The 72089-nt window shown below is 41.4% G+C and overlaps 3 protein-coding genes across 4 annotated transcripts; 1 reads left to right on the forward strand and 2 right to left on the reverse strand.

Moving 5' to 3' along the window:
• The first annotated feature begins 970 nt into the window (after positions 1-970).
• On the forward strand, positions 971-21251 carry ptk2bb (protein tyrosine kinase 2 beta, b). 2 transcript variants are annotated; one of them, XM_070987349.1, is made up of 31 exons: positions 971-1048; positions 7158-7393; positions 7720-7898; positions 8017-8104; positions 8382-8461; positions 8567-8629; positions 8787-8841; positions 8972-9112; positions 10809-10883; positions 11289-11390; positions 11540-11657; positions 11782-11821; positions 12022-12053; positions 12134-12178; positions 12268-12365; positions 13217-13298; positions 13384-13484; positions 13743-13858; positions 14926-15026; positions 15146-15235; positions 16350-16554; positions 16790-16898; positions 17733-17792; positions 17967-18089; positions 18231-18383; positions 18624-18659; positions 19399-19423; positions 19527-19561; positions 19809-19943; positions 20036-20116; positions 20379-21246. In XM_070987349.1, the coding sequence occupies exons 2-31, from the start codon at positions 7196-7198 to the stop codon at positions 20592-20594; spliced, it is 2982 nt and encodes a 993-aa protein (XP_070843450.1). In that variant the 5' UTR covers positions 971-1048; positions 7158-7195; the 3' UTR covers positions 20595-21246. The 2 variants fall into 2 exon arrangements, with proteins under 2 accessions (XP_070843450.1, XP_070843449.1); XM_070987348.1 differs by lacking the exon at positions 971-1048 and adding an exon at positions 5071-5329 and having other exon boundaries at positions 18231-18659; positions 20379-21251.
• Positions 21252-21755: 504 nt separating this feature from the next.
• Positions 21756-31656, reverse strand: chrna2b (cholinergic receptor, nicotinic, alpha 2b (neuronal)). The gene is made up of 6 exons (XM_070987884.1): positions 30912-31656; positions 26998-27149; positions 26454-26498; positions 26187-26296; positions 23865-25032; positions 21756-22955 (listed from the first exon to the last, which is right to left on the reverse strand). The coding sequence occupies exons 1-6, from the start codon at positions 30976-30978 to the stop codon at positions 22830-22832; spliced, it is 1668 nt and encodes a 555-aa protein (XP_070843985.1). The 5' UTR covers positions 30979-31656; the 3' UTR covers positions 21756-22829.
• Positions 31657-32053: 397 nt separating this feature from the next.
• Positions 32054-39485, reverse strand: LOC139347989 (uncharacterized). Its single transcript, XM_070987905.1, has 3 exons — positions 39338-39485; positions 34174-34715; positions 32054-33172 (listed from the first exon to the last, which is right to left on the reverse strand). Exons 2-3 carry the CDS (start codon positions 34707-34709, stop codon positions 33034-33036), a joined length of 675 nt encoding a protein of 224 aa, XP_070844006.1. The 5' UTR covers positions 34710-34715; positions 39338-39485; the 3' UTR covers positions 32054-33033.
• Between the last annotated feature and the right edge of the window lie 32604 nt (positions 39486-72089).

Below are 72089 nucleotides of genomic sequence, written 5' to 3' on the forward strand. Positions count from 1 at the left end.
GCTTTACTTCGCTGTTTTCATGTTTTGCTATATTCCACTTTTTCTCCACTACATTTCAGAGATAAATATTGTACTATTTACTCCACCGCAGTTATCTTTTGGTAAAAACTGGACTTGAGTACATACGATGAAACTTTGAATTGTCTGTTTTAGGCCTACAATTACAGTCAAGTATTTTTAATTTGCAATACATATTCGTGCTGTTTGGTGGAGGGAAGGATGATTTCAGACTGTTATATCTTACAGATTGTCAGCCTGTAATCATACCAGCAAACTCAAACCAAAAACCAAACTTCACTGTGTTCACTGCCACTCTTATCTATCTGTGTGGACACCCTGGAACCTGCTTGGCCATAAAAAACGGTATCTGTGTGTGAAAGCTGTTCTTATATTTACTTTCTCTCCTGTCTTTCTTTAACATTTATTTGCTTTAATGTCTGCACTAGAGCTTTATCTAATTATCTCTGAATATATTGCTTTAGATTATGCTCTCTGAATTGTGTTTTATGAAGATGTTTGTACCTGGGACACTCATAAATCATTTGCACTAATTTTCCATCCATGCCTTCAATTATACATGAAAAATAACTGTGAAGTATATCCTTAAAATAATGGTTTTTAAAGTCAGTGTCCAGTCCTAATTCTTTATTTTAAACAGCAGCGCCACCTGCTGTTCAAACCATATAATTACACCATTATAACGTTATATAGTTTAGGATGTTTTTTGTGAAGAAGATTGAAAATACAGATGAATTGAAAGATGTTTCCTTCATCTGAAAGAGTCCAGAAATCTGCAGACTCTGCAGACAAAGACAAGAATCACAGACATAATGCTTTTATATTGTGAAACTTTGTGGGGAAAACAAAAGGGAATGCGGCGTACTTCCTGAAACTCAGGAAATAAGGAAGTTGGCCCACCTTGCTGCAGGATTGCACAGGTGAGGGAGTGGCTACCCGCTGCCTCCTGCTCGACTGTCAGGCCTGGACCCTCCGAGAGGAATAACGCTTTCTGTCAAGCTTTTATTCAGAGGAATTCAATCAGAATCAGGTAAGACATAAGATTAACAGGTTTGTTTCAGGCATAGAGGTTCCAGTTTCTGCTGAGGTGGGCTGAACAAGTTATTACAACTAATCCAAGTGCTGCAACAGGCCCAAGATTCAGGAGGTTATAAACACACAAAGCTTAAATTTGCAGTTTTGGTGTTGAACTGGTGATAAAGAACATGTGATTCTCCTTGTTAACAGATTTTCTGATTTTGGTGGTGCTGTGCAAAATGTGACACTTGGCTTTGAAGCTTGAATAACTGTATTTTCAAGGTAATGCGTTTGTTACGATGTGAAGCGCAAACTGCCATTTTCTCCCAGAGAGAGACGTTTGTTCATTTTCAAAGCAAGTCTGTGCAGGAGGAGAAGCAGCCAGCCACATTCCAGTGCCTGGGGTCATGACGTTGCAATATGCAGACCCTCTGCACAGCACTGCACAGAGAGCAGGCCTGGCTCAATACCTGCCTGTGTTGACAAGCACCTACCTGGAGAAAAGGCTTCACTACAACACCTGTGCTTTTACATTTCATGGCTCTTTAAACTCTGTCTCCATGAGGAAGGAGCAGCACTGTTTAATTCAGTGATGTGTCAACAATGCCCAGATTTCCAGCTGATATATGAGTTATACAATCACCACTTTTTTTATCTGGAAAACATCTGACTCTCAAATTACCTTTGAAGAGAAAGTACAGTCTGATAGAAAGCACAAGGTGTTTTCTCAGTTTTCCTATAATGTTAATGTTGTTACACACAAACAGCATCTGATGACACTTGGAATGGGAAGCAGTGCATGTCATGACAGATTCTGGCAAAGACAGATTGTCCTCCGTTGCACCACAGTGCAGTAAGACAGAGACAGCCAAAGGTTGTACTTGTGTGGGAACTATAGCCTGATTCATTCTGGATTTCTGAGACCATTACTGTTATTTGGGAGTGTAAAAAGTCCAATATGTATCTGCTAACAGTCATTTTTTTCCATGAACCCATAACATAAACAAACAGTTCTGTGGTGGACAAACTATGCAGCGGTGGCACTGTTTCTAACACGTCCCTGTGAATGGGAACCACGATATTCGGGGACATCTGTACGACCAATTTCCCACCTCAAGACTGAGAAACACTTCAGGGAAAATGCTGGTACGGCTGTTGTGTGAATGAAAGCAGTAACATTGCAGGGATGCAAAGGGTTACGTCCATCTGACAAAAGATGCTTTCATGTGGAGCAAGCGGGCCAATCACAAGACTCACTGATGGCGTATTTGAATCCGCGACTTTTTTCAGTTTGTAGATGAAGAAAAACATTACTGCAGATTTGTTGAATATTAAGTACATTGCAAGAGCACCCGACAAAGCCAGCACCTCGCTTGCCATATTCCTGAAAATAATAAGAGACGTCTTCCTCTTTGTGGCTCCGTCTTCTTCCTCTTCTGTTGAGTCTTATGGCAGTTGGCAGCCATAAATCCCCGTCTGTTCCAGCACTGCCATGGCACGTGTGAAAAGGCACAAGATGGAATTGTTCCTGAACGTAGCTGCAAGTGTAAATAGTGAAAATCACTGGTGATGTCTGAAAGATAATCCAAGTCATTGACTGGGAACTATGTGTGTGCTGCAATTTGTTGTTACCTATCAGCAGACATACATAGGCTGCGACTAATGGTTGCTTTCTCAATCATTTGGTCTTTGAAATGTCAGAAAATAGTGAAAACATGTACATTACACGATTCCCAAAGTGACACTTCTAAAATATAGTTATTACTGTTTTGGATGACCAGTGGTCCAAAATCTAAAGATATTCAGTTTACACTGATGTAAAATAGGGGAAAGCAGCAAACCCTCACCAATGAAGCGCAGAATGTTTGGCATGTTTACTTGAAAAATGAATTAAAAAAGAATTAATTAATGAATTAACTGTGCAAGAAGCCAAATAATGAAAAAGTTAGTTTGCCCACAGGACGAGTGAACAGAGAGCAGTGGTTCCTCCAGCCTTTCTGCTCAGCCTCTCAGGTGCAGCCTTGTTCAAGTCTGTTGCTTCTCCACCAGCTGCTGTGGAATTTCATTCTCATTTGTCACAATCTGTCACCCTGAATCAGCCTCTGTCATTCACCTCCTGACATCTCTCCGGTACATACTGTACATTTCTAACAGAGCACAGCGGCTGTGAAGCGGCAGCACGGCAGCTGTGATGCGCAGGAATAACTCCTAATCTAGACAAATGTTTGGGTACTGAATATTCCTATTTATTGCCCGCTGCAGCGTTTGTTGTGGCTGAGTGTTGAAAGACTTCCTTTGCTCCACCTCGGTGTCAGTTTGGGATAAAAATCTCCCTCGGGAACAGTTACCATAACAACTCAAGTGCCAGCTTGACAGTGTGTGTGTGTGTGTGTGTGTGTGTGTGTGTGTGTGTGAGAGAGAGAGAGAGAGAGGCAACAGCACTGTGTCGCTTTTGTTCACTTAAAAAGTGCAGAACTGTTAAAAACAGCTAGAAGAAAGGACTTCATGGCTGTCAGTGATTTGAATCTGGGTTGTTTTTTTTGCATTGCATTGTTTGGTGCTTCAGATTTGTTTACTTTGTGTGAGGTCTCTATCTGCTCTGACTGCTCTGCTTTCAAAGTAATAGGTAGACTGGGTACCTTAATGAGTTCAGTGCCAGTGGCAATATGATATTTATATAAAGCAAAATAAACCAAAACTCCAACCAAAACATGCATAATAAATACAGTCAAATTTAAATTTAAATGTAATCTATAAATAACTGATTGGAAAACAAGCATCAAGACTTTGACTGGTATTCAGTATAATAGTAATGAAAATAATAACTTTATTTGTGTGGCACCTTTCATGCAGGAATTGTAGCTCAAAGTGCTTTTCAAGAAAGAAATTGCATACACCAAGTGAGTGCTTTACATACAGAAACAGAATGGAGGCTCCGACTATGATTATCTTCATAAATCATTTAATTGTTTAGTTTACAATATGTTAGAAAACAGTGAAGAAATGTCCATCACATCGTCATGAAGTCCAAGGTCGCAAAAACATTTTATTACATTTTATTACATTATTGCTTACATTTTATTACATTATTATTACATTATTGCTTTAAAAAAATGACAACAATTAAATTAATAACCTGAATTTTTGGCAATAAATTTGATGTTGTTTGACTAATTGGCGAATCATTTAAACTCTAATTTGATGCCAGTTTTAGGTGTTGACAGGCTCATTAAGCTTTTCCCAGCACGTATTTTGACAAGTTAAAACAGGAATGGCACAGGTGTAATTAATAACATTAGCCGTGTTGCGTTTAGGTGACCCAGTTCCAGGGTTTGCTATTGTGCATGCTCGCCCACTGCGACACTGGGGCACTCAATGTCATCATCTGTGCTTTTGCTGCTATGACAAGTCGAAATGTGTGCAGTGAATAAAGATCTATTGGGGTTTGTTATGCAGCCTTATTTTCACTGGGCCCAGTCTGTGAGCCCCATTGTTTGAGTTGTAGTGTTTAAGCGTTAAAGACTAAAATCAAGTCTCACACACTTGTTAGCTGAAAGAGAGTGGAGGTCACATGGATTCAGAGAAAATGTGCTCAAAGCTTCAACCACTTCTGTTTATGGCATCATTAATCAGTCAGAACAGACTTTTTCTCTCTTTTTTTCCCAGTTGTCTTTGCTAGTTTTTGTTTTATATGACTGAAAAAGTTCAGCTAAAAATCCTTTATGAGCTTTTTATTGACAACTCCTCTGCCGTTCTTCTTTTCTCTTAGAGATGCAAGAGATTTTGGCACAGCAGATTACACAGCGTTGCCTGAGTAATATATACACGCCACTAGATTTGCTCATCGTTCCGTCCACTTAAGCCAAGGAAGCATATTTATGTATCTACAGCCCCACATGCTGTAATCCATGCATGTTTTTCTTGTCTTAGAAGTACTCCTAAACTTCTCCCTCTGCCTTCTCAATCCCCCCCTTATCAGGCCTCCCACACCCAGGTGATGGTGCAACATGCCGGCCATGCTGCACACTCATCTTCACTCTCTTTCCCTTTCTCTCCTTCTCACGACACACACACACGCATGCATACTTACACACAAACACACCCACACGGCCCTGCCGGGGAATTCATGGCCTCTGGCTAACAAAACACAACCCCGTCCAACAGCGTTGGAAATCCCTGAGAGGAACTCACACAGCTCAGCTCCCTCACAGCAGCCTAACGGCATGGAGATTCATTTATGAGAAAACACGGTGTGACAGCCAAAAGGCCCTTTTCTGACGGACCCTGTTGTGAGGTGGGTAACTGGCAGAATGTCTCTCTTATAGTTAGGTGTTTTTCAAGGTTGCTGTCAAGTATTAAGCTCACTCTTTCTCTGTTAGCTGAGTCAACATGCCCTCAGGTTTTTGATTGACAGGGCAGAATATTAATGTGAGGAGTGGAGGTCACACAGGATGTGTTCAGGCTCTTGAGGTGAGAGCAGCTCTGGATGAATTTCACTCCTTTTTGATTTGATGCATCAGTAGGTTTCTGCCCTTCTCAGTGTCGGATGTAACCTGAAAGTTCACTCACAGTGTGTGCACTGAAAAGACTTCAGTCGACTGTTTACACTTGTGTATTTGTAGCTGTGGTTGTGGCTGTGTGCGGAAGTTTGTAAGATCTCCAGTAACCATCACCGTGTTTGTTTAGAGCTGAGTGGTTGGAGCAGAATCTCCTGTCGCTGGCACGTGTTTCTTATGTGCTATACGTGTTAAAGGAAGAGTTTGACAATACATTGAAATTCACGTATTTGTTTTCTGAGAGTTAGATGAGAAGATTAACATCACTCTGATGTCTGTATGCTAAATATAAAGCTGAAGCAGGGAGACGGTTAGCTTAGCTTAGCATAAAAACTGGAAACGGCAAAACTAGCCTGGCGAGGTAACAAAATGCACCTCCTAGCACCTCTAAAGCTTGCTACCTAACAATTTGGGTCTTGATTGTTTAAACCGAACTAAAACTGAAGCATAAAAATAAGACTTTATTGATCCCACACCGGGGAAATTAAGTTGTTACAGCCAGGAAGTAGCAAAAGAAACAGATCAGTCACCTTTTTTCTTTCTGTTCTTAAATGTACTGCAGCAAGCAAAGGAGTCAATAGGGGTCTCCTCTGTGGCAATAGTTATGCACTACTAATAAATATGTCCCAGACAGACAGACAGACAGACAGACAGACAGAGACTCATTCCATTTTACTTAGATTAAACAAACAAGATCATTAATTGGTGAGTTTAAGAGGTCCTGGCAGGCAGATTTTGTTATCTTTTGTACATAGCCAGGCTAGCTGTTTCCCTTTGTTTCCAATCTTTACGCTAAACTAATCTACTATGGACAGATATGGGAGTGGTATCACTCTTGGCAATAAAGCAAATCAGAACAATTCCAAAACTGTCCGATCCTTGCTTTAAGAAGGACAGATGATCTGGACTTTTTTCACTTCAGATGTAGGATAAACCAACACAAGTTGCATAAGAGCTAAGAAGCTAGTACATGAGCCGGTTAGTCATGGCTCCGTTAGTCACTGTTGTTTGGTTTCAGATAGATTTAGGTGTTGTTTGGGTTTCCGACATTTTGCTGTCTCCGTCAAACTGTACTGTAGACATGTACTCACTGCATTTTCAACAGCTGTGTAATGGAATTTGAGTTTTGTATTCAGGGACAAGAAGGGATTTCAAGGAATTTTCCTCATTGATGTGGACGGTACAAGTCTCCACACCGTCACAGTTTTTCTCTATGAATCACACAGGCCCTCACTTGAACTCAACGTTAGGAAGGAATGTAATCAGCGGATCTGAGAGTCAAATGATGTGAGTCATAGCCACCACATGGCACAGGATCACAGCATCAATGTGGAGCGTAGCATGACTGTTGCACTACGATGAAGCAAGTCACAGAACAGTGTGTACTCGTGTTGAAGACACAGTGTTGTCATTACAGACTTTCATTCAATATATGCAGTTAGATCTTTGCTTTTCCTGTGCCACGATCTTGAAAACCCAAACTTTATTACACAAAACCTACCCCTGTGACATATATCTACTCATTTAAAATCTGAATCCCAGTCTTTTCCCTCTGTCTGTCAACAGCATGATGTGGATATGATGGTACCGACCCAGCCTTGAGAATGTATGAGGTGATGTCCGGTGACACCTTGTCCTGGAAGGTGCCCAGTCCAAGACAAAGTGGCTCAGAGTCCAGCCCCGAATCGCAGTTCACTGGTGACGGAGGGCCCGTCAAAATCCTCAAAGTGTGCTTTTGCACCAACAACAACTTGGGCAAGAACTTCAAGCTGGTGAAATGTGACAGCTCCTGGCAAGTTAAGGTGAGAGTAATATGAGGAAGGGCGGGGATGTGTCAAAAGACCGTGATAAAGAAGGAAATCTTAGTTTGTTTGAGTTTAGATTGCAGACCGCGAGAAGATTCGTCAAGCTGGGAGGAGGTGTTTTGTATTATAGCCAGAAATCTGTTTTATTTGGCCTCCTTAACGTAAAGGAGGGATAATAAATCCATCAGTGCACAAATTATCTCAGCAGCAACAGGCAAAAATAAAAGTTAACTCCAGTGCTAAAAAAGAAGCAAGTATATCCATGAAGCGCTGTAGATGGTAGGATGACTTAAAGCATATGATGCTCACTCTGTCTCCTTCAGGCCATCATTCGTTCGATTCTGGTCAGCGGCCGACTGGGGCCAAACATTGAACACTCTGGATGCTACGGCCTCCTGCTGAAGCACCTGAAGTCAGAAGAACTTCACTGGCTGCATCCAGATCTGACTGTCGGGGAGGTGGAGCAACGCTACGAGAGCCATCATGTGGAAGCTGAGTGGAGGTACAGATGGATTACTCTGATGTTTTCTGTCTGATATGAATGTTACCCGTCGAGAGACATCTACAGTGTTTGATATTTAAGTGATAAACTCGTGTGGTGTTTCTCGTTTTGAATGCAGGTATGACCTTCGCATCAGATACGTTCCTGTCAATTTCCTGGAAAAATTCAAAGATGACAGATCTACGTTAGTGTATTTTTACCAACAGGTAACAAGCTGCAGTGGTTTTTTTTTGTTTTTTTTTCATGTAATTTAATTTTTTTATTAATGAATACTTTTGCCATAAGGGAGCAGCAGTCAATGTGTCCAACATTGTGATGGCTTTTTGCTGTTTTTTGAAATCTGTTGTATTTACATTTTACACAGCATCCCAACGTTTATGCCATCAAGGTTGCTGACAGGCTATAATGAAGGGAAATGGGGAAAATGTGTGTTTTTGAAGTTTACGTTGGCACATCTGAGTCCTCTGTTTCACTTCATGACAGGTGCGCAGTGATTACATGCAGTATCATGCCAGCAAGGTCAGCGATGGGATGGCGCTGCAGCTCGGCTGTTTGGAGATCAGGTGAGTCACTGCATTCTTCTCATTCTTCTACTTGTTTTACTGAGTCTAATGGTAAGAGTTAATGTTTGGGATGAAGAGCATTTGGTTGTGTGGTTGCTTTTACAGGAGGTTCTACAAAGACATGAATGCAAAAGGTCTAGAGAAGAAGTCCAACTTTGAGCTGCTAGAGTAAGTTTTTATCTTGTAACTGTAATTCATTCAGAAGCTTCACTCAGACGATGAGTTAAAGTAAACAAACCCTATTAAACTGGTGACATGTAGAACATAGGATGTTTTAATCTGGCGTGGTTTTCAGATTTTTCTGAATTGTGCTTTACACATGCAGAAAAGAAGTGGGCCTGGACCTTTTCTTTCCTCCACAGCTGATCAACAGCATGAAGGTAAACTATCCTGACCATGATTTCAGTTCTTACTGACTTTTATTTCCCCGATTTACTACTCAGACCATCATCAGAGTGTACATTAAATAAATAAATAAAACACATTAAAATTGCCCTGTTTGTGATCCAGTCAAGGCAGCTACGGAAGATGATCCAGCAAACATTTCAACAGTACGCAACTCTCAAGGAGGACGACTGTATGGTCAAGTTTTTTGAGACCTTCAAAGATTTCAACAATTATGATGAAGAGGTTTTCCCATGTGAACTCGTGGTGAGTAGCAACGCTATGCTCAGATTCTCTTCACCTAAGTGATAATCACTTCACTTGTATGCCACCTTTCAAAAACAAAGTTACTTAGTGCTGCACAGTAAAAATACAGCAAATACAACAAAGATGTGACACTGTGCAAAGCATAAATAGAAACATAATGTGATGATTTGCAAAACATTGAAGTCTATATTTCATTGAAACTAGAGACGACATATCGAGTGTTGAAACTGAGAAACTGTTGTTGAAAATGATATCCTCATTTAGAATTTGATGCCAGCAAAGTGTTTCACAGAAGTTGGGACAGGGTCATGTTTAGTGCTCTGCTGCATCACCTCTTCACTCTGTAAGCCTCTGTGATTTAAGAAGAACATTGCTGCTAATTTGACAGTATAATGTTTTCCTTTTCTTGCTTGAAAAGGCAATTTCAGCTGCCGTATTTTACGTTTCAAACATTTTCAGTCGGTGACAAGTTGGGACTGCAGGCAGGCCGGTTTAGCTGCTTTAGAGTGGTGAACCCCTCCCCATCTTAACTTCAGACAGACTCAGGCTACGTCTACACTTATGTAAATATGTACGCATATGTTTTCATGTGGTTTGGCCTCTCGTTTACACGCAAACAGAGTTTCGATCATTTTTAAAAACTCCGGCCGAAGTGGAGATTTCTGAAAATGCCGGATATTTGTCGGCGTGTAAACAGGGTTAAACGGTGTTTCCGGTTCTGAAACGTCACAACATGCGACTGAATACTTAACGTCATGTGAGGACCTATGTTTACACTCGCGCTCATAGGTTTGGCATAGTCATGATGGCGCTCAACGGCGTACTTATCTGGGTTCATGTAAACGACAACGTTTTTGAAAACGATGTTGTGTGCACGATGTTATTTTTGAAAACAGAGGGGCCAAAATATCCGTTTGCAAAATACCCTGCTATGTGTAAACGTAGCCTGAGTCTCTCTGGGAGGCTCTTTTTACACCCAATCATCTCACTAACCTGTTGCCAGTTAACCTAATTAGCTGTGAGATGTTCCACCAGCTGTTTTCCTTTAGCATTTCACAGCTTTCCCAGTCTTTTGTTGCCACTGTTGCCGACTTGTTTAAAACTTGGCTGGCATCTCTAAACTAAATGAGGATTTCATTTTCAAAAACATATTTAGATCATCACGTTCTGTCTCTATTACACTGAATTTGACTGCCCGACATCTCCGGGCACAGTTGAGGGGCCTGGACAGCAAACTCCCGTCAAGATTTAAAACCATTAGGAGGGCCCTGCTGGAGAGATCAGGCTCATTGGGAGTTAGCAGACAGTTACAGACAGCAGTCAGACAGACAGCTTTAAAAACAAGCATTAAATCTTAAAATCAATTCCAAAACTCTCAGGATTGGTGTAATGTGGTTGCTTCTCTCAGTACGTGTTTCAGCTCTTTGGATGCTACGCCTGCTCATGCTGTTACCAGAATAAAGTGCATTGGAATGGTCAAGTCTGGAGGAGATAAAAGCGTGTGTGACATTAAGTCTGCAGAGGAAAGGAATGACCTGATCTGTGTTAGCTGTTTCAGTTGAGCAAAGCAGGACTGCACCACTTCAGTCAGCTGAGCATCAAAGGACACTTCTGATAGTCCTGATAGCTCCAGACCTCAGTCTGCTCTTCTTCATGTTGATATTACAATCATTGAAACACTCTCACCTGTCAACAGCAAGGTTGGAGTCTGTCAGTGGAGCTGGTCATCGGTGGGAGGGGAATTCGCCAACGCACACAGAAGAATTCAGCGGTAAGCATGACGAGGGGAGGGGACGGATTTGACTTTTCATTGTATAGCACATTAGCTGAGTTATACATCTACTCTGTCTCGCCTAGTTCGAGGTTGTATGTTAAAGGATTTAGTGAGCATTAGAGGTTAGATTAGAGGTGTTTTCCCCGAGTCTTTATGCTAAGCTAAGCTAACTGGCAGCTTCATATTTATCATGAGAGATTTTCGCAGTAAGTCGATTAAGTGTATGTATTCCAGAGATGAGTTCCTGCTGGATTTTCAGCTCTAGACATATTTTGCCAAGAATCTGGCCCATATCTCTGCCATCAGTGGATGCTGCCACATCATTATATATCTGACACAGCTTGCCAAACATAATCAGTTCCTTCATAATTGAACTCACCACATTCTGTTTTTCTGTCTCAGCCTGTTTTTCTAGCTGACTTCAAACAGATCAAGAGAATACAATGCTTATCTCAGAGCGACGGCAAGGCTCTCATAAACCTCGACATAGAGGGGGCCAGACAAGTAAGTACCACAACACCGCTATCTGCCTATTACACAATATTACTTTGTAGAGAATCAGAATAGCTGAAATTAGTGAGTACATTTACTATAGAGAGTGTTTGCATGGGAAATTTGATCCAATACATGTCATGTCATGTCCTCTCTGGTAGCGCCTATCCATCAATGTGGCCACCGTCCCTATGGCAGAGAACATGATGGATCTTATTGATGGGTACTGCCGCTTGGAAAATGACACAGATGACAGTGTTATCCACCGACCAAATAAAGGTGCGTTCTCAACATCGCTGTGGTTACAGCTACTGTAGAGGGCATAGTTGGATGCCTTAAAGTCTGTATGAGAGATTCTTAAAATGTATTATTTAAACTCAATTATAACTAATTTATTTTCTAGATGCCAATGCACGAAGTGCTCTACCTGACATTCCTACAGGGTGAGTGGCTTATGGCTGTTTTATGACTTTGATTTATAGCTTTATGCCCCTTCTCAGCTCTCAGAGTCCAAGCTGCACGAAATGAAAAGTTAAGAGTTATTGATGAGAAAGGCTGTTTTATTGAGCCAGCGTTCAGAGGAGCCATGATTAGAAAACTTATGATCGGGGCTTCCTCTCATTCTGTCTTTTCTGTGGAGCAGCAGAGACACCAGCTCCATCAGACACAGCATGGGTGAGCTGACAGTTTTACACTTTTCTGTCATTGTTTTGTAGAAGCAAGCAGTGAGGTTATGATTTCTTTTGTATTTCCAGGGTCGGATATCTACTGTGAGATCCTCGATGAAAGGCCCAAATCAGGTTTGTTGAGAGTTTGCGTTCACGTCTTTTACAGGAGAGTAATTGTGGGAAGGCACTGTTGAACTTTCGTACATTTAAATCTTGTTCAGTAGTTAAATACGGCATCGAGCGAGAGGACATTGTTCTTGGCCGAATCCTTGGTGAGGGGTTTTTCGGGGAAGTCTACGAAGGAGTTTACAAAAAAGATGTAAGTGCGTCTTCGTTGTTGAAGCGTATCAACAGACTGTGTTTACTAACAACGGTTTTACAAAGTGTTCCTGAGCCCATGTAGTAATATCCTTTATACAATCATGTGTTCACAAAGTGGTGAACCTCGCTCCCTCCTTGCTTGTGAACAACTGAGCCTTTCCAGGATGCCCCTTTCACACCCAATCATGATTCTATCACCTGTTACCAATCAACCTGTTTACCTGTGGAATGTTCCAAACAGGTGTTTTTGGAGCATTCCACATCTTTCCCAGCCTTTAGTCGCTCCTGTCCCAACTTGTCTGACTTCAGCTTCATTGATTTTTGGAAATATCTGCTAATTCTGAATTTGAAGCAGCAGCATGTTTCAAACAAGTTGGGACAGGAGCAACAAGGACTGGGAAAGCTGTGAAACGCTACAAGAAAATGCTGGAGGAACATCTCAGAGTGAATTGGGGTAACTGGCAACAGGTTAGTAACATGTTTGGGTACAAAACGAGCCTCCCAGAGAGGCAGAGTCTTTGTTCACGGCTCTGTGACAGACTAGGCTGGCAACAATTTAAGAATAATGTTTCTTAATGTAAAATTGCAAAGAATTTTGGGATTTCATTGTCTACAGTACATAATGTCAATAAAAGATTCAGAGAATCTGAAGAAATCTCTATATAAGGAACAAGGCCAAAAACCTATATCAGGTGGCCTCTGATGGCACTGCAGGCTTGACAGGCTTGCATTGGGCTCAGGAAGACTTCCAAAGCTGAAACCAGAGAAAGTCTGGTGTTTTTGCTTAATCAGTAATTGTTGCAGATGTAAAGTGTTGCATGTTCACATGTTGGGTTGTTGATTGAACAGAGTGGCGAGAGGGTTAATGTAGCAGTGAAGACCTGCAAAGACTGTTCACCTGATGTCATGGAGAAGTTCATGAGTGAAGCAGGTAATCAGAACAGATGTGCTGAAAATAATAAAAGAACTGTGATGACAATGACAGCAGCACGGTGATCTCTGTGTGACTTTGCCAGTAATTATGAAGAACCTGGATCATCAGCACATCGTCAAACTGATTGGGATCATCGAGGAGGATCCTGTGTGGATTGTCATGGAGCTTTATCAGTACGGAGAGGTTAGTGTCAATCTTAATGTCATGGTTTGTTTTCCGGTTTGAATGCCGTCCTACTGTGTAATTGAACCTTTTAGTTACAGAGACTGACATTTCTCTGCTCAAGAGGATTCACACAGTAAGCTCACTGACATCTTGCACAGCTCTGGCATGAGTCATCTCTGACCGTCTTACAGCCAGATTCATTCATCTCAGCATGAAAGTGTGACAGAGACTCTGTAAGTGAATTCCCGTCTCGCTTAAATGTTGACATTCTTGCAGCTGGGGAACTACCTAACTCAGAACAAGAACAAGCTGACAAATACAACCCTGGTGCTGTTCAGCCTGCAGATCTGCAAAGCTCTCGTCTACCTCGAGGGTGTCAACATGGTCCACAGGTGAGAGACTCCATCTGTTCTTTGTGTTGTAATCCAGAAAGTGGAGAAGCTGCTGTTGTCTTCTGTCTGTGCACATTAAGATGTCTAAAAATGACTGTACTTACATTCTCCCATTACCTCGTCATTTCTGCCTGAGTCACGTCAGATGGATTTTCATTGGCCGTGGCAGTTGTTTAACAATGAAGAAAACAACTCCCATAATCCCATGCTTCTTCACCACATAATCAAAGTCCATCTTCTGTTCTCATTGTGTTGATTCAGAGACCCCTAGTGGCAGAAATGACATGCTATTTGTCTGGGATGATGACAAACCCGTCACTGTGGGAGCTCTACTGAGTCACCCTGACCTGCTAACCCATGCTAATTCCTTTTGAAATGATAATGTTTGTGCAGTATGTCTGCAGCACACTAATACTGTAGGTCTTCTGTATGATAAATTAGGACCTTTGTTACTGTAATAACAAAAGAGGCACAACCTGAAATGCTCTGGGCTGAACATCAGAGTCACGGCATGTTCCTGAAATGATGTCTTGTGATTTGCTGCACAGTGATGCTTCATAGGGATGGTGAGGAAAGAGGACAGTCTTATCAATAGCTTATCAGTAGCTGGGAAAAAAGGCCAAAGCAGCATCTCAAGTCATATGAGGTTGTAAACTTTTCTATTTTGAACTTATAAATATTTATACGGAGACACAACATTGCAGAAAGTTGATGTGAGACGACAAAAACGCGTTTCACTCAGCCGATTCTGCAGAATGTTATCAACAGGTTTCAGGCAGCAAAGCAGCCACTCGTGGATTCAATCTCCCGTGAAGAAAAAAACGCAGACAAAGGAAATTACTCTCTGCCTGTGTGGAAAATGCAAACATTCCTTTCGTATTCTGATCTGCTGCGGTCGTGGCAGCGCTGCAGTGATCGAGAGGCCCGTGCAGGTCCATCAGCGAGGGCTGGAGGTCTCTCTGCTCTGTCCTGAACAGACCACTCTACAGATTCTGCTTGTATTATCTGTGTTTTCATCATCTTTATCTCGACCCACATAAACCTCTGGCCTGTTTGTGTTCTGCCAGGGACATTGCGGTTCGGAACGTGTTAGTCGCCAGTCCAGACTGTGTGAAGCTTGGAGACTTCGGTCTGTCCAGATACATTGAGGATGAAGAGTACTACAAAGGTGAGAGATGCACTAGAAGGACTAATAGAGGGAGCATGAAATAACATACTTCTTTATATTCCTGTTCAAAAAAGAAGAACACTGACCTCAAAATACCGACATCTTCCCTTTCCTAACAGCGTCTGTGACTCGGTTGCCGATCAAGTGGATGGCCCCAGAATCCATCAACTTCAGACGCTTCACCTCCGCCAGCGACGTCTGGATGTTTGGTGAGCTTGCAAACAAACAGTGCGACGGCTCAGCGCAAACACATTTAGGGGGTTCATTTGGGGGAACGAGGCAGGAAAGCAGGAAAGCACACTCGCTCACACATGGCGGCAGGCAGGTGGCTGGTTAATCTTCAACCCAAACAAGCACTGCGTGATTTAATGAAATGGTAAAACTGATTTCCAGAGACTTTCCAAAGTGCTGCAAGCACACGGATTGATGTCTTCCTTCAGGGAAAATGGGGATGATGGGTTGGAAACCACTTTATATACATTTGTATAGAGAATTTACAGGGTCTCCTAATTACAAGATTTGATAATTAGGTACAGTGTCATCTTTTATCACCTGTCTTCACTCTTTAAAGGACCATTGCGTAGAATTTTGGGCCACCATATTGGCAGAAATAGCATATAATATTCATACGTATGTTTTCATTAGTGTATAATCACCTGAAAATAAGGATTGTTGTTTTTGTTGCCTTAGAATGAGCTCTTCACATCTCTCTTCTTCCTCTTCCATGGAGTCCGCCATGTTGCACTGCTTTGTTTCTACAGTAGCCTCTGTAGGTTCTTCTACACGCATGGGAAGGGGGGGGGGGGGGGGGGCGTATTCAGATTCAGCAATCTGCAACGTCACCACTAGATGCACCTAAATCCTGCACACTGGTCCTTTAACATGAATCAGCACCGTCTCGTAGTCCACTTCATAGGCAAGCTGTGATGGTCTTCATATTAATAAACTTATCACAATCAAATAGTTCACAGTGAACATCCAGCTCTACGTGTGTTTACTTTTCTCAGTTGTCAGCCTCAAAAAGGCTTTTTCAAACCTTTGATGATGGCGGATTTGTTTAGACGCCCTTGCGATGCAAAAGCAAACAAGACACGACAACGTTAATGCTCTTTATTATTCATGAGTGTTGCAGTTACACATGGAAAAAAAGTGTTTCCTGACTGTCTTCACTTGCCTTTATGACCACACTGCTTTGTCTGACCTCTGCTGAAAACCAGTCCACTTGTGTCCTTTCTAATGAACTGATTTGCAAACATGGACTCGTCCTCCGTGCTCAGATTTTTCCCTTTGTCTGTGTTTTTCTGTGTTTGCGTTGCCCGATAGCTGTATGCATGTGGGAGATAATGAGTTGTGGGCAGCAGCCTTTTTTCTGGCTTGAGAACAGAGACGTAATCAACCAACTGGAGCAGGGAATCAGGCTGCCCAAGCCAGACAACTGCCCTCCTGCCCTGTACTCGCTCATGACCCGCTGCTGGTCCTACGACCCCAGAGAGAGACCCAACTTCACGGAGCTGGTGGTCAAGATTAGGTATTTCTCTATGAAATATAACATGACTGAATGCAGACAACACAAACTGAGATGCTTTACTGAAGGACAGGATAGTGGAGATCTGTTTTCTGGTCAGCTTTTAAACTGCAGGAATTGAGACGGGGGAACAGATATTGAAGATCAGCAGTGAACTGAATTCAATCTGTCCAGCTGAAATGGTTTAGTGATTTTTGTACCTCTTGGCTCAGACAAGATAATTCCTTTAAATTCTCAGTGACGTCCACAAGATGGAGAAGGAGCAGGAAGTGGAGAGAGAGAGGGACAGAGCGCGCTCCACAAAGTTTTTCGACAGCAAGTTCAACTTTAACGAGCCTCCTCCGAAGGTGTGAATCTCTCCAGTCACTGTCACGTGTTACAATACAGCACTTTTATGGAGCTTTTTCCTGCCAAATCTTAACAAACGAAAAATGTTTTACAAATGTTTTATGATTCATGAAGAAACACGCTGCAGCATGCAAATACAAAACACCATTAACACACTAATGCATTTTGCATCATGTTTCTAATGTCAGGCAACAGAAACAAGTCTCCCAAGTAAAAACAATATATCCTGCAAAGACAAAACATATCACATGACGTTGGGCTGAGTCTCTCCGTCCTGATTGTGCTGAGGAATTTCACACAATGTCCTGATTGATTCACCGTCCACAACAGCAGGTGCTGCTGTGAGTCCATTTAAACATGTGAGGTGTCTCTTAGGTTTCTAAAAGTGGTGACCTCCAATTCCTCAAATGGCCACTTGAGGCTGGCTCCAAAAGTGACTCAATCCAAATAGATCTTGATATTAAAATGGCCAACTTCTCAGCAGAAATAAATGTTTACAGCCTGGTATAAAAATGGTTTTGTACTCTTAGAGCTAATTTCCCCTTTCATGACAATTATGCAGGGGTGAATTTTATAACTCACTTTTTTAAATTATATTAAGATGTAAAATTCTGTATAATTATGGGCATGGCCACTTTGAGTGACAGCTAGCCAATAGGTTTTTTTAAGTTTGGTAATGGTGAGTTTTATATGCAAAGAACATTGTGTTTGTGAGTGAGTCACAGGTTATTTGTCCCAAATTTTGGCAGGAAATTGGCTCCATACACATTTTTTCCAGATTTAATGCACATATTTCTGCATGTTCTAATACATCTTTTCAATATTTGCTTTAGCCTTCAAGAATGAAACCAGGGCGGTTCGGAAACACGCTCAGTATTGGTTTACACATTCAGGTACAGTAGTGAACCCAGGTGACCTCTAACGATGCCTGTTTCCTCCCCAGACGACAGGCTTTACTTTACAGGCTTTATTTGTGTGTGTGTGTGTGTGTGTGTGTGTGTGTGTGTGTGTGTGTGTGTGTGTGTGTGTGTGTGCGTGTGTGTGTGTGTGTGTGTGTGTCCGCACAGCTGAACGAGGCTTTGTGTGCCAGCTCACCTGACCTGGCCAGCCCATCTGAATATCAGTCCCCTGTCGACTCCATGAACACTCTCACGTTGCCAGCCAGGTCACCACGCCGTCGAAGCATGGGGGTAAGAAAGACTCAGCTGTGTGTGCGTCTGTCACATGTCAAATGTTGGCAAACCTGCAGTAGTAAAGCATTACACCTACGTCAAAAATGAACGCATTAAGAGAATTTCTGCCCCGTTAACCATCGTGCTTCCTGATTCCAGGAGAGCGAGTTTCTCAGAGTGGAAGCAAACAGCAGGGAGGACGCTCAGCGCCTGTGGCAGAGAGAGAGGCAGCACATGCAGGACACTCTCCGCCGGCAGAAAGAGCAGATGATTGAGGATAAAAAGTGGCTGGAGAAGGAGGAGAGACTCCTGGTGGGAAGCAGAGCATCATTAACTTTTGTCAAACCCCTCTCTGTGACTCTGTGTCCCAACACTTCCGAATTCAGTGTGGCCCTGGAGGCTACGCTGGACGAGGTGTCATTAAACAATATCAGCCCACTTGTTCACTCTCGCCGCCCCGCTAGTCTTAAACTGAATGCTCCCCTGATAACTGTCCCAAAGAGGGGGTCCATGTTCATATCCTATAAAATGAACCTGCCTGTTCTTTTGCAGGACCCCATGGGACCAGAGGACACTGCCAAGCCAGGGGTAGGTGTCCACATACGCAGGTGTGATTTAAAGGAAGAACCGCCTATAAAACAAGTTGAAATCCTAAAAATTCTGCACCAACAGTAACGTTAGCTTGATTATTTCAAATGGAAATCAGTAAAAGTGCAATGATGACACTTTGTGTTTGATTATGTGTATTTAGACAACATATACATTCTTACAGTAAGACATATAATACTGATGTATGTTAGTACAGATAATATTTAAATAATAGAACAGCATAAGAAGAAAAAGGTCACATCCGCATCCTTCAGTGATAATAAATACCTGAATTGATGCAGTTTTGGGTATTACTATTTGCACTCCAGTCTCACATCACCATCAGCTCAATGCAAAAGACTTCACATATTGTTCTTTGAGGTTATCAACAGGCATTCTGGGAAATATAGGACACCATGATTTGAAGTACAGGAGGCACATTCAGTGAAAGCTGATGCCACTAATTTGTAAGATTTAATCATAAGGAATTGAGTGATTGTCACAGATTGGGAATATACAACAATGTAAATGAAAAGCAGGGGAACTCTTCCTTTAAACTTTGTATTTCCGTTTACTTTGTTTGTGAGGAATCTGAATTGTATTCTGCTGCTTACTCGGATTACCGTAGTGCATTACAGTCTGTAGTGTTTGTGAGCTATTGGATATGTTGACAGTGACATTACAGAGAGAATGTTTGTATTTTCTACTCCTCATGAGATTTATCTCTTATTCTTTCTAGTCCTCTGAAGCTGACACTGAGAACGGTGAGTACTTAGAGGAAATCCACAAATCCACGCTATCATTCCTCCCTCTATCCTCCCGTCTGTCTTTTCTTCTCTGTCTCTCATATTGTCCTTGTGCCTGCAGCACCTCCAGAGAAGCCCCCACGACTCACAGCGCAGGTAATTGTACCCATTCAGTTTTGGATTGGAATATCCTTTAAGCGCACTGACAAGGCAATTTAATTATATTAGCTTGGAATTTGAGATAACATAAGAATTTATAATGAACTGGATCATCTAAAAATAAAGTAAAACCCTTCAGTTGACGGGACATTGATGCCAGCTTGCATTAAATGAATGTCAGTGATCCTTTGTGTAAAGTAGTAAGGATTTTCAGTATTAAAGAACATTATTCCCTCTTCCTCAGCCTGCGCCCACAGCTGAGCTAGACCGCTCTGACGACAAGGTGTATAAGTCCGTCATGGGTCTGGTTAAAGTTGTTGTGCAGCTCAAGAATGACATCACCGAGCTGCATCCGGAACAGTATATCACCATCGTCCAGGTCTGTTTTTCACTTCAAATTTAAGGAGTGTGAATTGTAACTGAAGTCCAACCCACACCTGATTAATTCCCTGCACTGATCTCTGCCCACAGTCTGTTGGGATGGCTTTACGAGACCTGATCCGCAGTGTGGATGACATACTGCCCACCCTACACGAGTCAGTCAGGACTGAGGTACTGAACAGTGTCTGCAGCTTGTTTGCTGTGTTCTCTCATCTCTTTACTCGCTTTCTTTATTGATTCCTCCACCAAGCTGTCCCTGCTGCTTGTCCCTGAAATAAAAAAGTGCTAGAACTCCTCTTCAAACACAAAGAAGCAAAGAGGAAATGCTTGCACACCACCAGGACCCTGACACTGAAGCAGCTAAATGGAATTCAACGATGTTATTCACACCTGTGCTTTTCCCACTGTGACATATCAACATGTCTTCTCTCAGATCGAGGGCACCCAGAAGCTGCTGAACAACGACATGGCGGAGCTGATCAGCAAAATGCGGCTGGCCCAGCAGAACGCCATCACCTCTTTGAAGGAGGAGTGTAAGAAACAGATGCTGGCTGCAGCACACACTTTGGCTATGGACAGCAAGAACATGCTGGATGCTGTGGACCAAGCCAGAGTCCGGGCCAATTTAGCCAAGCCAGCGGCCCCCTAGTGACTCTAATCTCTGTTATTCATTTCATACATCAAGCTTAAATCAGACTTTTTCACATCTGTTGGCCAGAATTCACATTTGCACATTTTTTTGTAATCAAACTGCTTAAATTAAGGTTGTGGCAGTTCTTTAGAGTCGTATTGTTGAGTTTAGGTATGATGCAGCAACTTGATGTGCACAACTCGGGAAATGTGTGCGCTCACCAAGAATGTACACTGAAACTGATGATGGTCTTTGTGCGTCATGTCTAGTGTCCCGTCATTTCAGACATTGACACATGTTCTCATTTGTGATTGGTGAGTTGTCGACTTATCTGCTCTGAAACGGAATCATCCTTGTAAATATAAAATGCATCTTATGACGTAAAACAGACCTCACTGTAGAGAAAAGTTAATGTAAAGCAAATTTAACACAAGTTTATGTTTCCTCTCCCAAGCCTGTCAGTCACAGCCCGTCAGCCATCGAGCTGTTCAAGTATTGTTGATACACACAGAACATATCTCAAGTAAAATTAGGAGAGGACGACTGCAGTGGTGGATAGTCAGATATGTCTCAGGTTCAACTCGGTTTTCATGTTACGTCCGCTATCATTATTATATGAAATTCTAACATGTAAATCAAGTATTATGAAAATAAATACCATGATGCATACGACTGTACACTGTCTGTTCATATATCTCTTTTGTGATGCAGCATTTAAATCTAGATGCTCTGCGCTTCCTCTCACAGTGAAATTTGTGATCACATTTGTGATTTGTGACAAAGTATTGATAATGTTCCTTCTGTACTCAGTTTTCATTAGACACAATAGTGACAACACCTGTACAATATAATGCAAACACAGTTGAATCAACACCTATCTGATGCTGTCTGTCAAAGTTAACTTTAGAAACTGTGTAAATGTTGCATGGCTGTTGAATGAGTTTGCATTATATTGTACAGTTGTCTTCATTGTGTCCCCTGCAGCACTCTAGCGTTTTGTTTAAACATGAATTACATAGACATAGTTAATTATGTGCCAACAAAGTTAAGAAGACTTGGTGCTTCTTCATTCTGTGACTCCCTGTACTGTGAAACTGTATTTAGGATGGACAGCTGCAGGGATGACAGCCTGTTGCTGCCCTCACACCACTCAATAAATGCTATGTAGATGGATTTTTTGGTTTTCAGAAGGGTATTTATTACATAGTATGATCATAAAATAAGTGATAATCATGGCTGCGTGGCCTGTTAAAAAAACAAAAAGGAAATGATTTCCGAAAGTTCAGTATCCTATAGATTCCTAGTACAGCATGCCACTGTTGGTCAACCAAAGAGGGTTGAAAAACTAAAAAAGGTAAAAACCATCCCATTTTCCTCCACTGTGTCAGTCCAACATTTGAATGAACATTTGACAGCTTAGATGGATTTCCATGAAGTTTGGTAAATTAAATGTTCCCAGAAAATGAATCCTAATTACTCTGGTGATCCCCTTACAATGCCCATCGAGCATCAGCAGCAGATCTAAATTTCCACTTTAGTTCATGACTGAATACCTTAACTCCAAGAACACCATTACACATGTGACCCAGTCTCTACACTGAAGGCACAGACATGAAAAACTGATGGTGATAATCCCATCCTCTCACTCCTTGAATTGAAATTCATCAAACTACAGAAAAAAGTAATGACATTACTGTAACATCATACCCAACACTGATGCTGGCACCACACTTCTTGACTAGCATGTTATGCTAACCAACATGCTAAAGAGACAATACTCTAAACACTGGCATGTTAACATAGTAATATGAGCATGCTAACATGCCAAATCTCATGTGCTAAATATTAGCATACTAACATCCAATAGTTAACGTAGAGTGAAAATGGCCAATTTTGAGCATGTTGACGCGCTAATGTTAGCATTCAGGTTACCCACAAACAGGTGAGGCTGAGGAAGTACACCTGAGGCTGAAAGTTGAGTGCGGACAGCTGAGCCTGACAAGCTGATTCTGTATATCTGAGACAGATCTCTGCAGAGTGAGTTTTGCCCAACTAGTTATAAGGATCTAAAAATAGCTACATTTTGGTTTTGTGATCTATAAAGAGCATTATAGCCTCATGAGGTCGCTAACATAGCATGTAACACAAACTTGAGTCACATTCCCAGTCTGGAAGTAGAGTTCAGCTACAATTTCAATGTCAAACTTCACTAATTAGCTATGATTATGGATGTTTCACAGTTTCTCACAAGAGCTAGATCATGCCAGCAAGCCAGGGGGGTAAGAAGAGGCCAATGGTCCCAAGCAGGCACACGATAATGAACATCCACAGGAAGATGCGGTCAATTACCATGGCGACATACTTCCAGTCCTCTTTCACCTGTGTAGAATTAAGAGTGACAGAAAGAAAACAAGACATTCAAAAGTTGCAGCTGCTTTGTGAAAACTGATCTTATAAGTTCACTCAGGAACCAACCGTCCATACACATGCTGTCTCCATACTCATGTAAATTTAAAGCACTCAACTGGCCAATTTGTTCCTGCCACTCACTATATACTATAAAATTTTCTTATGACCTCTTTTGGACCAGTCATCTTGGTCCAGCCACACTTACAGTAAAATGTTTCGTAGTACCCTCATATAATATGTTGAAATGTGGGTTTTTAGAGCTTTTTCACTGTAAAGAGTTCAATTTACTCTTTGAGAGTGAACCAAAACAGTAAAGTTACAATGTACTGAAACTTGTTATAAAGCATAAAGTGGGAGCTGCAGATTCAAATAATAATTTTCTGTAGTAATCTGTATGTAATGTATGTAATCTTCACACTGTCTTATTGTTTTGACAGAGTCATTAGATTTCCTTATTATAAAAATATCGATCAAAGTCACCAAATCATCTTCAGATGCAGTGTTCCTGTAACATCCCATTCAAATAATAATGTTATATTGAGGGTCTAATTGCAAAAGAATGGCTGAACTGATAACGTGATTAGTTTATCAACAGTAAATTGATAACATTTTTGGTGGTTGTTAAGTAATTTATGAAGGAAAAATGCCAAACATTCACTGGTTCCAGCTTCTTAAATGTAAAGTTGTACAGTTGTTCTCTGTTTGGATTTGGGACTGTTGAGCGCTATAACAAAGTCAGTTTTCGGCAGTACATCCACATGGGCTCATAATCCATATACTACGAAGAAGTTGGCCAAAGTAACTCATGAACCTTTGCAGGCTAACAGTGATTCAAATGATGAGTGATAATAATAGATGTGGTATTTCATTGATACTCACGCTGAAGTCAGCATCCTCAGCCCTCAGATGGTCTGCAATGTAGTGCACCCCTTCCAGAGCTCGTATAACACTTGGTGAAAGCAGGAATGTAGAGTCTGACACTGTATTATCAACTTTAGCCGGCCTCTGAGTGGGATTGACCCTGGCCCCCGTCAACTGTCTGTTGGTCCCTGCAACCCCCTCCTGTCGGTTCTGACTGTTCTGTATGTTTTTCTGTTGTGGTGGAGGAGTGGACCCTGGAGGCCGAGGCGAAGGAGGACGGAAGGAGAAATATGACGTCAGTGTCCCCAGCTCTAAATCCTCAGAACTGCTTCTCTCGAGGTCTTCTGATGTGGTCCCATCTCTTAACCAGTTAGCCGAGGTGCTGAGACAGTTGCTGGATTTGAACCCGGCTATCCGGCTGTGCCGCTGCTCCACCACTGCTTCCTGCTGGAGCAGCAGCAGCCGTCGACGCCGGCCGTCTGGAGCGGGCCGCCGCATAAACAGCCAGCGTGGGATCAGGTCCAGGAACACGGAGTGGACCCAGCGGGGCATCTTGTGAGTGCTGGGAGAGCGGTGGTGCACGTTGAGCACGAAGACGGTGATGACGATGGAGAGGGTGACGAAAATCATGGTGAAGAGGAGGTACTCGCCAATGAGCGGGATAACGAGGGATGTGGACGGAATGATCTCTGTGATGAGGAGAAGGAAAACGGTGAGGGACAGCAGCACAGAGATGCACAGGGTGATCTTCTCACCGCAGTCTGAAGGCAGATAGAAAACCAAAACAGTGAGGCAAGAGATCAGCAAACAGGGGATGATGAGGTTGATGGTGTAAAACAAGGGAAGCCTTCGAATGATGAAGAAGTAGGTGATGTCTGGGTAGATCTCATGGCAGCAGTCGTATTTCTTTGTATTGTATGTCCCCACGGCATTGATGATGGCCCATTCACCGCTCTCCCAGTAGTTGTTCAGGTCCACAGTGTTTTCAATTCGCTCCAGGTCAATCTTGGCCTTGTCATACGTCCAGGAGCCAAATTTCATTTTGCAGTTCTGCTGGTCAAAGGGGAAGAAGGTGACGTCGATGCTGCAGGAGCTCTTGTAAATGGCAGGCGGGACCCAGCGAACTTTACCAGTGTGGAATAGGTGAGCTTTGGTCATATGGGTCACAGCAAACTCACCGTCAGCACTGGAGAAGCACAAGTTTCATATGAGTGATGGTGATACAGTACGAGACCTCAGTTATCTGAGAGCAAAGGCTGAAATGTCAGATAAACAGGTATATCCTGCATTGTGAGAAGTTCTAATACCCCTTTTTTTCCTGAGAAAAATGTCCTTTTTCACTTTAGAAACTATGCAGTGAAAAAGTGTTATGATATCCCAATTATAATCTTCTCCAGCAATCTCCTCTCCATTCATCGCTTTAATGGCGATAATAGCTTCAGCTGAAAACCTAATGAGGAGTCCTTATCATTTCATCAGTTTCACACCTTTTTTAATTTCACTTATAGATTGTGATTACACTGGCTCGATGGAGCAGAACTCCATCATCAACCCCCTCAGTTTAATCTCCATGAGGTGGAATTAGGACATAGGAGAGGTTTCTTACTGTTTCACAGTAGGTTCACACTGAAGCAATGCGTGTGTGAAGGTTGTCTTCATTTCCAAATAAATAATACTACTAATAATAAAACGTGCCAACAGACACTAACAGAGAAGCTGAAACAAATCAACTCAATAGAACTGTTTTACAATTTGATACAGGAAGACATGTTCAAGTTTTATCATGTGTTCAACAGCTGAGAAAAAAATGTTTTATAAAGTCCACTAGATGGCGCCATCTTCATACCAGATACCATCCAGTAAAGCGGCATCAATTTGAAGCAATTTATCACCTTAAGTGTAGCTCTTACTCATAAGTTTGTCTGCAACACTGCCACAAACATCCACTGTAGCTTGTTATGGAAAGAAAAATATTATTACCTTTTCAGTGCAGCAGACAGACGGAACACCACTTAAATAAGAAGCTTATGTTAAGAGGGTTGGCTGAACGGCAGAAAACTAATCTGCAGTAATTCAAATAATTAATTTATCATTTATATGATCCTTTGAAGTTGAAATGGATAAATTAATTGTGGTTCAATCTTTCTCTTGTCCTTTATGACAGTAAACTGAATGCCTTTGGGTTCTGGACTGTTTTGCGTAAACAAGCAATTTGAAGTCAGTCTCAACTCCAGGAAACTGTGACGGCCATTGTTCACTATTTTCTGATATTTTATAAACAACAATGAAAAGACCTTCTTGTTCACTGTTACCGTTACGTTCAGCCCACATCGCTCTTACTTGTTATAGAGGACGATGTCTGGTACCCATATGAGCTCTGACGGCACCCTTATGGACGTCACATTGTCATAGTCAGACGGTCTCCAGCGTAGTTTGTAGTCATTCCACTCCTGGGAGACACAAACAGCAGAGATGTTTGGGTGCTATAATGCTTTACTTAACTGTCACATCAGTCATTCAGTTCTTCACTTCAACACCGCAGAGGTAGGTTTTCATATTCTTCATAAATCAATCAAATAAATCAACGCTGACACAAATGTTTCTGACCTGCTTAAGCCACACATTGGTTGTCATCATTTGGTTCTTCTCATCCTAGCAGACAGACAGACAGACATTGAGACAGACAGACATAGAGACTGAGTTAAGGCTGTCAGCTGTGGGTTCAGGGCAGAAGAATATGTGAGAGGTTCTTGGAGGTTTTTTCAGAGCAGATCCAAATATAGCCTGCAGCAACTTTACTTCAATAACTTGATGCATGTGAAGTGTTCTGGGTTTCTTTCTGTCACAGGGCAGAGGGTGCATCATCTAGTTTCATAAGAATGCCAAAACATACTGCTGAAAAAGCACATATAGTGTAAAACTTACAGGCTAAAAACGGTTAAAGTCGCAGTGCCTTGAAAGTATCGGGAGGAATACGGTGTATTAATAACGTGAAAGCTCTCGGAGTAAGTTCTTGCACTTAAAAATAAACCAAAAATGTCTTCTACTCAGGCTTGTTTTGAGTATTTTGTTCACACGTAACCAAAGTCCTATAGAAAAACTAATGTGTTCAGCAAAGGCCTCTGCAAACAGCCCACGTCTGACGACTCACCACGTCAATGAGCTGCGCTATGGACAGTCCAAACTTGACAATGACCACATCAGAGATGTTTGGCACGGGTCTCGACCACTTGTTGTATCCAGCAAACAGTGTCTTGAAGAGATCATCTTCGGCGTGCGAGTGGGTCTTCTCGTCACAAAGAACTGCAGACACATGGTTTCTTTTCATTTAAAACGTTTTCTTTTAGGTGTTCATAGAGGACAGATACAATATGAGAGTAATGGAATTTACAAGTTGGTCATATTTACACAAAGGAGGAATTGTTGTTTAGTGTTTGTGAACAGTTTTCAGTGCTGTGTTGCGATCTTCATAGCTTCCTCTTAGGTGCATGCTGCTCTGGCAGCTGGTTGCTTTTTATAAGCTTCTCTATAAGCTTTTTATAAAGTCCCACCCTTACCTGCATATACCCATCTACTGTCCAAAGGTTGCAGCCAAGAAACGTACCAAACACAGCAAAATGATTCGAAAATAAGAGAAAAGAAGAAAAATAAGGGCAGAGTCTCTGCTGATGTCCTTCTCACAATTCGACATCAAGCACATTTAGACAGTTATGGTGTTATATATAGAGAGAACAGTAAGTGAGTGTTGTGGAAGAGGACGGGAGTAAGCTGAACAAGGAATGCTAGGATCATATCCATGATTTGCCATCCACGTCTTCCTTAATCCTCTCTTATCAAAGAGTACTAAATCAGGCTGGCATGATGTTATGGCTTTTGGGAGTGAACATCAAGTGTTGTGAACATCTCATGTTTCAGCTCGGAAGCCCGCTCTACACATCTGAGACTTTTCTTGGTAAAGTCTTATTGACATTTCCACATCGTAGCAAATCTTTTGATCTCTTGATCCGAGCTCCCCATGTGGGTCGCCTGCTAGAATCTCTTGGGGTGAGCAGGGCGAGACTGAGGAAGCATCTCTCCTCCCTCGACAGCGTATTTATCTCCAAAGTGTTATTATTATGTATGGGTGGCTTGACAATGAGAGGTGGCTTAACCAAATTGATTTTGAATATGCAGTCTAGACAGATTTTTGTACACGCTCAGACTGAGTCACTGTTTTATTTTTCTGCAGAATGAATAGCATGGAAATAGACAGAAATCCTGTCCCTCAGGGATTACCGCTTCCACCCCCATCAATGAAGTCAGAGTCAATTACACACATCATTACTTGCTTGTGTTAAGTGGAGGTGAGCTAATTTCTCACTAGTGAAGGGTGTTTATTGTCGATCTGTCTGTCACTCTGTGTTACAACTGATGCATAAAACAATTAAGTGACAGTGGAAGCAGAAGGCGACATGACTGTGTATGTGTGCGTTCTATTTCCTGAAAGATATTCTTTTTTTAAATATTTGACATTTCACACACTTCACACTAAACTATGCAATAAATTACGCGATGCTGTCAGTGTTTCTAATCTACCTCAAATACTTGTTACTTATATTTTATTGATGATATCAGTTGTAAGCTACTATAACTGATTTGACGGCTGGGCTTCAGTGTAAAAAAATTAGGTGAGATGATTGATATCAGTCTCATGTTTGTACAGTTAAGACGAAGCTGTGAGCTTAGCTTTGCATGAGACTGGAATACAAGAGGCCTAAGTACTTAGTCTGGATCTGATGTAGGAAAGATATTCCTTTGAAGAACTGTGGCATATGCACTGTACTAAGAGGTATACACATGAACTAATATTGTCCAGTTCATCAGTCCTCCTCTAGTGCATACAAATACCTGCAGAGAACTTAAAACTCAAGAGAGCTGTGGAAGGAAATGTGGAAGTACATTAAAGCATTACTCCAAAGTCACACCTCAAGAATCAATACTAAAACAAATCAATTGAGATTTACATGCCATTAACACCCACTGCCTCTGGATCTCTGGTTGACAGCATGAGCCTATAATGCAACCCAATGGAGTGTGCTTCCATCAAGGATCCTAATGAGACCTTGAACCACCTGCATCTGGCAGTAGTCATGGTCACTTAGCCAAGGCCACATCATTACCTGTCCATGGGTGAGTTGTGGTTCTGATGACCACCTTGACAAGTATTCACATCCCATAACTGGAGGACAGTCCAGGAGGATAACCAGGCGAGGGGCTTAAATGTTGCATGGAGATTACCTGAGGGATACATGCAAATCTGTTTAAATGATTTATTGCCCCTGCTAAGATTCAGTTTGAGGGTCTTTAACGGAGAAAGACAACACAGGTGCAAAATCCAACAAGTCTCAGTGCAACACAGTTGTCTTACAAATGTGGTCTGAGGATATCATGTGATGTGAATATTTAGGCAACTGGTAAATAGCATGAATTCAGAGTTAATTTGCCCATGGTGCTCTCGGGCTCATCTCCTGCCATCATGAGCTCATTTCATTCTGGCAAACAAGCAGGCACCAGAGACTTCTTATCTGTTCTCTTGACAGTCAGGGCGGTGCATGCTCATCTGTCCGTGCATCTGGGAAGGACCAGATGTGGAGCTTGAAAAAAAAGGCTCTTGGGTGCCATAGATCAAAGCCTCCTGCCAGCGGAGACTTGAAATGAGATGACACCTCCAACATCCAGCACACTCGGCCGTGGATGCTGGACCGTGGCCAAGCCCCTTGGCGAGAGGTGTATGAAACACTGACCAGTTTGGACGATGGAGTCAGCAGCTTCTCAGGCCAGAGAGGCGCTCTCGTGAAATTGGACTGTCAAATACTTAAAAAGTTCAATAAAAAAAAAAGAAAAAAACATGCAACAATTTTGTGCAAGTTGACTGAAATGGTAGGACTCAAGTCAGAAAGCTGAAGAGTCATAATGAAGTATGTTGGCATGAGATCAAGAACCTGCACATGTGATTGCTGTAGCATGTCAAGACGGCGGGAGGGAGGGGGGATTGGAGAAGGTGCGGTACATTTGATATCACAGATCCGGCTGTGTTTTTAAACCCTCTCACGTATGTCACAAGAAGACATAAGTCATCTTAGAGCTCTTAGAGAGCACTTCTTTGAGTGACGAGAGAAGTCACATATGCCAATATGGAAGCTCCTGAATTAATTGAGTGACCACGAGTTTCACTGTCAAGCTTGATAGGTTTCAAGTCCAACTGAGATGAATTTTATTTTATTATCTTAGTCACTGTTTCCACAGATATGTCCACAAAAAGGACTTACTGTACCCTCTCTCAAACAACGCGTGCAATAGATGCACACATTTTCTATTTCTTACAGCAAAAAATTAGGATAATTAAAATTCCAGTTGCACCTTAAGGGCTTGAACTCGGACACCAACTCCAAATTGTATAAACTATAAATATGTGTCTCTCTCACAGCTGTTTTTGAGAATACACATCTCTGACATCTTTAGCTTATTGTGTGTAATATTTTCTTGCGCTATTTGGGAACTTTCCTATTTTTTGTGAAGTGCCCTGCTGTTTTGACTGCATCTAAGCTTGCATGATACCAAACTATCAGACGGTAGCTAACAGAGAGAAGTTAGCTCCCCCATTCATCTTTTGCTAACATTAGCTTTGTGTCATATGTTTAATTAAAAGTGACAATAAGTGAACAGACTGCTGTCAAAGTGAAAGAAGGCTCAAGAGTTAATTTATTAATTAACGTTGTGAAACAAACACAAATTTCACTGTAGCACCAGGTGAGGTGAAGATATTTGCAGTTTTTTTACAGACTGGCGCGAGGCAATGATTTCTCTGGATAAGAGAAATGCATTATGGGAGTTGTCGGTGAAAGCGCGCAGGTGTTCAGATTGAAAGGTAAGCAAGCGTTGAGCTACTTTAAACCATGTAGCTTTTTATTATTTGTAACTTTAGCACTTTCTTAGGCTTTAACTTGACATTTAAGTTTCCTAAGCGGCATGTTTACAGGCTTAGGCACGTGGAGTCTACCGAGAAAACATTTAAAAAGTGCTTACCCGACTGACAGAAGAGCAGCGAGCAGAGAAAAGCCGCCCTCGCAGAGAACAGGTGGCTGTGTCCCATTTTGTACTCTGGTGGCAAGAAGTCCAACTTCACCGGAGAGCGCGGAGGTGTTTCCGTCCACTGTCAAAACGTTATCTTGAAACCGTGACGGAGGAGCAAAATCTGTCATCTTCGCACCTGGGAGGCATATCAGGACAACTTCACCGCTGCTGGTACTACTGCCGGGGGGTAAGCATGACGATACCCCGACTGAGTAACTTTACTTCAGCTCAGCATCGATAGACGTGTCACCTCCTCTCACGCTGGATGAGGGCGAGTGACGCACCGTTTGTTTCTCCGCTCCTGAAGCCTGCCCGCGCGCTAAGTCGGTGAGCTATCCATCACCCGGTACTGAATCAGGGAGCGGTACTGTAACACTGGAGCGGACCTCTGGTGTCTTTGCAGACTTAAGTACCAGTTCATAATACTGCCTTTATAAATATGGCCTCAAGAATTAATTCATAATAATAATAATATTAATAAAAAGCCCGGTTTGTTGCTGTCTATATAGTATCCAAATAAGTCCACGCTTTTACGCACGGTGCCAAGAATTTACGCGTCCTTGGTGACCTAATCTAAGACTTTTGTATCCGTATTGAATTTTAAATTACTTCTTTTCCATGATTAGGGCATTGTTAGTGGCCACCCTGTCAGGTCCGCAAAACAGCATCATCATCTGTGAGGAGACAGGACACATCTGAGCGTCTCGCGTCTTTCATCTGGTGCCGAGAACAGTCCCTCCTCCTCCCCCACTCTCTCTCTCTCTCTCTCTCTCTCTCTCTCTCTCTCTCTCTCTCTCTCTCTCTCTCTCTCTCTCTCTCTCTCTCTCTCACACCCACACACACATGCACGCACAGGATTCCCCATAAAAGTGGTTACTTGCATGAAAGCAATGGCACAGTAACTCCAAGTTTAGATCCAGTTTTCATGTAAAACATGTGCCACATGCAGCTGAACAAACGTCCATGGGATATTTCAGAAGGAAACAGCTAGAGGGCAGAATAGGTGAATTAATATGCTTAGTGAAGTATGTATATTGCTAGAAGATATGAAAGGATGGCAGCAGATGCAGAAACTTTGTAATCCTTCAAAAAATATCAAAAGGCTAATTTATTGTTTGTTGCTTTTTACTGAATAAAACATACTTCATAACATATATTGTACAAATTCATATTGTTACATATTTTATGATTGAAAACATGAAAGCATTCTCTCTCAAGCGTCTTGGCAGGGTTAGAGGGAATACAGCAGAGCTGGACACAGGATTAAAGCATGACTCTCACGTTTGAATGGACAAATACAACTGAGACTCATAAATAGTTGTCTTTTCTGATCCTAAGGTTTACATTCTGTGTAAATCTTTTAAGCAGACCTTTAAGCAATGTGTAGTTTTTCCTGTTCTAAGAGCTTTATCAAGTTTTCTTATGGTGTATTTCTTGCTTAATTCTTCTGAATCACAGAAATTGTCCAATTTATGCAATTAAAACTATTGTATAATTTTCTCCAACAATCCTGTCACAGTTGCAGCTTTCTCCCATTTTTGCTGCAAAAACAAAATCTCCATTGGAACACGCTAGCCATCCTATCCTGGCCTCCGTCCTCACCCTGGAACCAGATGGCTGATGCATAGCCTCCTCTGGAGAAGACTAACAGAGCCATTATGTTTGCACTCTGAGGGCCAATCTAGTTTGATCCATAAACACTCAACTTGGCTTAAGCCTGCACCACATACTGTTGCCACGTCTGACTTCATCAAATTCCAGGAATAATGCCTGGATGGAAAATAATATTTAATGGGTTATGGGGTTATAACTTCAGTGAAAGGAAAACATTTTTTTCTGCTGTGTTCTTGCATCGTTGGTGCCTGCTTTCTTTGAACCCTGTTGATTCCTATAGTTAATGTAATGGCTGACCTTGACACAATGTTGTATCTCTGTGCTGTAAAGCACACATACTCAAAATAACTCAGAATATAGACCTGCAGGAAGGTCCCTTATTTTCTCACACAGGATACCAAACATCATTCACAAGTCAGAGAACGACGTAAACAGTCTGCAAAATCTTTTCAGCATCTCCTTAGCGATGAATTTTGGCAATGTCTTTCAGCTGCTTGGTGAATGAAGCATGCAGGGCTTTCGATGAGATCTCCAGCCTGTTGGCGATGTCTGCTGCAGCATGGAGCATGTCTTCAAAGGCCAAGGACTCTTCTCTGATTCTGCTCCGGAAGACAAACGATGCAGGTCACCAGGTGGAGTGAAGGGGAGGAAGAAAGAGGGGCAGATGTGGAGAGAGACAGAGTGAGTGAAAGAGGGGCTGAGGACATTGAATACACTATATGGAGGGTAATACTTATGGCTGCTGTTAAAGCTGGTTATGAAATGGAAAAGATTGTGTAAAGGAGAAGAATCTTATGCAGAGCTTAAGAAGTTGTAAACATGTAAGACAACAAGTAGGTCATGTTGCAAACACATGTTGTAGGAAATAGTCAGTTTCAAGGTTACCACAGCATGTATAATATCTGCATGTGTAGACTTGAATGCTCTTTAGTTGGATACTTTGCACTCAGCATTTTCAAATAACATTTTTAAATACCTCAGCCTTCTTTAGAACATGCTGCTTCATGTCAGGTGAATCACTGGATTCTCAGCTCATGATCATTTTCATAAATGTAATTAATTGTTTTTTAGTTCATTGTTTAGCTCATTAAATGCCAGAAAATAGTGAGAGGTGGCGATCCAATTTTTCCAATTTACAGTGATATAAACTAGTGACACATTTGAGAGTGGCAACCAGCGAGTGAGTGACATCTTAATGTCTAAAAAATTCACATTGTCAGTAGTTTTTTTTGTTTCTGATGTTGTTAAATTGTGACCAGGCGAGTCGTTAGCAGAAACCTTTGAAGCGGCCTAGACTGCAGGCAGAGACGCAGTGCAGCAGGGTAATACTCATTTCTTTTGATCGACGTGCATTGTGAAAAACAGGACGAAACAGAAGTAACCTCTGATAAAAGGCAGAATATTGCCTGCCTCTGCTATCCTTTGAACACATCTTTGATTAGAATCTCCAATTTCTGTCTGACCACCGTTAATTTGTTTACGTCTTCAGTACACCAACAAACAAGATCTTTTCTTAGCTGCTTTTTTCCATTTCAACCTTATATGAAGCTCAGCACAAAAACCTTCTTCACTTGTTGAAAGACTGATTTATTGCACTCACTTCTGCATCCCAGTGAGGGCACCCGACGCTTCCCCCTCCAGCTGCTTTTCTAGATCTTCTTCAGCTTTCTCCACCACACCATGGCAATTCTTGTGGTCCTCTTGGATGCCAAGTATATTTTCCTTAATCACATCTTCATAGCGCTGATCTCCCAGCTCTGCCCCCACAAACTGCACCAAGTTCTCCATCACAGCCTTGTTTCCATGCTGGATGGCCTGCAGGTAGGCCACCTCCTCTTTCTGGGCCTTCAGCCTGCGAGCTGAAGCGGAGTTGGTGCTGAAGTGGACTGAGCACTTGTCTGGTTGAGGCTCGTACTGCAGTGTAGGTGAGGATGATGGCAAGAGAGCTGCAGATGTGATCCAGTCTTGTTTGTCTCTCATCCTCTCAGGCTCATCACCAATCGCCTGCGTTGTGTCGTTGGTGGCCATTACCGCAGAGTAGATGTCAAAGCCTGAACCCCAATCTCCACTTTGGCAGAGCGTTAGGGTTGCCATAGATACCCAGGCCAAGATGAAGGGCATCCAACAACGCCACATGGTAACCTGGAAAGAGGAGGAGGTGAGTGACTTCAGTGAACTTGATCAACAGGTAGCGTGACAGCTTGAAGGAGTTGTCTGACATTTTGGGGAATGCGCTCATTTGCTTTTTTGCCGAGTGAGATGAAATGACTCCACTCTCATGTCTTTATGAGAAATGTATGTCTCCAGCCAGCAGCTGGTTAGCTTAGCTTGGCATGGAGAGTGGATACAGGGGGAGTGTAGGGCTGGCGATTAATCAGATTTTATTTTCAATTACACTTTTAGCTTCCAGCACTAATCAAAACAAGATAGTCAAGATCAAGTGATGGTTGCACTCCACAACGATGCCCATGCTTTGTCTTGTGTTAGAAATCCATCCTAAAAGCCCAGACTCACTGTCAGCCCGGCTGAGGCACGTTTAGTTGAGCTCACTGTCGTCAAGTGAGCAGACGTTTGCCAACACCCGGTCAAGCTAGCAGCTGCTTGGATTCTGATGTGTGTCTGTCTGTGCTGTTACTGGGCCGGTGCTACGTGTGGCCAGAAAAGATTTCAGCAATCCACTCTGAGATTTTATACACAAAATAAACTGTAAATTACAATATGTATCACATATTAAATAAGTCTTATATTTTTGATATTGGACTGTAGTGGTGATTGCCAAATATGTCATGGCATTAAGATGAAAACATGTAAATTCATGTTTAAAAACATCCTTTAAAAAGTCAGTACCTCTCCAGACCTTTGCAGCACTGAGGGAATACTTAGTGCGGACCCTCTTTTCACCTTTTTAGATCCAAGCTTCTCCTGAGTCATCTGGTATAAACACTTTAGTTTTTACACAATTCAGCTGTGAATCCACAGGCTTTTATTAGCACACAGCTGAAAGCCTAATCCGAAGGTTTCCCATGGTACTCTCTGCATCTCCATGTTTCAAACAGCTTTATTTCAATCACAGATATTGTGGATTGTAATTATGGCAATAGAAAGGTGGTCTGGTGACCTCAGAGGCTAAACTGCGTAAAGGGGACTTAACTCTGGCTCCTGACCTTTGCACATTTATTGTATGCATTTCCCAGTCGTCACCCCTTCTGTCGCACTGTACCTTTCAGTCATGTGGCAATGGCTTCAAATTAATCTTTAAACATTGACTGAAAAATGTGACATTTTAGCAGTGATCAATTCATACTGATGTATGTTTATCAGATAATGTTCCTATTGTTTGTAATATGTCACTCACACCCTCTATGATGTTAGAAAACACAATAAACAGTATTGAGTCAAAGAAGCAGCTGATGTTCAAGTTTGAATTTGTCATGTTGAAACTGAATTTCACCAATCCAGTTTGGGGAGGGCACGAAAAGATGAGTTTTTGACCATACGTGATTTTTTTTAATAAAAGTAGATGGTGTTCTAAAATTCAGTAATGATGAAATTTCACAATAAATATTCAGATATTTAGATTCTCATTAGCACTTTCCTTCATAGAAATCCACATGTCAGCATCTCTAAATTTGCTTCTGATCATGTATTCATGCTTTTTCCACTGTTTTCTTTAAAGCGTTGCACAAAGCCGTGTGCTGCTCGTGTTATGATTACAAACCGGGGAGGGCCTCACGCTCTGTGGCTGGGTCATGGCTCACTGTGGCAGATGGCTATAAAAGCTGTCATAGCCTCTTGCAGCAGTGTATGTGTTGGTCTTGGTAACTAGCGTTTGTTTGGGGATCTTTCATAACACCTATTCACCTCGTAAATCCTCACAGCACACGAGAGAACAGGGACGGAGCTGTGTTTGCAAAGTCTCCAACTTCAGGTGTGATTCTGTCATAAAAGGAGTTTGTTTCCTCAAAGTGTGACAGTCGAAACAGTTGTCCTGTTCATGCTTCCCTCCTTTGCATCTGCAAATACATTTAAAAGCTTGAGGCAGACTTGTATGGAGGCTTTGCAGAGCTCTTTCTGCTGTCAGAGCACATTTGGTTTCGGCTGCAGTTCTCTTTCACCGCAGCCTTGAAACTGTTTTGACTTCCTGTAGCTGAAATGAAAATTTGAGTCGGTCGACTCGCGCCTATTGCCGTGTTTTTTGGAGGAACACAGAATGAGTGCCCAGCCATGCTCGCTAGACCGGACACCGTAAAATTGTCTTATTTATTTTAAGATGAGTTGTGGTGTGGCCCAGGCCCATAAAACACCCACCCAACTGTTGGCTGCTCTGCCCCTCCCTCCCTCTGTTTCTGTTTGCTTTAAAATGGTGACCTCACATGTGTCACAACAGCTGTGAGGAGAAGCCTTCAACCAGTCCAGACCGCAAGCAGAGACACAATCCAGGAGCTCTGCGTCATGACGTTAGAACAATGCATTTGCTCATTTCTTTTGACTGACATGTGCACTGTAACAGGCTAACATCACGCAAACTTAATGAGTTTTTCCAGAGGTGACACATGTCATGATGAATGAATCAGGTTTGTACTTTGCACAGTTTAAATATGACAGATTTTTTCTTAACAAAAATATTTGTATCTAAATAGTTGTCTGCTGCTCTCCTGTAACTAGTCTGTTTTTGTGCTTAAACCCACCTAACACACAGTGTGAAAATCATTAGAAAAACCTTTTAAAATGTCTACATTCAGTGTCATTTTGACATGATTGACACAACAAGATTCAGAAACCACTTGTAGGTGAAAATTGTCATCATAAGGGTGAGATCAGAAAACGCTTGAATGCAGAATGGCGTCCCCGTCTTCAAAGACATTTCGAGCTTGTTAATTGGAGAGCTGCAGCACAGCATGTCCAAAACTTTTTATTACTCTGAACTTTTACTGCACTTGTTTGGACTTGAATAAATCAAAACCTTATGGCACAGAGTGACAACAATTTCAGCCTAATGATAGAATGCGGCCAAATGGAAATGTAATTCATCTTACAATATAACTTTATTGTCTCTGCGTTTAATTACCGCTGCAGCAGTAAAAGGCACAAGTCAAAGGACGTTTAGTGACATTAATTCTGTCTCTGAAAGGCCTGCTAACAAGAAGCACACATGCTCATCTCTGTGTCACAGATTGGCAGGAGCAGTTGCCTTTGTCTCTGGAAAATGTCTGCACAGTTTCCACGCTGGCGTCTTACGGTTTAGTTGAAACAGTGTTTGTGTTGGACTCTCTGTGGCCTGCACTGACCTTTTTTTTTGGCTTCACTGTGAAGGATCTGTCATTGTGAAGTGGCTTTTATAGGCTGACTTTTCTTTTGGCTTAAAATAGCAGGAGCTCACCCGCAGAAGGAGAGCAGTTCACCGCCAAGAGCTCACAACACCAGGAGGATATTTCGGGTCTATGTAATCTATGAGGAAACGCACAGACTCCTGTAAATCCTTGTTTAGTGGGTCCTGTGGCAGCAGTATAGTGATCATTGATTAATTGATTTACTGTACAATTCCTCCACCCTTACTTAACAGAACAGCTGTTAACAGGTAGCTGAGACCCGTATGCACACTGATGCGAGTGTAGGCTGCACAGTGACATTGAAATCAGGAGTAATTTTCCCACACTGGTTGAATAAATGAGTCAGGACGACATCTAACAATTATTATCATGAGCGATTAATCTGCAGATTACTTTCTCAATTAATCAATAAATTGTTTGGTCTAAAAAATGTGCTTTTTTCCTGTTTTGCACGACCAGCTCTCTAAAAGTAAATGTTGTTCAATTTATGATCAGAAATGCAGCAAATTTACAGAATTTGGAAGCTGTGACGAGGGATGTTTGGCATATTTATCGGAAAAATGACTCAAGACGTTCATTAATTATCATAATAGCTACTAATTTTTTTTTTTGTCACACAATTAATCAATTAAGTGACTAATTGTCCCAGCTCTGAAATGAACACGATGAATTTAAGATTTATATTTTCAGCCTTTTAGTTGTAAAAGTGCATCTTAGGTTTAAGACTCATCCCCAGAAACCTCCTCAGCTGCGGGTCAGAGCTAATCCAAGTGTCGCGTCGTAGCTGCAGCTCAGCCCCGTGGCCCCTCTTGTCAAAGCCTGAACAGGTGTGTTTCACAGGTGTCACAACACTCAACCGCTTCAGTGTTGCTATGACAACAAGGTTCCCTGGCACTAAGCCAGCAGAACATAGCGAGGCCTCACAGGTTCACAGGCCTCGCAGGTAATCAGGTGAGATCAGGTGAAACACGCTTGCATGATAATTAGAGAGATGAGTAGAGATATGTTTGCAAACACACACACATGTACATGCACACACATCAACATGTACCCTACATAAATATCACCAGGCTTAGAAAAGTGGTCATATCTCCACTTCTCTTATCTAAATTTCTATTAAACTCAAAAGCATTGATCCGCATCAGTAACCAACCAAACAGTAATTTAATTATCTGCATGTAAAAAGTTTAAATGCCTTAAAAATGCAACAGCTATAAGTTATATTTCTCTACTTTTACCAGTGGAGTGCCAGGTGAGAAAGCTCCGGCCTCCCATTATGCTGTAGAGCTAAAGTTTTAGAAATCCAAAAACCAAACTTACCTAACTCCAGTAATTTCTCACAGCTAAACTCTGCCACCTCCACTTTTTCAGCCAAGCAGAACGAGCGAAAAGGCTCAGGACGACCATTCACAGGCACAGAGAACAAATACTCACTTGGTTTCCTTCTTCATGTCGGGGGAAAAAATGCAGACACACGCACACACAATTAGGGTTTGGCTGCAGAGTGTGGTCGTCTGTGTGCCCCTGTCTGCTGAAGGGAGGGGAAGTTAGGGGAGGGGGATGTTTGTAGAAAAAGCTGAAACTGAATGATTTCTTTCTTTGCAGTGGAAAGAGGGGCTGGCAAAAGGAGGGGTGAAGAGGGGGCGTAATCTACTTCACATCTGTGGGCTCTGGTGGGGGACAGAGGAAGCATGAGGGCTCCTCGGTATGGGGGGAAATGTCATTAATGACCATGCAGGATATACATTTCCTATTTATTCTAGGAATAGTCCCACTAAAATATGTCTGAAGTGGCACTTAGGTCATTTAATATGTGAAACACTGAGCTCTTTTTCCCAGGAGATATTATGACTGTCAAACCGAGGCAGAGCATAGCGCTGACGGACTGATACTGCACAGTAAAGCTGACTTTATTGGTTTATAATGGGCTTTAAATGTATTCGCATTTAAACACAGAATATTTGAAGTACTGGGATGTCGTTTTCAACTCAAATCTATCCTTGACAAGTTAATCGTAGAACATTTGGAACATTTTTTTTACACTTTTAGCAAAACAAAAACTTCTTTGGAATTACTCAACACGCCTTTATCACATTTACACCTGGCATTAAAGGGTAATTTTGTGTGTCTCTATCTGTAATTTACTTTATAACTATTTAAACACGGATAATTGGAAAATTCAATACAGCAGGTCTCCATACAAAGAGTGTTATTTTGTTGAAAAAGCCAAACTTTGGGTGCTTTTGGGATTAATTACTGCCCTGCTCAGACTGAATTAGTTCCTCACTAACTTAGAGGACCACAGAGTTTTACAGTGATAAACAGTGCTTTGATGAAATTTAAACCAAAAATAATCAGCGTGAGAGCAAAAACAAGAAAAGCAAGAGTAGAGAAAAAATAAATGCAATTATTTCCTTAATAAAAAGATGCATATTAATTGCAGGTCTGTAACAGTCCTGCATGAAGGTCAGTGATGTTGGCTTTGCATGTAAATGGTGCCGGATTGTCTACAAATACTGGGCTGATATAGTTGCTTTTTAACTGTAACCATGTGCTTTACTGTAGTTGCCGAACCTTAACCATACCTCACCGTGATTTCACCATAACCATGATCTTTTTTGTAATGTGCAAGAATTTAAAAAAATATAACAAACTCTGCAAATTCACCAACAGCCATCCTTTGCTTTTCTCCACCCTCTCATTGTTGCATCCCTCCATCTATGGAGCAGGAGTCACAGTTCACAGCAGCTGCACAAAAATGATCATGATGCACACAAGAGTCATAAAAGACCATTTAAGATAAAATAGAGATGGCATCGTGTCTCATGTAATGACCGAGGCATGTTTGTTTGTTGACAATGCTGCATCCACAGAGTGCATTTTAGCACCAGGTATGAATGGTATTTTTATTTAACCCCCCCTTCCCCCTTCCTTCACAGATGTTCTTGTCTCTTCAATGCAGAATAGCAGACAGTGAAAAATGCTAGAAAACAGAGTGCACATGTCTCTGGGATAGAGCCACAGGCAGGTGGGTTCACTGACATGAAAAAAAAAAAAAGAGAAATTAAATCTTGATCTTGGAGGTACAAATCCATGACAGCCGCTGATGGCAACCAGTAATCCAGATCACGCTATGATTTGAATGATTCATGATCCCGACTGCAGAACAATGTTTCACCGGAGGCTGAATTTGAAAAGGGCACGGAAGAGATCTATGATTTTTATCGACCACTAATCGGCAGCCAACGTACAACAACACTGACACAGTTTAACTTATCTAAGAAGCGGATTAAACACATTTGAAGTCATGGATAATCAGATATCTGATGCAGGCACAGCAGCATCAGTGCTGTTTTGAAAGTATATATTTAGTTTTGAGTTGCTTTTGACCGTTTAGGATGTTTTAATAACAACATAAATCACCTCTAATGCAACTTTGGATCTGGTTCTGATATCAAACATGATTCTGTGGAATTTATGGACCCACGAGGGGAAATCAGACTCAGATGACTGACAGCAAGTCATGCAGCACTTACCTGCGCCTTATGAGTATATTAATCTTCTGCGGTGTCACAAATAACTCTGGAAGAAAAAACTGATTATTAGAGTTACTAGACTGTAACTCAACCTCATTTTATGAAGAAAAAACAGGAAGAAAGAGGAGTCTTGGAGCCTCATCAGCCATTCAAAATAGCAATGATTTATATTCTGTTGTCATGATTCAAGTGTAGTTTAGTAAACCACAACTCGTGCTTTTGTTAGCCACTCCATAATAACCCACTTCACTGAAAATCGACCATAATATGAAGGCAAATGTAAACTGAACACACTGAGACAGATTATTTAAAATGAGGAACATTGTGGTGGTTTAGCCAACAGCATCCACCACCTTTTTACATCGTCTCCTATTTTTATTGTATTTGTTGTGTATTTATTCTGCTAACATTTCAAAGGATCTTGAAAACAACTCTTTTGAACCACATGTTGGCCTCATACTGCAGTGAGCCAGACGGTCTTTGTCAAACATCACAGCGTCAGAGGTCTTCAGGCGTGTTTGGACATGCATGTAGCATGTCCACGATGCTCCATGTTGCCTGAAAGGACAGAAAGGGACCATATGAGAGCTGTTTTTCATTCTCAATGTAAACCACGTCTGCAATGAATGTCATGTGCAATGCAGCAGTTTCCATTATGTGGTTGGGAGAAAATGTCTTAGAGATGGCTGTTTGAATTCCAGGTAGCAAATCCAGTCATCCATAACTGAGTAAGATGTTTCCGGAGGCGATGTCTGGACTAAATTTCCTTTTAAACCTCAGTGATTTGCAAGCAGAAGCATATGATAACAGTGCTATTGGAGACACAGAGGAACTGTCTTAGGCGACACTTAATAAGCATACCTGTTAAAAAGTTAAACAAAATGATTTAAAAAATATCTTCTTTGTATTAATTTGATGCAATTTCTCATAATGTCTCTGTTAATTTTCAAGATTCATACTTTGTTTTGCGGGAGAATTAATCCATTTTTAACTACACTGTGAGCTTGAGTTCATAGTTGTTAAATACATAGTTTTCATAGGTTTTTCATATTCTGCCACTTCAGTTTCACCCGCTCCCATGTTAAAAGCATCTAATGTGAATTTCATTTGAAATTAAAGCAACATGTGAATTCACACAGTGATGTACTGGAGTGTTTGCAAAGTACACGGTAAATAAGACTGTGACCATGAATATATTGACCAAGAAACAGTTTCAGCATTTTCTAATTGACCGGCACCTTGTGCACCCCAAGGGCAGTTATTGACCGAGGCCAAGGACTCAGTGTACTCTGCAGCCACTTATCCACAGCAAGCAATGAGTGCCACAGTGTGCTGGTGCTGATAAACTCTGCTAATCCACTGTGGGAGTCCAACACAGTTCAGGCTTCTCTTAGTGCTCAGAGCCAGCATGCCACTTTATCCAAGTTCCCTTTTACAGCACAGATTGGTGGAATTTGGGGAGGAACGGGCAGGAATTTGTGATAACTTTCACTTTTTAAATCTGTTAAATTGTGTGCAAAAGTTAATTAATCTGTCACCAGAAACGTTCTGTGAAATTCTGGGCCGTTGCCAGTGGGTATTCTGTAACAGTGACAAATTTTCTTTACGAGGGTCCTGACATAGCAGACTGACCTCAGACAGCAAGCAGCAGCAAAGGCCCATTAATAAATCTGCACTTGAACACACCATAAAGCAGCCGACGGCCAGCCGACACACATGTACATTCTGACACACTGATTTTAGTTACATTATTCAACCAGTGGACAGACTGCCAGCAGAGTACAGTTCTACTCCAGCAATGTCAGTTATGCCAGCCGTGCATGTATAGATTATTTTATAATTCTCACCGGCATCTGTCTGCAACAGCTTGTAGGCATTACAAAGACCTTCAGAAGATTGACTGCCCAAAGCGGACAGAACAGATAGACTCTAATTTGAGTGCTACACATGTTCAAAATGAGACATGCATGCTAGCTCCACTTCCTTGCCCTGATTGAATCTTGTGCTGCAGGATGCTGTCAAGCATCCAAACAAGCCTTTGTGGGTTATGTTGGAGATGATGATATCCCTGAGATGCACCATAATTGGCTGTTTTTTTTGGACTGCTGTGATCTCAAATAAAACCGTGCAACCTTATGCATATTTTGCACGTTTGTGACCCGATTTTGAAAAAGAAAATTTTCTGCTGTATATTTATATTTGAGCTTCTGTATGATTGCATTGCGCAATCCCGAACTAAAATATGAGTTGCTCTTTGGAGAAGTTGGCCAGGACTCTGCTGACGCTGCATTACCACACTATCAGCATGTCATGGTACTGCAGCGAGAGCAGTGCTTTCAGAGGAACGAGAGGAGCCATGATTGGCTATGATTGATGTAAGCTGCTGCTGCGATACTGGTCCCTTCTAATCTCACCCTATTTCCAAGAGGGCCACAGGTCACAAAGACACTAAAAGTGTCATCATGCCCTCTGCAAACTGCACACTTGACCACTCTTAATGCTGCACAAAAACAGGACCTCTCAGTGGCGTTTAAGTGGAAACTGAAAGGCTATAAGTTGCATCCCAGTGCAGCCAAAGGGCACTTGGCTCTGCACAAGCTGCCTTGCCTACATTATGTTTCACAACAGATGCCACCCCAGAAAAAGAAAACGCAGACCTCAAACCAGACCTCGTTACAGTACATAAGTCAACTAGCAGGAAATGAGACAGCCTGAGGATATTGTGAACACTGATCAATCAGACTGACACTGATTTGGTCCAATGGAAACACAAGTGTCTGCACATATTAAAGGCAGAGCTCTTTTACATCCCAGTTCTCTTAGCTTATGTTTAATGTAATTAACCATCCCTGGATAAATATAAGATAAATGGTTAGAAGGCAAGCCAAAATTTAATCAGGCAAACCTAATTAGCCAGTTTGTATGCTTCCTGGAGACCATGAGGACAGAATAGATGACTGCATAATGGAAGTCATTGCATGACTCCGTCCTCTTACAGTTATGTCTCCACTTACCGAAAAGGCTACGAAACAAAATTATATGAATATTGAATGATAGAAAACAAATGTTGTGTTATGACGTATCATAGTACTATGTCACTGTAAGATATTAAGCTTGTAAGATCTTAGCATGTACGGGAATTTAGTACTGAATCTGTTTGTTTCCGCTATAATCTTAAATTCACACCCAGACTATGTTTGTCTCACTCCAGACAACTTTGCGCATTTTTGAAGCGCTGTTGACTATTTAACTACAATATCATTAAAAGCTTGGACGCCTTCCACGGTGCCACTCACTGGTCATTAAATTCAAGAGAGATAACGCACTGTTAACTCCTCGCTCGCAAATTTCCTGTGGTTCTTTTATTGATTTATGTGGCTTAGAGACGTGTTGTTCCAGCAGGAGGGGAATACACTGCTGGAGAGACACCAGAAGACGCTTTGATCACCCCCACAAGACTGAGAGGAGTAAAGTGAATGGGGCGTTTCAATGTTGCAGGTTACTGATTTTGAAGAACTTATTTTTCATGTTGGGCGGCATGGCGGCGCAGCAGGTAGTGCGCGTGCCTCACAGCAAGAAGCTCGCCGGTTCGATCCCCGGGTCGGGCGGGGGCCTTTCTGTGTGAAGTTTGCTTGTTCTTCCTGTGCATGCGTGGGTTCTCTCCGGGTACTCCGGCTTCCTCCCACAGACCAAAAACATGCTCATTAGGTTAATTGGTGACTCTTAATTGTCCGTAGGTGTGAGTGTGAATGGTTGTGTGTCTTTGTATGTTGCCCTGCAATCGGCTGGCGACCAGTTCAGGGTGTACCCCGCCTTCCACCCAATGACAGCTGGGATAGGCTCCAGCCCCCCCCCCCCCCCCCCCCCGCAACAACGAAAGGGATGGTCGGGTATACACAATGGATGGATGGAAGTTTTTCATGTCAGTTAATCTGAAGTTTATTACTGAGTGTGTCATATGGTGCGGGTTACTGTTAAGTGCCCACATTATTGTTCACATTATTGTATTGTCTCTGTCTTGCAATTTTACTTACCTGTTGTTAGACTAAGGTGACACAGTCTTGGACGAGAAGGATACAGTGAAATAGAAAAGGTTTTTTTGGGGGGGGGTTAATGTAGATTACACATTAGATAATCAGATTTCAGCCTTATTAAAGCATGTTAATAGTATATAGACAGTATATGTCTTCTACTGCTCATTCATTAATTTCTAGTATTGCTTGAAAGTAACTTGTTAAACGCAAATATTGTATTTACATTCTAAGCAAATCAGCTTTACTCCAAGTAAATCATACATGTATAGCAGTGATGTGAACGCTAGTTATCCTTTCAGGATTAAAAAAGAATACGCCAGCGAAGAAAAAGTGGAGAACGTCACATGGATTATATTCAGCAGCCCACTGCACTGCTGTGGAGGCAGGGTGGTCCAGTTCGCTAATATTAATGGTTTGATCTTTGGTAATGGCATTAGCAACACGAATGCCTGAAGCAAGATGTATAAAACATGGAAAAATTCACACTGTGTTCACAGGAGTTGGACACAGTTACAATACACATGCAGTGCAGTGCAACAGAGCGCCACAAAGTATGGCTTGAAAAATGACCGTACAGTTGTATGAACAGCACTCTGGCAGAACTTTAGCTTAAATTCATCATTTGAGAAAAGCATCATTGTGTTGGATTGCCTCTGATTACACAGATGTTCACGCTGTGTCCTCCTTACACACAGTATGTGAGACTTTATGTGCCCATTGCTGGTGGTTTTAGTTGGACTAGTCCTTCCTGTCTTGGAATTAGCCAGTAGCTGTGCATGTAAGTACGTACCTTGCATCTTTTTTAGATAGCTGAAGCAGCATTGATTAGAGGAGTGGTCATAAAAAGGTATTTCTCTGATGGAATTTTTATTTGTCTGGGAATGAAAGTATTGAAATCTGGCTCCTGGTGGTTTTGGTTTGCAGTAGTATAGCTGTGATTTATTCACATACCTATAACGTTGCTTGTATAGCAGCCATCCATATCATCATCTTCTTCCTGTTAACTAATGCCTCATACAGTCTGTCATCTCATTTATTTATAGGAGCAACGCACATTAATCAGCATTTCTGTAAATGTGCCAATGTTAGCCATTTAGCTAATTTTGGCAAGATGTTCTAAAATCATTGAAGTCTGGCAGTAAGATGGAAAAATGGCAACAACAGCAACACAATTTGCACATACAAGTCATTGCAGAGGCCCCTGTAAAAAGTTTTAGCCTGGTTTTACTGACTTCCTCCAGTTTAACAGTGAAATGTGAGCTTTTACTGAAGACCTTCGTTGTGCACACCCCCTGTCCCACCCACTGGGAGAGGTTTAGTGCACAGTCCTACTGTCTGACCTCGGGGTCTCTTGTTTGTTTGATGTCATCATGTCAGTAATACAGGCCTCTGGCCGCTTAGCTTGCTGTAGTCCTTAAAGTAAGTAGAAGAAATCAAAGCAGGATAGGAAGAAAACAACATTTGAGATCCCTTGGTGCTCATTCGTCACGGTCAAGCCGAACAAATCTCAAATAGCAAAGTCAAACTCTTTCAGTGAGCTGCACTCCTTAAAGTTTTGTTCACTTTTCCAGTGTTTTTTTTCTTCTTCTTCTTCTCTCCTGCTTTTTTAAGTCTCCTGCAGTCTCACACGCTAATCCCTATTTTTGGCCCTATTTTTATCACCCCTTTTTTTCCTGTCTTCCCCTTTCCCTGCAAATATCCATGAAGTTAAGAATATTGTTAGAAAAGTGATAAGGGACCTTTAGGCAACAATTTACTCAATATAGCAAGTAAAGAGCTAAGTCTGTTATAGCATGTAAGTCACAGTTGGAGATTCAGGTTGGGCGCACTGATCTTTTTTTAACAATTATGATACGTTTGATCTTTTCCATACATCTACTGTACATGAAAAGAATTTGAAAAGCTACACTGTGTCAGAGAAGATGTGTTTTATTCCATCTCGGACAAAAAGTAAACTCAAGCGACAAAGACTGTTTCATGAACTCCAGAAGGGGGGCCTGAGGTGCCGCCCCAGTTAGTGATTGGCTAACTGCCCAGTGAGAGGTGGGACTTTAGTTTGGACCAACTGTCTGACAAGTGTTTTTGAATGTGTATTCTTTTGTGTATTAATGGATGAGATAAATGTACTTGATTTTCGAAAATACTCAAAGCTAATGGTATGACTCATTTACATTAGAGAAAAACTTATAGTTTACGATCATTTCTAAAGTCTCAAGAAGAAGGATAACAGAAAATGGTGTTAGCGAGTCAGCTGAGGTGATTCCCACCTGTTATCCTCTGCTTCCTCTGCCCCTCTCTGCCTCTCCGGTAGGTCATGGAGGAGGGTCAGCAGGTGCAAAGTGAGAATCGAGACCCCAGCTGTGTCCTCACCCAAGCCGAGACTCTTAATCAATACCAGGCAGCCAAAGGAGGCATGTTGAGAATAGCGAGGATCAAGGTCACATATATCAAGCCAGACTTGTGTGTTAAATTGAACACTGGGATTCCAGAGGGTCTTTGGGTGCTGACCTGCCTGAATGGAGAAGAGAAGAGAAAATCTATTTCTCCTCTATAGCTGAATCAGATTTGGCTCCTAGTTTCAGCAAAAAGAAGTTATTAAAGAAGTTTTAGATTCGTGCCTTTACTCTCACAACAGGGCGGCATTTGGTTTGTATCGTGCAAAGTGAAATTTGATTGGAAAGAGCAGACATAAAGTAAATAATCGCACTCAATTCAACTCTTCTTTCATCCCGTCTTGATGTTGGTTTTCAAACAGGCACGCTGCTCTGCTACCTGCCATTGGCATTCAGATCACACCGGTGCCAAACGCACTCAAGATAGCTCAGAGGGAATCAGGCTGTCCTTCAGGCTCTCGTCAGTCTGCCTTAATAATGGGATTTCCACACATTACATACAAACTCAGCGAGCGCTAATGTGGGAGAATAATATTTCCAGGAAAAGGTGCACTCGAGTCCCAAATTGAATTTCTCAACGTTACATTGACTTTAAAAAGAGGCTGTGGCACGTGTAATGCCCAGGAAATAATAGTTTGCTCCACTGAGCAGCCGAGCACCGAGCAGAGGATTAAATGGATTTGCCACACACTGGGGCAGTCTGAGTACAGCTCAAACATTAACACTGATTTTAGCTGATCTGCTTACTGTAAATGTGTTGTAGTCCAACACTTGTAGTGCTAATATCCAGAGGCACGCTGGGTCTGGAATTTCGCCTGTTTTGGCTTCTTGCTCCTCGTTCCCTTTTTGTTTTTGTGTTGTGTTTTAGCATAGATATTGCTTGATCCAAATCGCTGATAAAGCAGGACCTTTTGTCTGAATAAACAAACGCAGTACCCATGTGTGATGTCTTCGTGCAGCCTTTTATGTAGAGTGTGTTGTCTTATGAACAGGTTTCATCATGCATCTTTCATGTCGTACTCCACCGCAGCGTTCCTGCTAGAATCCTAAATGTTGTTGTACACATGAGCAGATGGGCTGGTGGTGCTGTGTCCAGACACCTCCACCTGCTCTTTGTTTGGGGGGAATACCCCACTGAGGTGATTTAGTTGTTTATTAGGTCTGTTGACTCCCAAATTCAAATGGAGAGGGAGACAACAGGAGGAAACAGAAGACAGGCAGACATCTAGTTTGTCAACAAAAATATGGGATACAAATCTCCAAATCTAGGAGCGAGAGAGGCTTTACATTGACGATGTAAGTACATTTCCGTGCATGTGTGTCCTGAACTGCTGAGTGATCACTCTGCAGCCCATTACTGCATGATGAGACACTGACACAGCCGGTAATAGTTTTGACTCTGCTCAAAGTAACTGCACGCTTTTCTGCATCAGTACATTTTATTAAGTCTAATGGGAAATATTAGCAAGCAACAGCAATGACATTTTATCCATTTATTTTCAGTAGTAGCTCAGTCTGTCTCAACTCACGGTGGATACAAGGTATTTTGTCAGTAGTTTGTGTCATCGTCATCTTGCTGTATTGTTTTAGGAAGAGTTAAACATTAAGAATTTGCCGCTTTGTATACATTTTTTATTTTTATTGTTGGCATGTTTATGGTCCCTTAGGACGATTTCTATTAGTTGTGCTGAGCTTCACTGTAGCTTCACGGTCAAAATTCCATGAGCACACAAGTTGTAAAAGAAGGACTGTAGTGAGAATTGTAGTTCCTTTCGTACGACCCTCAGGACACTTTTTATTGTAGCCCCAATGCCCTCAAGGCTCTAACAACAGCAAAATCATGAGTATGTTGTGTGTTCTTCTTTTGTCAAACTGCTGTTTCCAAGGTCAAAATCAAACCTTCGAGCTCAACATGAATGTGTTGTTTGCTCCCTGTTGTACTCGCTCTCGTGGAAATTGCAGCCTCTGTGTGCTGCTCGCACAGCTTTAGACATGTAATCATGTTCTTGTGTCATGTTTTGTCTGATTTCAGCAGCGGTGCAGCTTGTGCAGCTGTCAGAAACATCGAGTGTTTTGTTTGTCAGCGCTGCGGTGAATCAAGCCGTTAGCGTCAGAACGTGCACTGTCAGCGCCATCAGTGAGAACCACTGCGAAGTTCACTGATGTCATATGCAAACGTGAACGGGAAGTTATTCAGTTCACCTCGACTTGAGGTACAAATATTTGTTCCGTCGCTCATGCTTAGCTTTTATTTGAGGCCTCAGCTGTGGCTGAGCAGCACACAGAACCAGTGTTCGCCATGAAACAGTCGTGTTGAATCACTATCAGTCTTCCTCCCAAGGTTAACAGCCTCCCTTTGGCCTGCTGTAATGCCAATCTTCAAGGACTGGACACACATTTTAAGTGAAGCACTGCAGCCACACGCTTAATTGAATATGAGATAGACCGTATCACTGTAAAGCCACGTGGTGCTGGGCAAGAAGTGGACAGAATGACAGAAACCTTACAGGTCAGCCTTGCCCTGGTTGGTCTGTTCGCAGTTAGTCTTGTTAAATGTCAGTCAGATATCAAAGTACAATACATCAATGAATATCTCATCAAAATGGACAAAGAGGTTCAGTTCAGGCTCATCATTCTGCATATGTGCTTGTCGTATCCAAGGACCCTCCTCCCCTGCATTATCCCTGCACTATGTTTCTCCTTAATACCCTTGTCCATTGATGGCAGTTGCAACATTTTCTAAACAGTATGGTCAACAGCCCATCTGTCTGTGTATACTGTTCTGGGTCAAGGGCTCAGTTCAGGACAGTGCCGTACTGCTCCTCTCACATTACTGTGCTTAGTTACAAAACAAGCTGATGGCATGGCTTTAGTCAGGGTCAAACACTGTCGTCCATCTCTTTGTATCAAATTCCATGTCGACTGCAGAGAAGAATGATTTAGCTCTCGGTGTGGCTCGGTGCTGGTGGACAGTACACGTGCAGTACAAGGCAGGGGTCCAAAAGTGCACAACAGTCAGTGATCGTCATCTGAAACCAGAAATATGGGTGTTGTGAGACTCTGGGCTCACATTTCACAGACAGTGGAAATAAGGGACAAGTCAAAGCTTCAGTACTTGTGCATGTTGGTATGGTAAGAGCTAATAGGCGGTGGTTTGGTTATTGTCCGGACTTTCTGTTTACATTCCCCACACTGGCAGATTATAGCCACTAATGGCTCCGGCTGGACGCTCTGTTCCTGAGACCCACTTTGGTATTAGAGTGATTATTGGCACTGAGGGTACTGGCGGGCTTTGGTGTGGTAAATGGCATATCAAATTTGATTTGCTATATTTGATCTCTTTAGAGATTATTCTCATTTTCTCTAACTCCACAAAACTGTCTAAAGCCATTCTTTCTTGCTAAGATGTTGACTGATAAGTTAAATCTATCGGTTTTTAGAGTGAAATTTTAAAGCACTTTTACAAATTGTTTTGTGGTTTTCCAGTTACTCCAGTAAAGAATTCAGCTCCCTCATGCTGTCTGCACTTTTGGTAAATTTATCAATGAGTTATGTTACCTTCGTCAGACAAGCAGTCAGCTTGTCAGATTCCTGTCTTTTCTGTCCTTTTCGTCCGTGTTTTTTTTCTCGATGATTTTTGTCGCTCGTACACATGACTGAATACATATGTGCAAATGTTAGTTTACTGTTTTTAAAGTCCTGCTTTGTGACTGAGAATTTATTGATAAGATAGTCTTGTTTCAGTTAATGTGGATGTGTACATGGCACATATCCTCAAGCAGGAACTAAACAGTGTAGAAGCAGCATTGTGAAAAGAACTGTGATGAGCAAATGAGTCCGTACAAGGGTACATCTTTTGGCAGGAGTTGTTTAAATTCACGGCTGATTGGTGCTAAACCTGGCAAGGTTACCGTACTTTGTTCGGTGTCATTTCGGTTTAGAAATATTTTTTCATTGCTTTGAGCCCTAAGTTGGGCTCACAGAAATCATTCCAATTATGCAAATAGGGCACAAGCTTATTAGCTTTGAAGGGTATGCGCTGGGCTTGTTTGTAGACTGTCAATGACAAAGACAATGCAGTGGTAAGAGGACCATAAGCTTGTTGGCAATTATCTTTAAAAACAAAAGCGACTCATTAAGTCAGTTTGAAATTTATTTATCAGACCAGTTTATTTTGGAAAAGAGTCTGTGAAGTCTTCAGTTCATGTTCACTGTCTGCATGTTTCGCTATACAATGTGTGATGTGATCATTTAAGTTTCAGCAAAATGGCGAGAACATCTCTGGCTGCGGCCTCTTAAATGTATGAATTAACTGCTTTTTATGGCCTTCTATGATGGTAAACTCACTGTTGGACTTTTGGATACAATAACTTGGGGAAATATAACATGTATATATCTTTGCAAATGCGATTATCAGTTTGTGACATTTATTGATGACACAATTAATCGTTTAATCAAGAAATAATCAGCAGCTTAGTAAACAATGAAATTATATTGCAATGCTGTATTAAACTCAGCTGGTCATAAACAAATAATTGTTTTCCAAAAAGTGAGTGGAGTGCATGTGAATAGGCGCTGACAGTATTTTTAATACTGAACTGTCGTGAAGTACAACCAAGAAGGAAAAGACTCTGGCTGGCACTAATATAACATGATGCACATTCATCCGCTATGTTCCTTTAATGCACTTCTTCCTCTCTGAATATCCTTTACTTCGTCTTCTCGTCTTCTTCGTCACAGACTTTATAGAGGACTTTCGGGGAGCACTCTGCGACTGCAATTCCCTAATTCATTCTCATCACAGTAAGTGAAAGTGAGAGGACATTTGAGTCCCTTAAAGGCAAAGTCAATTAAGGAATCTTGGATGATTTATTGTTTGCTGCAAACACATTTTCTACTTCCCATTTGACACCAATTTTACAAGTTATTTTAATGAAGTCTGTAGGTTTTATTATAAGTGCCTCTGCAGCACTGTGCTGTTGTCTGTCTCGCAGTCCTCACTTAAAAATGGTTTTGACACCATAAAACACAGATTTATGATACCTTTTCAGTATTTGAATGCAGTATAAGCCATCAGTCTTTTTGCTTCTGACAAGGGAAACATCTTGATGTTATCAAAATACATCTAAGCCAGTGTGACAAATGAGTAAACAAACTATGAGGCTCATCTAATGTCAGCCAAATATGTGCCGCTCTTGTCTGCAGATTAATGCTGCTCTTCCAGTGAAAGTTTCAGAAATTATTTGTCATCCAATAATGTAAAGTGTACAGTCAGTGAAGTAATTGTAAAAAGAAACTGCATCAGTCTGGACACTTCAGCAATTCAGTGGAGACAAAGTCAAGAACAGAAGAAGAAGCAGCCAAGACATCTTGAATTTTAGTCCTTAGAATTCCAAAAAGGCTGCATACTGTCACGAGCAGGTGTTTTTTCCCTATTTGTCACACCAAGTGACGGACGTGACCACTGATTTGTTTTTGCAGTCCATGTTTGTTCATCCCAGCAAACCAAAGTGCTAACTGTGCAGTGTGAAGTTTGTCTTGTGTGTTGGCAGCTCAGCCTCAGACTTGAGCTCAGAACGTAGGATAAACCTCAGAATAAGGAAGAATTTTACACTTTTAGACACATCTTGAATCTAATTTATGTTCATGCATCTCTGTATGGAGTCGAGGCTGGAGTGACCCTTCAACAGGTCCCACTTTCACAAAGTAACACAGTCAAATTGTTATCCAGTGACTTACAAATATGAAATAAATGTAATGTTGCGTAAATGTGAATGTTTAAAATTTGTATAATGTGTAGTAACAAATGTAAACCCCACAGAAACAACAGCTGCTATTTTCAAACAGATGAATCACAGTCTATCAAAGGCCTCTGTGCTCCTGTAGTGTGACAAATGGACCTATTAGGTGCTAATTAGGCCTAGATTAAGGTGATGGAAGGCAGTGACAGAGTGAAGGATGTACTTCCACTGTGAGGAGAAACAGGGGGCATGACTAATAATGTTTTTAGCCCTTAAGTCTTGCTCGTGACTGACAGCTTTGATAGCCTCCAGTGTTCGCCATCAATAGAGATGTTTCCCAACACCTCAGAGAGGTATGTTCTCCCAAGGCTGAGAAATGAATTAAACTCAGAAAGGGCCTAATAACAGTGTAAAATGTCTGAACAGTTCTCTGTCTCTTGCTTGTGTTTGTGTTTCATAAATTTAATAACTAAGCAGTTAGCCTCAGCCTTATCTGTGTTAAGAGGCCTAAGGCAGTTCTCGTACTGGCAAACTGAGGCATTAGCGCACATTTTATTGCAGTTGTCTGTGGCCTCAGTGTGTACTCGCAGTGATGCATTTGCATTTGAGTTTTACTCTACGTAATCACATCACATCCTAGTTTCCATGGGGAGAGGTATTTTTAGCCATGCTAGAATGCCTTGACGTTTCGTGCATTCGTGGCGCCCAGAGGAAGAATCCTAATGCTGTCGGTGATCACCTGACTTCATCTCATGCCACCATGATGTTGTTTGATACAGACCCCCATGTTTCTCTGAGGAGGAGCTGTGATCATGTTGGTGATCCCGACTTTGTCTTCTAGATCCATCATTGGAGCTAATTAGAAAATGCTAACATGCTACCATACTTTGTTAAATTGGTGAACATGCATATGCAGACATGCATATAGTATAATGTATTATATTATCTAAAGTGCATGTTAGCACTGTCATTATGAGCATGTCAGCATGCAGCTCAAAGCACCTCTGTGTGTACTATAGGTACAGCCCCACAGAGCTGCTAGCATGGCTGCAGACTCTGTCTTGCTTTTCATAGCCTACATTATGTACATAGCCTTTGCTACTTAATGCCAGCGCTTGATGTATGTATAATTTCTACTCTGATTGGTGTTTTACTGCACTGTGTGCCAGTGCCACCAGCTGTAACTGAAAAGAGATGAATCTAGAAAAGGTAGATAGATATTAAATAATTGTTCAACAGTTTGTTTAACAGTTTGAAATGTTTTTTTTCCTGGAAGACACATTTGACCTTTTTAACTTTTAATTTAGTTTTGCTCTGACAAGATGACTCTGAACTGTTCTGCAGCGGGGTAAAATTATCTTTCCTGCTACAGTACCTGTGCCAAATGAGCCTATTTAGAAATATTTCTGCTGCTGAAGAGCTGCAGCTGTGCAGTGTGGTGAAGTGGTGCTCCCTTCAATGAGTCTGCCTGCAGAAATTCATTATCTTGAAAGCAAGCGTGGCAAAGACCATGGGCAGGTGGTAGTGGTGATTTCATATTTCTCCTGTGCCTTGTGAGTGAAGATGCCACTTTGTATTACCTCTCTGTTGAGGAAGAGCACATTGGCGTGGTCTGTCTAACTGTCACTACATCTGAAATGAGCCAGTGTTGATAGCCAGCTGATTAGATGAGGAGCTCTGAAGTCCGCTGCAGAAATCTGTCTTCACGTTCTAACTGTAACTCAAATTGGAATTTGGTACCATTGAATGGGATTGAAAATGACAGTAGAAGAGCTATTCAAGGCTGCAGAAATGGTCACAAACACAGTCAGAGTTGTTTTGTTGAGCTTGTAAAGTGAATTGTCATCAAATCTCTCAGTTTGTAGTTGTGTTAATGTTGTTAATGAAAACTAAAATGGAAAGGGGGGCTGATTCAGCTAGATTTGAACGTTATTTAAAGCATCAGCTTGAACTTCAGGCTAAAGCTTGTGAGCTAACTAGCTAAAAGTCATACACAGTAATGTGCAATCACAAACAGTATGCACCTAACATCTGAAGAGATAGGTCACTAACAGATGCATGCATGTGGCATGTATTTTCCCACACTTCCCACACTGCAGAGCTGCATTCTTAATCAGCCAAGCTGTATTTTCATCAGATAAAATAGAATGGTATTTGAAATGTTTTTGACTAAAATGATGATTATGTATTTTGTGAAAAAATACATAAATAAAACAGCTGGCAAGATGAACACTTGTCTGTAAGCTCCTGCTGAAATCCCAGCAGAGATAAAACAGGCATGTGGAGTGATGTGAGCCATTATTGATCTTATCACCCAGACCACTGAGAGCCAGAGAACTGGATTCATTGCGTATTAGCCACCAATGAGGCTCTACTGGTGCTTTGTAGGTGTACTGATCCACGGATGTTGTGCTGCTGAAAAGTCTGTTCAAAAGAAAGTCCTCACGCCTTACCATCAACATCTTCAGCAGCATGTCAGGATTATCTGAAGCTGCATCAAAGCTCCTTCTCTAACACAGATTATATCTGAAGTACACTCACATTTGTGTAAGCTTAGGGTGGAAGCAGTGCAGGAATTTTGATGTAGTTGCACCTGATGCACATATTTCCCGTATCTCTGTTTTCAGTGGACTGACAGGACATTTCTAACATAATTGGCCGTGATGAAGCGTCTCACCAGAGTCACTGTGAATATGCTGCCTGTTTGGATGTCACAATGGATGTCACGACACAGATGTTATCACAGCTTTTCTCACAGTTATCTTAAAAGCTGTTTCCGGAGCAGCATGACAACACATTTGAATGTATCTCAGGTGCACGTAGGAGAGACATGCAGTTCATCAGAATTTATTTGTTGTCGTTCAGCACCACTCAGTCATCCCTCAGCCTCAAAGACACACGAACACACCCTGTGCCCTGTCTGCCACTGATGCAGGCTTGGCTCCATTAAAATCCACTTTGCTGCCCTGGACTCTTCTCCTTTCCATTGTTTATACTGGAGCAGCAGAGTCATTGTCCTAATCAGGTGTGGTGGGCACCCTCAGCACCAACCATCTCTGCTGCCGAGGAGTCAACAAAGTAGATTAGAGGACAATACGTCCCAGCTCCCATTGCTTGCTATGAATGGGAATCCAATTTAATTTCAGATAAAATGCATTATTTATATTGCCTCTTTTACACAAACATCAATACACACGTCTTTGCGTTGCAGTGTGCAGCAGTGTTTTTATCAAGGTTTGTTACTGATGGTGCAATAAATGTAAACGTTCTGTGGGCTGCATCGTCATTTGTTCACAGCTGATGTATCTTGTAAAAATCTGTAGATGCGAAATGATGGCAATGAAATTAATGTTAGCAATACGCATGAGGCACCAAAGTTAGCTCAGAACAGCCAGCTTGTATATACTGTATGTTAATAAGTTCATTTATTGGTGGGTGTTGTATTTTGCAAAAATGCAAAAGAATGATATTAATGTATTTTTAGCCATATGATAGTGAATTAAAAACCCTAGAAAAGGTTATGACACGCAAGTCAGAGATAAGGAAGTAATGATGTGGTGGAAAAAAAAAAGGGAGGGAAAAGGAAAGCCTCAGTGTGTGTGTTTCTAGTAATACTAATTTAAACTTGGCCTCAAGCAGTGGAGATGGAGAATAGCAAGCACGGTTTCTCATTAACTAGGTGTCTTTCCACAGTCAGTGGGTATGTAAATAAGGAACACCGTGAAGAGAAAAAAAAAAGATAGAAAATAATAATAACAATAATCAGGAGTTGAAATTGAAATTTGTTTTCTCAGTATCATATCTCTGTTTGCCAGTGTGCTATAGTGTAATATTGCAGACCATAAATTAAATACGTTTGAGGCTCGCCAAGGGTCACAATCTCATCAACTGTGTCCCATTATGGGATTTCATTACTTTGTCATACTTCAGGACAAAAAAAAAAAAAAACAGAATAAATGACAGTGTTTTTGTCCAAGGACAAACATCAAATTATTTATTTATTTACTTCCCATCAAGCTCACCTTGATATACAACCCCTGTTCCAAAAAAGTTGGGACGCTGTGTGAAATCTAAATAAAAACACAATGCAATCATTTGGTTTTACAAAGTTTTCCTGAGCCCATGCAGTAACATCCTTTATCCATTGTTGTGAGCCTTTCCAGGATGTGCCTTTAATACCCAATCATGATGCTATCACCTGTTACCAATGAACCTGTTTACCTGTGGAAACAGGTGTTTTTGGAGCATTCCACAACTTTCCCAGTCTTCAGTTGCTGCTGTCCCAACTTGTCTGAAACGTGTTGCTGCATCAAATTCAGCCAATGAGGTAAAACATTACATATATTGCCTTTGTGCTGTTATCAGTTGAGTATATGTCAAAAAGGAGGAAATAGCAAATAGTTGTTTGTTTGTTTTTTTATCTATCTTTTATTTATGTTTTACTCAGCATCACAACTTCTCTGGAAAAGGAATTGCAGTAAGTTTAACTTTCTTAACAGGATATATTATAAGAGTCTGGTAAACAAACCTCTCAAAGTGATTTTCAACAACAGCAAAACCTTGAGATACATTACCATTTTGAAGTCAGAAATAACATTTTAAGACATTTGTAGCCTTTTTCAAACTTGAGTCCATGTTTCGTTTTGATCAGCAGACTTCATCTGTGCAGCCGACAGCTTGTCCTTTCATGATAAAAGGTCATTGATTCTTGGCAATGATCAATGAAAACCACCGTTTAAAGGGAATAGTAGCAGTTATAACTAACATAAGACAAGCCGTGATGTGTTGAATTAAATTTGCAGTAACTGGGTGTTGAGGTTCTGCAGAGGATGAATCAAGCAGAGGTCGTATATGACTGACAGTAATTGTTGTGTTGGGATTTGTCCAAAGTGAAACACTGAGTCCATATTGGTTGACCAATGCATTAGTCTGAATTATAGGGCAACTGAGGATCTTCCCTATGGAGGGCTCAATGACTTTTCACAGTAATAGCAGGTAATTAAAAAAAGTTTACTCTGTAGTGCACTGTCAGAATTCTGTTTTGAAATGTATTCACTATAAAGCCCTCAAATATTCCATCCACTGAACAAAAGAAGTACTGTCCATGGCATGACTTTCTGCTGAGTCACAGTTTGCATCAGAGTCTGTGGTACTTTGTGAAGGTTAGAGTTGCCTTCACGTGTCAGTGATGAAATGATGATAATGAGACATACTGTACAGAGGTGTTTAACCAGTTTTACACCAACAATAGTGCATATATGCAGGTTTTTTAAACACAGATAAACCCACTAAAAAGAGGCGATTGACTCCTTTCCCATTGTAAGTAGACACATTTTTTTCTTTCTGTTTTTGTCTGATGTGGAAAACAGGAAACAGCAGAAGGCAGCATGGAGGCCAGTGACAATATTATGATTGTTACTTTTTAATTTCTTTTCTGAGATGATGATAACGATGAGATGGAAGCATTTCTGTGTGATATCTTCTGGAACTTCGACCCACATCATCATCGTACCAGAAAGGGGGTGAAAATTAGCGTGTCCAACCAGGTGTGATGTTTTCATTGCTGAAGAGTCATTTGAACCCAGGAATGAGTACCAACTGTACGCTTTCCTCCTGAAACAAAAGCCAGATGTTAATAGGTGTTTTATCACCACAGTCCTATGAAAGTAAACTGACTGTAGCCAGATTTCCATTCAAATATATCACCAAATTTTAACAAAATTATCACAAGAAAATGCGAATTAATGTGTGTTTATGTAACTATTAGGTGGTGGTTCATCCATATAAACAGCAGGTGTTGGTAATTCTCCAGTCAGATGCCATCAATGAATCTTCTGAACATGCTGATGGCCAACTACAGGCTGCACTCCACCTCTCTGTGTGCACAACAGCCACACTTCAGTTTGTACTCAGACAACACACAAAGCTAAGATTCTTGTGATTCAATTGATGCACTCTGACCTTTTGATTGACGCCTCACTTGACCACTTAGGAATTTCCGTGTCCTCTCCATAGCTGACAATAGTCAACGAGTCAAGTGCCTCCCTCTCTTCTTTCATGTAAAGATCAAGCCATTTGCAGCAGATTGTGCAGAGGACTGGCACTTCGTACAGCCAATGAATTTCCAAAAACAAGGATGTGCTGCTTCTCGCTCTATCTACCTACAGTAATATCTCATCTTTTTTCTGATTTGTAATCACACAAACACACACACTACAGTCATTGAATTTGTTCACCACAACTCTTGTTATTTAATATATTTGTAAACCAAAAATAGGTTGACATGGACTCTTACATCCTGTGTCTGGATGAGAATTGAGGTACAGAGGCAACGATTAAGCTTGTGATGACAGTAAACATTGTTTGAGTGTAAATGACCTACGGCCAATTTGACTTTCTCCTGAATGAGGTCTTAATGTAAAATTGCTATTAATTACCGAAGTCATTTGTCTGAAACAGACACAGTTTAGAATTACCATGTCTGTTCTCTCTCCCTTGTAATATACAGAGCTATTAAAAAGGCCATATTTTCCAGTCGTATGGCCAAATGAAATTTCTCAATTGATTTTTATGGCCGCAGTCAACACTGAAGAGTTTAGCCATTATTCTGGATGCCATGTTTGTCAGGCATGAAGGTTATAATAGCTCTGATCACATGGACTTGCTTTAAACAGAACACACAATGTTAGGCCGCACACATACATCTCGTCCCGTTAATCAATAACTGATTTATTTTGAATCTCAAACAAGGACAGAATGTCAGCCAAAAACCGCTCATCAAAGTCGCTTTATTGTTGTGATCACGGAGGACTTTTATGATCACATTGTGTGCATTGCTAATGACACAGAGAGGTCTGAGGACACAAGGAGCGTTCTTGTTGCTTATGAACCCAAAGTTTGCCATCAGCTTGGCATTTGTCTAATTAGCGTAACCAAGGTGACCTGAGATGGCATTGTAAAAAAATAATAGATGGACATGAGAAAGTTCGCTCTCTCTGAAACACCTCGCGCCTTCTGTGGGCACACGGCTTCCTCTGAGGGAGAACAGAGCACGCTCTCAGTCGTCAAGCGTGCAGAGCAATGCCAAATATTTTTTATTCTCTCTGGTCGGCAAAGCCTTGAGAGAGAGGCTGTCTCCTGCCAAATAAGTGCATAATGGCAGACCTGTAAATGTCTGTGAATCACTGCGTCATAAATCTCTTAACTTCAGAGGGGAGAAGGAGGATGAGGTACTATCTCACGGGTGACATGCCAATTATTCCCTCCTCCCACCTCCACCCATTTTGTATGTGGCTACTTGCCATAAACACCATCAACCAACAGCTATCTGTGACATCTTGAATCTACGCCTTAACACATTTCTCATCATCGGGCAGACACATGATTGATGTACAGTCCACCTTTCCTCATCACCTGGGGTCAGGATTACTCTTGATCTGAATAATTCATCCAAACTGTTTGTAATCTCCATCACTTTAACTTTGAGGCTCAGGGCCACTGTTAAATTGGAAAACCTTATGTCGCTGGCCACGCGTTTCTTCTGCCTCCCTCTGACACGCAGACAGCTGTGATTACAATTAGAGGTAATTGCGTCTCTTTAAAATGGATGTGGGAGGCTGTATTGACCAGCGGATGTTTCATCTGAGCGGCATCACAGTCAGTCCGTGAGGTGACTGGTGTCATAGCAACACGCCACATCAAAACAGCCCCCGTCTAAGAGCTGTTTAAAAAAATTGCTGCTGTTTGCAGTTTGTTGTAGGTGTGTGAGATGCTTAGCTGTCATTTTGTTTGCAATGCTGACAAGGGGAATGGAGTTCACCAAGGGGAAATTTAGTGACTTAATACTTCACCCGCTCAACCTTGCCAAACAAAACTCATGACGTTTATTCGTCTGTGATGCAATTACGACATAAATTCAAGCAGTGCTGTCAAAGCCATTTAGGACCAGTGGATTCTGGACACTTCTTATGATTTGTCACATCCAATAAAGGGTTGTTGTTAGGAGGAAAATGGGTGTGAGAGCAAGTAAATTCTCCCCTCTGTGTAATGAGATCAAAACAGTAATTCTGCAGCAAGAATTTCCTCCACAAATGCAACAAAATTCCTCCCGATCACATTTATTTGGATTAATATTAATCACCCCTGGAGCAGCTGTTTGCTGTTGTTTATGACCAGTGTGACACTATGTAATGTCCTGTGGCTGTGATATGACTTACTGCTTGGACAGGAGGAGAGCCATTCGGGTTGTGTAATTAATATGTTGATGATCACATATTTTATCCCCGAATCCACGTTTATGCTGAGACAGTAATCAATGGCTTAACCAGAGGAGTCGTATATTACAGATCAATCAATGAGTTCGTGCCTTGATTCAGTGTCGGTCTCACAGATGAATGTTGTAGAGAGATAGCTAGATTCACAAACATGCAAACCACGGTCGATCAAGATATCCACGTCTCTCATGGTTGATCACGTGATTCGTTGTCCTTTTCTTCCTTTTGGAAACAGGTTTTTGGTATGTGCGACTAACAGGCTGTCAAGGCCCCTGAACGACGACAGATAACAGCAGCTCCGAATCTGTCATTCACTTAACAGATGAGTCCAGCCCAGTATCCTCAATACCCAGGCACAGATACAGTCAGCATTAATCACAGGTGCAGGTTGACAGACAGAGAGAAGTCATCTGTATTCCCAACTGCCTTTCAGGAGCATCACCCAATATGTAATTTAATACACAGACAGTGGAGCACCTATAACCTTGCCAAAGGGCTAGAAATATGTCATCAACTTTGACAGGAAGTTTCCTGAAGTCTGTCAGATACAATCACAGGATATGGGAGAATAAACAGAGTATAAACCTGCGATGTAAAACATTCAATGAAATAAGGAACATTTACTTTGATAAATTCAGGTCTATAATTCTCAGATTGCTTTGAGCTAATTGACCTCTCAAAGCTGAAAATACACCCAAGAAATGTTTTAATGTTCATACAGTTCACAGTATACATTTTTTTAAGTGCATGTCTGTATTTTGTCTATTTTATCTGTTTTACTCCTTTATATATACTGTGTATTTCTAACACCAATTCCTCTGTTTATGTGATTTTTAGTAGTTTTCATCTAAAACGTCTGTTTTCCTGCCAGTTAAGCCGCTTTCAGTTGAAAGTGGAATTGTACGAACAGATGAAACAATCCCATTAACTTGAACACCTCTAAGAATGAAAATCTACTTTTTAGCTTTTGATTATTTTTGTGAATTCATAGCACTTTTTCCCAGTTTAGGATTGTACAGCAAAAAGCTGGCATCTCAAAATACCTTCTTTTTCAGTACTGCATATGGCTGGAGTAGGGCAAAGCATTCCAGGTTGAAAAATCGGTGTCATGACCTGTCTTCACACATCACACACAACACACAAACAACCCATCACATCAGTAATGCCTTGCTGACGTGTACACAAGAGTGCTGCTTAGCCCCCCAAGGTCAGGTCTCAGCCTTGAGTCACCTCTGCAGACCCCCCACATATAATTCTCCTGCCAAGGGCCATGATTTAAGAGTAAACTGTCACTGCGGTTCAGGAAAGTGCCCGAAGCGGCCACAGCAGATGCTGACCCGATGCTCGTAGTCCGAGGTGCCTCAAAAAAGAGCTGTGAAAATTTCCAGAACAAAAACGTCGATGCCTATCTCAGCTGAGATAATGATGATGAAGATGGCTTGTATGAGTGCGCGCACATGCTTGCATGGTCTTGCTTTAGTGTGCATGGGTGCCCAAGCTTTTCGAAGAACATGGTGGCAGTAGTGGAGTCCTGTGACCTGCCTGTCTGAGGACGCCTATGAAGATAAATTAGCAACCTTGTAACCCTGTTAGTGTGCAGCTCGTCCCTCTGTCCATCTGTGGATCACATGAAATATTCTACCGACGGTCCCTCTGAGCATCAGCCAGTTACTCAAAGGGCTGTGGTTAGAAACATTAATGGCCCATTGAAAGTAATCACTGGCATAAATAAGTCCTGTGTAACAAAAATAAACCGTATCCAGATGATCAACAACCGCGGGAAAAACAGCAGTATTTAGCCTGAATGTCTGCAATCAAGAAGCATTTGCATATGTTGCATAAATTACAGGCTTGAAGGAATAAGGTGAAGGGCTTTCATGTTGTGTTTACAGATGATGTGAGGTCACAGTGATGGGAAGGGCTGCAATTTAAACGGTTTGAAAAACTGAGATACAGGACAGATGGCCATGGACATTCATGCAAGGCACGCAGTAAAGCTGTTTATTTTATGCCATGTGCATTTCTAATGTGAGTTGCAGGACTCAATTGGACTAAAGCACCCATATGTCAGGGAAATATTACAGTGGGTACAAATTGAAGCCCCTTCTCAAGCTAGGTGCTAACTTTATGTGTCTGCTGTTTGGTACTGGGCAGACAGCATTTCTTGGGTTTATCAGAGTCATAATCCTGCACAATCTGCAGCATTATGAGGTCTCTGTGTTGGTCTAAATGTATTGACAGGCTCTAATTTGTCGTTTCCAATCACTGATTACTGAGTGTGATCAATATTTGCCTCCAGCTGCAGTAGTTTCTTCACAGAGTGAGTGCACCTGAATAAAAATGGAGGGCTTTTGTCAAGGCCCTGCATCAATGGCTGCTATTGATTTATTGTTTTTCCTTTCTCTTTGTGGGTGCACATCCCTTCTACAATAATAAGCCCCCCTCAAACACTCACACGCACACGCACACAAACACGTTTTATTTAAGTAGGAGCCACCATGCTGAGTCATTTGACATGGCATTCTTCCCTGAAGTCTTTCAGCACTGCCAAGTCGACAATGTCAAATAAGGGAAGAAGAAGTTCCTGAAGTGTCGCACTCATTCAATCATATTATAAACAGTTTCACACTTTGCTGTATTCGCTTGTTGCTGAGGAGTCTGTTTGTTTCCACCTTTCCCTTTCACTAATTGATTCATGGTTACGTAAGGGTCTATTAAAAGCTCATTCTTACCGTAACTTCTGACTTTTGTTAGCCAGCTAAATTAATTGCATATGAATTAACTTCAGAACACAGGCTGTACCCAGAATAGAGCGGGACATAAGGAATGAAGCAGCGAAATTCAGTGAATTCATTTCAGCTCGAGCATGGCATTCATCATCCGCTGACATGGTCATTGTTTCTTTAAAAATGGGGAGCTTTTTGTAGCATTATGCTCAGAGTGAACTGCTGCTTTTCAGTCATGAATGATGAATAATAGTTTCTGATTTTTATTGAATACCTTTCTTTCCTTGTGAAGTTCGAAGGTGCTCCCGACAATTTTGAATGGAAATAATTGGAAAACTAAGGACAATAATCCAAGGACAATAATCCAGGTATATATAAGGTACAGATAGCTAATTCCTCCAATTTATCGAAGAATACACCTTATTTGTCCCACTGCGAACTCCACGCATGACGTGGACATAATGATACTGTACATCACAGGAGAAACAACCTCTCATTTGTCTGTGTTGACAGCTGTTCAATACCAACATCCACAGCCCTGACAAGATGATAAAGCACCAATGTTATTAATGGACAAGGCCAATGGTTGCGGCCATGAATGTCCTGGATTTCAGTTGTCAGCCTACGGTGCATTGCCACATACTGAGAAGCTTATTTCACAAATGAAAAGCCCTCAAGGGGATCCTTTAGCATTACAGCATGAGCCTTACAGAAATCACCCGATCTGTTTTCACATGACCAAACTCATAAGCAACATGTTAACATAACAACACTTATGTACCTGTTAACATGGAGGAATCAAGTCTTAAACAAGTCTTGAATGTGTTTACTTCAGGCAGTGCACCATGGGCTCAAAATGACTTTCCCTTTGAGTGAACTGCTTGCTCGATTTGACTTTGCCATTCTGTGTGGAAAATATAAAAAGAAATATATACATTTTAAAGTATGTGGCCGTCCATTTTCCAATTCATTAAATGCATTTGATATGAGTGTGTCTGTTTCTTGTGTTTTTGTTTCATTTCTGGCTTTTCAGAGCAAACTACTTGGTGATAAGTTGGATGATAAATAGGGGCTGATTGCAGACACATTATCAGCGTATGGTGACTGATAAATAACAAGAAATGTCAGTGCAGAAATGCCAAAGATTATTTGAGGCAACTTGGGCAAAATGAATGCAGAAAATATTACTTTCTCAACACTGAATGTGCAGAAATACAAGCATTTAATAGCAGGAAAAACGTTTGGACTGGCAGCAGCACATTTTGAGCTCGGTGTCTTTTTGTCCAGTTTCTGTCCAGGTTCTCTTATTTTACATACCGGGGTGCGTTTAGTAAACAGCAGCAGAAGAAGCACAGTGCATCCAGCCGCCACGCTTATTCTTGACTCTCCATTCCGCTTTCTGTCTCCCAACTTATTTGTACAGGAGAATCAATTTGAAGCAGCTGCCTTCGTGCTCCAGCAGACGTCCTGAAGTGAGAATAAATAAACATATTCACAGTGACAACCTGCTTGCCTGTCTCTGAAAGCAGCGGCTATGCTTGGATTGAACTGGCGACTGGTAAATGAGACTGGCGCTCAAATAGCGGAGGCCCCTGATTGGATGACAGATTGGAACTAAACCTCTCTTTTTTTTTTCCCTCTTCTTGTTCTGAAGCTCTTCCCAACCTGATGCCTCAAAGCATCACCCTCCTCCTTTTGTCCTCTTTTCCATTTTCTATTCAAATAGAGTGTAATATATTTCATGTATGTAGTTCCTACAGAAAGATTATCTCATGTCATTTAAATCCTTTTTTGCATTATCCCAAATGTCCTCTACAGTATACTAGTAAGAATAGCTTGACCTTGGCATGTCACTCAGTTTAGTGTTTCTGAAGGTAATCTATGTATTGATCGCTGTGCTACTTGATGAATGTTGTAAGCCTATACACGGGTGTTGAAGGTCAATAATGCCATTCGACTGAATGACTCCTTAATGGTGCAGACTTTACAATGTTTCATTTAGCTACCGACTCATTTATTAAATCTGGACCGAGACTGATATGATTTCTGATTCTGTGCTGAATGATGACAGTTGGAAATCACAGAAAAGGGTTTCATGTATTGCAGTTTTCCTCAGGAAATAAGCTCAAGGAGAATGATGATTTTTATTTATATTTTTGAACTTATATCCACAACGACATCTTTTAAAACTTATGTTAGATCAACATCTCAAATGTTCCGCGTGAGAGAAGAAGACTACATGCAATGTGGAAAAACACACTTGCGGCAATGACTCATGACAGGTTCCCTGAACATCAAAATAAATTAAATTCCTTGGAAGCCGCTGGGACAAAGAGACTGTTTCCTTAAGTGTTCGCTCCCAGTTTTGTCTCTATTATTTGTTGACAGCCTCAGATGAAAATATTGCTATTCCACTGAGCTGTTAAGTGGATAGCAGGTGCCAATTTCCTGCACAAATAATGTCATATCATCCCTCCTCTGAATTAGGTAATAACACCATTTGAATTAAATTACCTGAAATGAATTAGATTGCTACCCAGAGGATGATCCAGCTTTTATTGTTGTTGAATGAAAATTGTTCGGCAAACCCTCCGGAGCTATAAATAATCATTGAGCACGCTCATAAACTACTGCCTCTGCGGCATCAAAGTAATTAAATGACCTCAGTGCAGTTTCAAGCATGTAAAATATCAAATTCACTGTACATGAGCTCATTAGAGTTGATGAGGAATTATGTAGGACTTGATACCACAAATTTACTTAACGGTTGTGGTATTTGACCTCAGTGTTTTTTGTGAACATCATCTCAAATAATTCAAATTACTGTGGAATGGTGTGTTACTTGTACAACTGGCTCACTGTGTTTCTTTTTCACTTTTTCCAGAAACTACCCTCTCCCTTACCAAGTCTGAGAAGACAGTTTCATTAGAAAGGTGAGTCATGTTGTTACAATTACAATCATAAGATTATAATTGGTTGAAAAGTGTCATAGCTGCTTGCGGTCGGAGATGACTGGCCTGCGAAACTAATGGACGCTTTAGTTAGTTTGATCTTGATCCGTCTGCCTTTAATGAGCTCAGATCTACAACAACGCATCCTTTTGAACTGAAATGTCATTAGTGACACCACAACATTTTTATTAGCTGCGGAAGTAATAAGATGAGAGGAGAGACTTTACATGGTTAAACATGACTTATCCTTTCACCTCCTGACAGGCTGTGTGTTTATAAGACCTGATCGCTTCAGACATTCCCTGATACAAGTACAATGAAAAGAGATTAACTAAATTCAGCACTTTTATTGCACAGCTGAGCCACCCATCCTCCATGGTTATCACAGCATGCCAAACAGATTGGCTTCAGTCGGAATTCACTCTTATTCCCACTTTGCAGCTATTTTTAGGGAATGGGGTCACCGGAGGTGTTGCTCGATTGTATTGTTCCCTTGGTGGCAGCACTGTTGTGATCGGTGCCTTTTCTAGCCTGGAAAGTTCCGATTAAACCCCTAAAAACTCATCGCTGTTCATTTGTGTATTTCCCTGAAAGAAATCCCTTCATACCTTAAAATGGCTTCTCCTCTGATACCCCTTATTTCACCGCAGCCCTATACTGCACATTGATTGGTTCCTTAGGATGTGACTGTCATGATATGATTATGTGGTTAAATACTACAGTTTGTAGTTCTGGGGGCAGCAAAACAATCTACTGTAGCATTAATGAAGACGTCAGGCAATAATTGGCTGTTTTCCATCATTCTGTGAGCAACCGTGATCTGACTTTATGCTCTGCATGCAGCATGAGTGTGCAGACTGCAGGACACGGTGAGAGTGAAACTTTGTTACCTTACTGAGAAGTTGGAGGTGTGCAGCCTGTCACCTGCAGCTCTGTATCTAACAGCTCGCTGTTTCTCCCTGTTCCATTACCCCCTGAAATATTTCAAACTGATCCACTGTCAAAAAAAATCTGAAAATGACCATTGTCTTGTTTTTTTAGATGCATAACAGCAGTGGGTGTAAGCTCACAAACGAACCCATTGTCATGTCACAAAACCCTGCTTGTACATACAGAACTTAAGCCCCGGTTTAAAGCGATAACAAAGAAACTTTCCCTCTTCAGCAGATGAAAGTGAAAATGGTCTTCAGGTGTAAAACTCTGCTCATATGTATGTTCATTCTGCACAGTGAAGCTCAAACATCCAAGTGAAGTAACAAGAAGCAGAACACATTTCAGAAAGGAAGTGGACTTTTACTAACAAAGACATGTGCAGCCAGCAAACCTTTGATCTTTCAACTAGGCTATTATATAGTTTTCTTTACTTTTGTGATGCAACTGTTGGATTTTTAGACGCTGTATGCTGACATTAAAAGCTAAAATGAACCATGCAGGGCATCCATATTGAAGGAACTGCCATGTGTCTGTATAGTATTTATGTAAACGAGGCAGTTTATGGTGATGCTATGAGAAAAAGACAATGGCATGTCAAATGTCTTCTTTTCTGGACATTGGGGTTTTGGAGGTGGACAAAACAAAGCAAGCAGTTGTTTTCCCTTGATGGTAATTACGCTCCTCACATGATCAGTCACAGTCGTTGATGGCCAAAGCCCCACAAACCCTGCACAATAATGGAGGGTGACTGAAGGACCCATTTCCTCGGGGATCTAATTATTAATTATCGTCTGTCTGGGAAACTTGGAAGGGATCAGATTTCATGGATTCCAGTGACCTCGCAGGCTGATTGGCGGCTGCCTGACAGCGGCTGTTGGTGGTGCGTTAAGCGTGGCCGCTGTGTTTCATGCCAGCTGATGTGCTCAGAGCACCGACAGAGCTTCTCAGCTGTGCCTGTGTCTCACTCTCACAGTCATACTCAGGCAGCCTGCTCTCAGAAACTGTGAGATTAGATTGTCTTGCAGTCATTTAGTGCACTGTCTGTGCTTAAACTTAAATAAACAACCACATGCAGGTGAAAGGTTGAAAAACAGTATGTGTATTATACTACAGAGTGAGAACAAATGGATTCTGTGCAGTCTGTCAGTGCATTGATAATAATATAGACCCAATTAATTAGAACTTCATTTGAGAGAGATCTTATCTCTCTGACTCTCCAGTAAATGAGCGTGATCTTTTGGACAGAAAATCCAATTACGCCTCACTGTATGGCAGCGGCTCATGCATACATCAGCTAAACTCATTTCGAAGAGGGCTGGTCTGAAAATCATCGCTGCGAAGTTTTCATGGTCATAGAGTTTTTTTTTTCTCTTCTATTAATTTGATTGTGGCGAGTTAAAATAGACTCAATCTGCAGATGATGGTTTCTATGACAGTTCAAATGAAAGGGACCAGTTTTTGACCATTAATGGAGCTACAGACCATTTCAGTTCAGCATGTTTAAATCATGTGTTCCACTAGCACACACACGAGGGCACATTTGCACAGCACAAGCACAGCATTGACATGATACATAAAACATCAGGTTTGCTCATGTTCAAATCATCGAAGTGACTTCTGCCCACATGAACGACTGTTGTTATTTTCACACCAGACTGCTGCTTGCATCCTGTCTCATATCAGCAATATTGGTTTCTTTTAACAATGTAACAATGCACCAATAAAAAAGGAGAAGAAGGCAGCAAACCCTATAAATGATGCAGGTTTCAGAGGAATGCATTAACAGTGTCTCTAAGACGCACAGAACACATCCCTGTGAGGAATGATCAGTGTGAACAGAATTGTATTTGTGTACAAAGAAAGCTCCACAGGGTGACTTTCAGTTTAACTGGTCCAGAATACAATGTTGTGCCCTGATTAACCGCTCTGCATGTCTTCTGTTTTCCAGCAGAGACTACGCCATCTGACATGGTAGACATGATAGATGAGTTTTTTTTTTAGAGGTGAGTCATCATCACACCGTTTGCGTTGGTCATATGGTTAATTCAGAAGTTACTTTGCCTTTGACGTGGTCAACATGGACCTTTGAAGTAGAGCATGACTTGGCGTCAACGGTATTTTGATCCATGTCTGTATAGTACGACTTAATGATGGAGCCAGATGTTAATTTGAAAGTGCCACTGAGTTGTATCACAGAGCAGCCGCTATAGGGGTAATTACCATCTGCTGAGGATCATACCAATATGTTGATTTTTAGAAGAATTCATATGGCGTCACCATAGCAGGCCAGATCAGTCAATATCAAAACTGGTAATCCACTTTTTAGATTTTATATAACCATGATCACGGTGAAATGATGCGACTTTGAAGTAACATCATACACAATAAGGCAAGGCAAGGCAAATTTATTTGTATAGCACAATTCATACACTAGGCAATTGAAAGTGCTTTACAGAAGCATAAAAATACATTAAAATCATACATTTCAAAGAAAGAATGAGAGTAGAAGAGAATAGAAAAATAAAAAATGCAATGAAAGGAAAATTAAAAACAGAAGCCAGTAAAAGACAATAATTTAGCATTTAGAATGATTAAAACCATTGAGCAAATACATTTACTTTAAGTAAAAGCTGTAGCAAATAATAATGTTTTCAACCCTGATTTAAATGAGCTGACACTTGGTGCAGACCTCAGGTGTGCACCAAGTGTCAGCTCATTTAAATCAGGGTTATAATAAGGCCAATTATGTCTACATTTGGAGTAAATTTGCTTTTGTTTGACCAGTTTGCAATTTGTTTGACCTTGCTGAAATCTCACCTGCACACCTGCTTCTGAAGAAACAAGGAAGACAATGTGGCATCAGACTGAATGTCGTTCTCTTCTCTTCTCTCATGGCCTAGACTAATGGTATTTATGACACGAGGGTGCACAACAGCCTGTAATCCACTGTTACTTATGGTTTGTTCTCCTGAGTCTTACATCATTCTCACCCACAACACTGCAGACTTTTTACACGATTTGCTTCATCCATCGAATAATGTGTGTCTGGATTAGATGGGACGGTCAATGCAGAGTGACTTTGAATGTAGCGGCAGCCATCACACTGTATGATGCATCTCATCTCCACCCTGTGTGAATCACCGGTAGAAACAAAAATATCCTAATACAAAGTATTGTTAAAAGAGTGAAAAATAAAAGCCCACTCCCTGCTTCATTGGTCCAAGAGATTGACCACTACACCAGCACCATCCTTCCAATAATAATGCACGGCTTAATGCAAAGCCCATTAGTGGATGCGCTCACATTAATAATGGGATCAAGCTAGTTTCTGTCCTAGTGGCTGTCATGTGATGCAGCCCTGTGTTTGATCTCTGCTCAGTGTTTGCACTGGACACTCTAATTGGTCTTTGATAGGCTTCAGCTTTGATCATGTCCTGCAGGCACAGCAGCTCGACCTTTCTCAAAGAAATGAAATAACAAACCTCATCTGTATTTTTCTTCTTTTTATCATGAGTGTTTGTGTACCTTTTTGGTGAAAGCAGAATAGTTAGGCATGTCAGACACCAATCAAGGCCACAGTGATTTATAGTGTAGCCTTC

This window comes from Chaetodon trifascialis, chromosome 19 (genome assembly GCF_039877785.1).
Source record: "Chaetodon trifascialis isolate fChaTrf1 chromosome 19, fChaTrf1.hap1, whole genome shotgun sequence".
In the NCBI taxonomy this organism is placed as follows: Eukaryota; Metazoa; Chordata; class Actinopteri; order Chaetodontiformes; family Chaetodontidae; genus Chaetodon; species Chaetodon trifascialis.

Coding starts and splice junctions, on each gene's coding strand:
- chrna2b (XM_070987884.1), bottom strand. CDS start 30,978: ATGGGACACAGCCACCTGTTCTCTGCGAGGGCGGCTTTTCTCTGCTCG. Junction 27,150..30,911: donor GCTGCTCTTCTGTCAGTCGG/GTAAGCACTTTT, acceptor ATGTGTCTGCAG/TTCTTTGTGACGAGAAGACC. Junction 22,956..23,864: donor CTGAGGATGCTGACTTCAGC/GTGAGTATCAAT, acceptor AATTCTACACAG/GTGAAAGAGGACTGGAAGTA.
- LOC139347989 (XM_070987905.1), bottom strand. CDS start 34,709: ATGTGGCGTTGTTGGATGCCCTTCATCTTGGCCTGGGTATCTATGGCA. Junction 33,173..34,173: donor GCCCTCACTGGGATGCAGAA/GTGAGTGCAATA, acceptor CTTCCGGAGCAG/AATCAGAGAAGAGTCCTTGG.
- ptk2bb (XM_070987348.1), top strand. CDS start 7,196: ATGTATGAGGTGATGTCCGGTGACACCTTGTCCTGGAAGGTGCCCAGT. Junction 8,630..8,786: donor TCCAACTTTGAGCTGCTAGA/GTAAGTTTTTAT, acceptor TTACACATGCAG/AAAAGAAGTGGGCCTGGACC. Junction 10,884..11,288: donor GCACACAGAAGAATTCAGCG/GTAAGCATGACG, acceptor TTTCTGTCTCAG/CCTGTTTTTCTAGCTGACTT.